General features: G+C 41.4%; 5 protein-coding genes across 5 annotated transcripts; 2 read left to right on the top strand and 3 right to left on the bottom strand.

Moving 5' to 3' along the window:
- Positions 1-3,041: 3,041 nt before the first annotated feature.
- tusc2b (tumor suppressor 2, mitochondrial calcium regulator b) lies at positions 3,042-7,336 on the bottom strand. The gene is made up of 4 exons (XM_083770957.1): positions 7,203-7,336; positions 6,319-6,545; positions 5,397-5,517; positions 3,042-4,991 (listed from the first exon to the last, which is right to left on the bottom strand). Exons 2-4 carry the CDS (start codon positions 6,465-6,467, stop codon positions 4,926-4,928), a joined length of 336 nt encoding a protein of 111 aa, XP_083627083.1. The 5' UTR covers positions 6,468-6,545; positions 7,203-7,336; the 3' UTR covers positions 3,042-4,925.
- A 4,979-nt stretch (positions 7,337-12,315) lies between these two features.
- rassf1 (Ras association domain family member 1) lies at positions 12,316-16,724 on the bottom strand (the record flags this gene model as incomplete). Its single annotated transcript, XM_083770445.1, has 6 exons — positions 12,316-12,465; positions 12,559-12,674; positions 13,613-13,901; positions 14,073-14,177; positions 14,778-14,905; positions 16,433-16,724. 6 exons carry the CDS (start codon positions 16,722-16,724, stop codon positions 12,316-12,318), a joined length of 1,080 nt encoding a protein of 359 aa, XP_083626571.1.
- A 5,595-nt stretch (positions 16,725-22,319) lies between these two features.
- On the top strand, positions 22,320-23,648 carry cyb561d2 (cytochrome b561 family, member D2). Its single transcript, XM_083771578.1, has 3 exons — positions 22,320-22,699; positions 22,784-22,821; positions 22,941-23,648. Exons 1-3 carry the CDS (start codon positions 22,579-22,581, stop codon positions 23,442-23,444), a joined length of 663 nt encoding a protein of 220 aa, XP_083627704.1. The 5' UTR covers positions 22,320-22,578; the 3' UTR covers positions 23,445-23,648.
- Positions 23,649-23,919: 271 nt separating this feature from the next.
- On the bottom strand, positions 23,920-44,840 carry rad54l2 (RAD54 like 2). The gene is made up of 22 exons (XM_083770504.1): positions 44,694-44,840; positions 43,410-43,618; positions 42,435-42,774; positions 42,192-42,328; positions 41,204-41,335; positions 40,401-40,633; positions 39,943-40,125; positions 39,660-39,793; positions 39,302-39,498; positions 38,826-39,168; positions 38,554-38,731; positions 38,218-38,439; positions 34,746-34,864; positions 34,366-34,484; positions 33,944-34,043; positions 33,600-33,805; positions 32,982-33,157; positions 30,370-30,566; positions 29,768-29,946; positions 28,971-29,060; positions 28,795-28,887; positions 23,920-28,218 (listed from the first exon to the last, which is right to left on the bottom strand). Exons 2-22 carry the CDS (start codon positions 43,558-43,560, stop codon positions 27,206-27,208), a joined length of 4,542 nt encoding a protein of 1,513 aa, XP_083626630.1. The 5' UTR covers positions 43,561-43,618; positions 44,694-44,840; the 3' UTR covers positions 23,920-27,205.
- Positions 44,841-47,368: 2,528 nt separating this feature from the next.
- Positions 47,369-58,137, top strand: LOC310862914 (interleukin-17 receptor C-like; the record flags this gene model as incomplete). Its single annotated transcript, XM_083771035.1, has 15 exons — positions 47,369-47,427; positions 50,026-50,351; positions 50,727-50,961; positions 51,533-51,624; positions 51,898-52,009; positions 52,256-52,297; positions 52,680-52,813; positions 52,907-52,963; positions 53,642-53,705; positions 54,377-54,597; positions 54,919-54,972; positions 55,087-55,138; positions 56,380-56,475; positions 56,874-56,912; positions 57,449-58,137. The coding sequence occupies exons 2-15, from the start codon at positions 50,244-50,246 to the stop codon at positions 58,135-58,137; spliced, it is 1,995 nt and encodes a 664-aa protein (XP_083627161.1). The 5' UTR covers positions 47,369-47,427; positions 50,026-50,243.
- Between the last annotated feature and the right edge of the window lie 3,458 nt (positions 58,138-61,595).

The raw sequence follows: 61,595 nt of genomic DNA, 5'->3' as shown, positions 1-61,595 counted from the left end.
GCTGTAGAGCCTAACCATTTGTGTCTCGCACACGCGCGCGCGCACACACACACACACACACACACACACACACACACACACACACACTTTTATAAAGGCAATGCCATTTTATTTCAGCAAGGCAATTCAAAATGACAAACATTAAGACAGTGAAAAAACATAAAACGTCATTTGAATAACTGCTGAAAAGGACTTAAAGCGCCCCAAAATTTGCCTCCCATAGGTCAACGGTCACAGGTAGTTTAATGTCTCTGATCTGATCTGATCTGATCTGATACTTAAAGTTCACAGATTCAGAAGGAAAACAGGCCGTCAAACGGCGCAGATACGATGTTACGGAGGATATTTATGTCCGCGTTCCAAAATTCCCATACGAAAATATAGTTATGAACAGGGACCCTACATAAAACTCATCCAAATTTCAGAAAAGCTTTATGGAGGGTTCCGAGAGGGCTAAGTTGAGGCTAACAGTTAGCTAGCTATCTTACCTGCTCCGACGAGGGCTGCTCTCACGACACTGGTTTGTTCCTCTCGTGTGGCTTTTAAATAAACAGTACGAGGGAACACTTTCCCATAGCCCAGCCATATGAAAGTGATAGCTCATACTCCGTGAAAGTAATCCATTTGTGATAATAACTCTTTCATGGAGACCATATTCGTGATTCACGTTCACGAACGGTAGTGATGATGAACCCATGTGATGATGAACAGGACGAGTTCATCACTCTTCCTCTCAGTGAGCTCGGATGAAGGGGGGGATTCTTACTCTTACATACAATAATTACACAATTTACCTAGTGTACAAATATAATAGTTTTATTGTTGTACTGTAAAACTATTTAATTAACACTTTTCACAATTTAGCCGTTATAGTCGAAATTGATTGCCTTCAATCTGATAAAACAATCCTAGTGGCATCGCCCCCCACGCCAATCCCAGGAAATGGTCTGTCCTTATTCTTGATCACTGATCAGGAGGATCATGGGAAGTATAGTCCATGGGCCCAGGACAGGTCAGAATTCTCACTAATCTGTAAAGGTGGCAAAGTTTGCTGTTTAGAAAAGGTCTATATCCCTAGATGATATTTCAACATTACATGATAGCCCTTCCAAAGCAAGTTATATCTAGGCTTACTTCAATGACCATTAATACTGCAGTGGCAGTGCAACTTCAAAAGTAACCATTGCTTGGAGCAATTTAACTTACATAATTTTTAAATGGTAGCCTACAACATTTTGAGCCAGATTCAAAATTACAATGTTGAGAACATTGCATGCCACGGCCTATTGACCCACCAAGACAGGACACTAATTAAACAAATTAAATTTGCACAAATGGGCTACTCTGCAATTTACCAATGTTTAGAAATAACTAATGCCATTGTGGAAAAACACACTTCTTGTTAATTTACTTCATTGATATGATATAAAATTAAACATGTTATTCCCAAATCTTTCTACATACAATTTCTTACCAGAAGTCACTTCCTCTTAAATTGAATGCAATGGAAGCAGTTCAACCAGGAGTTGGTCAAGTTCCTCTTGGTGTACTGTATATGCCCAGGTCAAACCACTCTCCACCTTGGATTTAGCCAGCGTAATGGTTTATACTCTGTTGAACTCCTCTACTGAGCTTCTATTTAAATATGTGAGACTCCACCTACATCCCTTCCTCAGTTTGACCTGTTTTATTAATTTGCCATAACCCCCAACACAAGTAGGCTGTACTGCACTTATACAGAAAAACAATGTTATAAGGGATTAGCTCTGGTCCATAGCCTTCTAGAAGAAGTAGAAGGCTATGGACCAGAGCTATAAGGGATGGACAAAGTTTAATTTCCCTTCAAATAGCGGCTCAGTGTTTAATCCATTATTAAAGCTTAGTGGAAAATGCACTCACAGCACAAAACATCATAGCATTATGATTATCTCTTTTGGGACAGAATCCAAAATGCCACTGACAATAAATCACATGGCCGAATGCTGGTGCTTCTCGACATGTAATAATAATGTTCAGGACAACAACTAAGTCATTATATGGTAAAAAAAAACAGTGACTTTCCACTTACTAAATTTGAACTCTCTCTCTCTCTCTCTTAAAAAAACAAATGCATAATTTTAAGTCAAGCAAGTAAAAGAATGCCCAGGTCAAACTTTGTTTTTATCTCTACCACTATCCAAGTTATTATTACAGCTCAATGAAAACGTGCACCCACATCACAAACTAATTGCGGTTTCATCTCTCTCTGGACTCGGGTCAAAAAACCCTCACTCTCACAAAAAAATCCATTATAAAAGCTACATGAAGTAATAACATTTCATGAAAGCAATAAACTTAAGTGGATTTTGACACAACCCTGTTTTATCCTCAATGAAAAACAATATCACTGAGCTTTACAGAAAACCCCTTTCCCATGGAGGTTGCAATGGTGATCATTTAGGTCGGACCTTCAATTCTCTCTTATCTCATCTCTCATTAACAGACACATGCACTAAACCTCCCAGCAGGGGTTGCCGTTTGCAATTTCCTGTGTAGTTTGGAATTTCCATCACTGTTTGTTAGTATCCATTAGATTCTTCTTTTCCTTTTGGCCGTTCCCTTCAGGGGTCACCACAGCGAATCATCTGCCTCCATCTCACCCTGTCCTCTGCCTCCTCTTCTTTCATACCAACTTAACTTCATGTCCTTTTCCACTACCTCCATTAATCGAGGGATCTCCTCTTTGGTCTTCCTCTACCTGTACTCTCTCTGTACCTCTATAGCAGAGGTGCCCACACTTTTTTGACCTGAGAGCTACTTTCAAAATGACCAGCTCAACAAGATCTAATGACCAAAATAATGATCCCTTTGCTGGAAATAGTTACATAAGACATGCACTTGGAACAGGAAATAGAGGAGAAATGGAATTGGTAGGTTTTCTTGTATATCATTTGACGTTTGAGCTGACAGGCCCTTTTTATCAATCAATCAAGTCACCTTAATTCAAGTGATATATATTTTAGGGAGATGTCATGTGTTCTACCTGCACAGCCTTTGTGATCTACTGGTAGATCACAATCTACCTTTTTGGCACCCCTGCTCTATAGTATGTCCAAAGTCCAAACCATTTCACAGAATACAGACCATTTTTAGCCTGGATTTAGTTTGACAGATTGTTAACTGTATAGCAATGTATGCATGGGAAATTTATTATAGGCAAATTATTTGCAACGATGGTAAACATATGCCTCCTAGACTGCAATTGCCAAAGCAGATGAAGGCTGGATATGCAAGGCTAGCAATGAAAATGTGAAAGCAAACCCAGACGAAATGTTCAGCTTGTTAAAGTGAATTAATAAAGAGACCATGAGACGCATTTGCCATTCTAAGGTTGTAATTTAAAAAAAAATGCAAATTTAACAGTTTATAATAAATTAAAAGTGAACTGTAGTGTGCCAAAGCAGCAATTGGAATTGAGGATCTCTTATTACTCATTGCTACTCTGTACATGTGCGGCTCTTGAAGTCTGGTCACATCAATGAAACTTAAAAAGTGCGGACTAAAAATAACACTTTTTTTCCTACTTGTATTGATCCCAAATGACTGGCCATGGAGTCTATTTGCAGAATTTCCCGTGTCATCCACTTTCCCCAGCAGCCTCCATAGCATAGATCAGAGACAATATATGTAGGAAAAAAGGGTATGTTATTTTAGTCCGTACTTGTCCTTTAAGCCAGTCTATCAGACATTACAATATATCACATTAAACCACTTCAGAGCTTGTTGGCCACTGATTGTCAACTCCATAGGGTATAACTGATAAGCAGATCCAGGTTCATGCTTGAAGCTAAAATGAGGATATTGTCCACATACAATTTGTTGGATATGGCCCTGATTGCTCAAGACGCTCAACCATCAGTCCTGAAGCACAAAAGAAGTTTAAATAAATACAGATGAAAATTCACCATCTCAGCCATAATGTATGCTTTAGGACCACTACTTGCCCACAGTGCCCAGTTACATATTTGATCTCCTTTAAAGATCCACTCAAGTCATTGGTATTAATTAGAAAATGCTATAGGTAACAGGTGGTCTAGAATTTATAATAAACATATTCCAAACAAAAACAATGCCAACATTATGCAAATTTGCCATATTTAAATTTACCTGTCATCCCAATACTACTGTATGTAGGCTACCCTTTCTAGACATTTTAAGCTTTATTCAGATCAGTGTAGAGACAGGAAACCAAGGGCAGAGAAAAAGGAGACATGCGACATGCACCAACCAGCCGAGCCATACACCCAAGGCTGACATTTATGTGTAGTTATGTCACACATAACTTCAGTCAGTGACGAACTCTGGCAAATATTCAATTGCTTTTTTGTGGGAGCCATGGATCAAGATTCAAAACAATGTTGGATGTTCCACCCCAACCCCCAAAAAGAAAACATTGTACCAATAAAGTGCCTCATGAATGAAGCTGATGAATTACGGATAACAATGAATGACTGAGCAGACCTTTAACTTCACATGTTCAGGAAATCACACCAGCAACCAGGGTGCTACATTAAGTCAAGACTTCCTCCTTTCTTGAATTTCACCTTGTTCATAAGCACGATTTCATACATACAAAAACAGACCCTGAACTGTTTGCAGACTATGTGCTGCCAAATCAGATCATTTTTATGTTTATAGTCTTTGATGTCTTTCAAACATTTTCAGTCCTCAGTGCGCTCTTTTGTGTCTAGTTGTACACAAGCTGCAGTTAACATGCAGAGGATAAACGCACATTATCTGCCTGTCCCACGCAAGGGCATCACATATCTTCAAGAGGAGGCCATGTTGGTTTGTACAAGGGTTGTTGAGGTTTCCAGCTCTAGGCATAACTGGAAATTGTGGGACGGAGTTGACACTGTGGCTAATCTGAGAATACTCAGACTTGATCAAACTTCACAGAGAACAACTGGAAAATCTACATGAATGCATGGGTGATCCAGCTTTATAATTCCCTGTAAGAGAAGGCAGAGGGAGCAATTATTTGAAGTGACAAATTATCAATAAAAGTGTGAGATTTAAGACATAATTTAAGTCGACTTCACCACTTTCCCAGCTTGTTCCAGAAAAAGCTACCTGTTGGGCCTTTTCATTCATCCCTTTATCAGGATATATTGCATTACACACATCTGTAATATAATGGGTAAAAAAACGCTCCACTGTATTTCAATCTAGTTTAAAGCAATCTACCAGTCTAAGTAAAATAACTACAACAAAATCCCTTGTGGCAAGTTACGTAACCTCTTGCAACTATTCTGTAGTAGAGTGATAGAAAAGCAAGACGAAATACTACAGCATTTTAAGTGAACTTTGGTTATTTATCCTTGAGTAAACAAGCATACAATTATTACATTTTTCACCTGAGGTATCAAGTTTTTCTGAATCCTCTTCAGCTTAGCTCTTTTACGTCCATTCTTTGTCACAATTGTCTCTTCATAGAATTCGTGGGCCAAGTCACCATCCTCATCAAAGTACAAGGAACTGTTGCAGACAAGCGACATTATTAATAATATAGCATTGAGGGCATAACAGTAACAGTAGTCCAGTAACTTAACTTTTAACAAATCCATTACTTAGGAATTCAGTCGTTTGTAACCCCCCCCCCCCCCGCAGTAAAGGCCGTCTGGATCGGGAGTCGAACCCGCAACACATTGCCAGACTGGATTACCAGCCAAGGTGCCCAGACGGCTACGCCAGCCGGGCCGACACTATCATTTCTGTATACTTGTTCTGTGTCTGAGGCATAACAGGAGCTGAATGGCCTTAAGGCTCATACATACTCCAGTTTTTGGTGATAGCTTATCACTTAAAACGGGTATAAGCTATCACCTAAAACGGTGATAACCTATCACCAAAAACTGGAGTATGTATGAGCCTTTAGTCTTAGTGACTTGGACAATGCTAGGCCAGTTGCCCAGCTTCTGACTCAACAACTGGACCTGTAACCTGTGAGTAGACAGAAAAGGCACTGTCCCAAATAGTGAGCATTATTGAGGACTGATACATACATGTAGATAAGACTGAAAACGGTGAAATGCAACTTGAAGACTAAACAAAGCTGATCACAACAAGGAAACACTATTCAATACGCAAACAAACAACAACAAGGTCAAAACGTAGGTGTACATCTAGTAGAAGTAGAAAAGCAATAATACTTCGTTTTCAAGCGGGGAGATTGTCTCAAATAGCCATATTAGTATATAGCAGACAGTGATTACTTGCACAACTGTTGTAATGCGATCCCTGGGTATCCTTTCTAGATATGATGTAGCCTATATTTACCTTCGTCTAGTAAACACGAAAGGAGTTGCACTTCGGAAGCTTCGTTTCGCCAGTGATGCCTGCTCATTTCCATCTTTGGTTGGGTCGTCAACACTACCCGAGCCGCTAAAAGGCCAATATCCTTTGGATTTGGAGCCACTACCTCCCATCTTCAACTACGGGACATTATTTTCTTGGTCACAGCACTCCCAGTAGTGTTGTAGATTTACTGTACAAGAGATTCAGCACTGCAGAACAATAAAACCAAGAAGAAAATCAATGCAGGGGGGAAATGCACAATTGCAGTACAATAAAGAAAATGCAAAATTACATTAAAATAATAAGTAACTAGTTTAAAATACAATTTTAGCCACCCTATCTGTGTGGCTGACTTAAAGAAGAAACCTTGGATTGGAACCAAATAGTCATAAACAGCAAATGATTCCTTTCCTTACAACGATGTTGTAGTTGCTAAAAGGCCAATGTAATAGACTCTTTTCCAAAACACATTTCATTAAGAGCTCATGCTATGTATCTAAAAGTCAATGTCGGAACTAGCTGTGTCAGAGCCCACCTCTATTTTGGGTGGAATGCCCTACTATGACGGAGTGCAACATTACAAAAATACTATGCTACATACTCTCATGCTAATTCATTATTACAGTGTATCGTTTATTACAAGTTGCACTGTTGACAAATTCGCCATATTAGCATTAGCTTTCGTAAATTTTTCAACAACAAATATATATTCCAATGATATTCCAAAACAGCTGCTGTGGCTGCTGATGTTAGCAAATAGCATGGATGTTAGCTGCTATGGTTGCACCTAGGCTAGAATGCTAAACAAACGTGGGCTATCAAACGGCTCAGGTTAACAACCAGTCTACTTCTAGTTGAAGACATACCAAAGGATGATTTGATGCGTTGTCTGTTGTCCAAATAAAATATGTGATTGTTTCGACTCGTATTTATGATATGATATTAAGTCGATAGCTGTTTGCTAATGTAACACGAGCAAAAGATACAGCTAACTCTTCTGTCTTCTGACGAATCGGACTATCAACGTCATAATGCAATACCGCCACCAACTGGCACGGAGTGTGAAGGATCGAAGGATCGAGACTGAAAGTGTTAGTTTCTGAACCGTTATTTTTCTTTATCTCCCCCCCCCCCCTTTTTTTCTCCATAGAAGTGTATATCTGCCGCCTATGACTATGTCTTTAATTGTTCTGATTATACCCTTATACAAGTCTTAGTGCTTTTTCACACATTACAAACATATACAAAAAAAACACAATCATAAGCTGCTGAAAACAATACAGTTCAGTGGACATTGTTACTGTACTGTATATGTATATTGTATACTGTACTGTATATTGGTCAACCTTGGTTGTTTTAAAACGTGCTCTATAAAAATAAAATAAAGTTTGATTTGATATACCTTACCTATTTCATGCCTACCATAGTACATATATTTAAAAAAAACATGTGTAATACTGTAATGAAAGGGGCCTGGGCCGTGGCTCATCGGTTGAGACCCCTTGGCCGGCAGCCTGAGCCTGGCAGTGTGCCATGGGTCCGACTGCCGATCCCAACGGCGGCGGCCCCCACTGCATGTCACTCACCCATTTCCTGTCAGCCTACTGTCTGTCCCTCTATAAAAATCACACCCGTGTGAATCGAGTGGTGTAACTCCCCTCTCTCCCTCCTCCTCCTCCTTTCTCTCTCTCTCTCTCTCTCTCTCTCTCAGTGCAGCACTGTCTCTCTCTCTCTGTTTCTGCATGGCACAACAGCGCCCCTACTGGTACTCATACTGGTGCTCATCAAGGGGCCAGCTAGGCACTCCAATGTTGAAGCGCTGGGCCCTAGTGTTAAGAGGAAGGACTGCAGGCGGACCCGTGGATTAATGACGAGGAAACCCTGTGCAGCTGAGCTTTAACATTGAGCGCTCGGTTGCACTTCCGCATTTGACCTCCAAATTTTGGAGGTCAAATGCGGAAGTGCGCCCAAAAAGGCGGAAATAGACAAATCTGAGGCCATGGTTCTCAGCAGGAAACTGATGGATTGTGCAGTCCAAGTAGGGAATGAGACATTACCCCAGGTGAAGGAGTTTAAGTATCTCGGGGTCTTGTTCACGAGTGAGGGGAGGACGGAGAAGGAGATCAGCCGGAGAATCATAGTGGCAGGGGTGGTATTGCAGTCTCTGTACTGCACTGAAAAGAGAGTTGAGCCAGAGAAAAGCTCTCTGTCTACCAAGCAATCTTCGTTCCTACTGTCACCTCACCTATAGTCATGAAGTGTGGGTCATGACCGAAAGAATAAGGTCGTGGATACAAGCAGGCGCGGCTGAAAAGAATGTTCTCCGACGGGTAGCTGGCATCTCCCTAGATAGGGTGAGAAGTTCAGTCACGCGAGAGAGACTCAGAGTAGAGTCGCTGCTTCTTCGCTTGGAAAGGAGCCAGCTTAGGTGGTTCGGGCATCTGGTTATTCAATTCAATTCAAAGGGCTTTATTGGCATGAGAAAACATACGTTTACATTGCCAAAGCAGAAAGAACAATATGCCTCTCGAGCGTCTCCCTAGGGAGGTCCTTGATGCACGTCCCACTGGGAGGAGACCCCAGGGCAGACCAAGGATCAGATGGAGGGATTATATCTCTAAACTGGCCCTGGAACACCTCGGGATTCCCCAGGAGGAAGTTACTAATGTTGGAGAGGGAAGTCTGGAGCTCTCTGGTGGAGCTGTTGCCCCCGCAACCCGACTACGGATAAGCTGGAAGCTGAAGATGGATGGATGGACAATATATGCCCTGCTAGTACATTGGGTTTAAAAGAGCATTGTTTGTCTTCTTGCATTGTTCACTATAATACAATAAATACAATACCTTGAAGTCTTTATAGTCTTCTCTTCAAATTATTATCAACAATCATACACCAAGCGTCAAGCGACACCAATGGTTGCTTACGCCAGAACTACACCCAACAGATCTGTAGCTACTCCCCAGTCAATATACCAGCACACCCACGGAAGGTTGGTACTTGTACTTGTTGAGCGGTGCCTCCGCTCCATTACGGAGCTATGTGTGTCCGTTGTGTCTGTCTGTCTGTCTGTCTGTCTGTCTGTCTGTCTGTCTGTGGGGGTCCCCGGGGATTTCTCGACCGTTTCGGATATGGGACGGCTCGCCGGAACCGGGCAGGCACCCTGGGTGCATTCCTGGGGGTCTGGATGTTCTGGGGACCCCCACACAGTACACTACACTACAGAGCACAGTAACTACAAAAATACATGTATACCGCTCAGTTCACACAGGTGTGCAGTGTTTCCTGCAGGAAAAAGCTTTGGCATGGTGCTGGGCGCGGGGGGGGCCTTTGGCCGCGCGTCGAAAATTTTGATTAATTAATGAATTAATTTGATTCATTAATTAATTAGATTAATACATTAAGATTAATTTATTGCTCTTGTATTGCTATTGGAGACACTGGGCAGGCACTGGGGAGGCACTGGGAAGACACTGGGGAGGCACTGGGGAGATACTGGGGAGGCACTCGGGGGCACACTGGGGAGGCAGTGGGGAGGCACTCAGGGGAACACTGGGGAGGCACTGAGGGGACACTGGGGAGGCACTGGGGAGACACTGGGGAGACACTCAGGGAGGCACTGGGGAGACACTGGGGAGGCGCTGGGGAGACACTGGGGAGGCACTGGGGAGACACTGGGGAGGCACTGGGGAGACACTCAGGGGGACACTGTGAGGCACTGGGGAGACACTGGGGAGGCACTCAAGGGGACACTGGGAGGCACTGGGGAGGCACTCAGGGGGACACTGGGAGGCACTGGGGAGACACTGGGGAGGCACTCAGGGGGACACTGGGAGGCACTCAGGGGGACACTGGGAGGCACTGGGGAGAAACTGCAGCCACTGGGGAGACATTGGGGAGGCACTGGGGAGGCACTGGGGAGGCACTGGGGAGACACTGGGAAGTCACTGGGGAGGCACTGGGGAGATACTGGGGAGGCACTCAGGGGGACACTGGGAGGCACTGGGGATACACTGGGGAGGCACTCAGGGGGGCACTGGGGAGACACTGGGGAGAAACTGCAGCCACTGGGGAGGCACTCAGGGGGACACTGGGGAGGCACTCAGGGGGACACTGGGGAGGCACTCAGGGGACACTGGGGAGCCACTCAGGGGGACACTGGGGAGGTACTGGGGAGCCACTGGGCAGACACTGGGGAGGCACTTTTGCAGCTTGGCATGGCGCAATTTATTTCAAGCATGGCGCAGCGCCATGCCAACAACATTGTGCAGGAAACCCTGGTGTGATTTTACATTACAAGTGCTAAAATGGTTTGTCAGAAAAGCAGTAAATGCACTGCTTTGAAGAAAGTGGGCTGCACACACCATTATGGGCATGAAGCTCTTATGTTATGGCTATGGCTATGGCCTTGTACCATTGACATCACAAAAGTTTGTAAGCCCAGTAATGAAAAAACGAAATGCCCCTATACATTTACCTTATTTGTAAATCCATCCAGCTTGCTCATATGCCAAAGCGAGAATCCGAATTCTCCAAAAATTTGATAAACTGATGTAGCCTATTTTAGTTTTTAGAATTTTCAGCAATTATAAGCTTAATTGATCTATTCCAGTATCTTGGGCCTTGGAGATTTACAATAGGCTATAGACTCTTGAAGGGAGAGAGACCTTTTTTTACTGTGACAGTAAGGTCTAAATATTGACAAAACCATTGTCCGATTATCTTCTAAGTAACTAACCAATAATCAATACGGGATTGATAGGAAGAAGCACTGTTGTCTACCATCAGTATTTTCTTTTTGATGCATGTGCAGGTGATTAATACGAAATTGCCAATTGGAGACCGAAACACACACAGAAGTTACAACCTAATTAAACAATATAAAATATTCATGAAAATGATTAGTAGGCTACATTGCATTGATTATCAGCCCCCAGTGGATAGAAACGGCCGGGCGGTTGCTTTCTAAGGGCTGTTGTTCTAAAACTTTTAAACTATAACGTCTTTTTGCAGTAGCCTACCTATGGGATAAATCTTTGCTGAAACAAAGAGTTTGTCTTACCCTGGTTTACTTCATAGCCTATCAAACCATATGCTTAAAGTTCAGTCTAGGTTGGACACAACCACAACATTTGATCCCGTTTCTGGTTTGACATCAATTTTGATCTAAAGGTCCAAATTCAAATTCTCCCCAGTGCAAGGAGCAATATAGGCTTACTGGTAAACATCCAGAGACCAGGGTTGAAATGGGTAGAGCAGAAAAGTTACATAAGGTTGTAACATTAAAACAACTACAACATTACATCATTCACAAAAAATGTCACCAAATAAGTATACAGTATTTTCATCAGTTTATTAGAAAATTAGAGTACACATTATTTCATGTTCCTACTTTCTCAACTAATTTCACAGTTCCATTTTAAATGCTGAAATTTTAATAACAAAAGATTAACTTTACAGTGTATAATTTGACATCAAGGACCGGTAGCATGTCCTCTTCATACTTATATAAACATTCCAGTGCAGCAGCACGACCTTGCTTTGACAGAACTGCATTCAAGTAAGACTAAGAAATTAATATTATTCACACATTTGAGTTTATTAATGTACAGCAGTGGCAGTGGCTTAGGGGTAGAGTGGCTGCTTGGCAACCAGAAGGTTCCCAGTTTGATCCCGGGCTGTCGAAGTGTATTGAGCAAGATGCTGAACGCCTAATTGCTCCCAATGAGCAGGTTGGTGCCTTACATGGTTTCCCCCGCCATCGGTGTGTGAATAGGTGAATGTAATGCACAATCTCTGTATAAATCTCCTTGAATAAAGGCGATATGTAAATGCAACATTTACCACTTTACAAAAGGTAAGCCTAAACCTATTATAAGTCTATCCCTGCTTCATTATGTCATTATTTCCCTATTTCTGTAAAACATTCTATTATATTGATGTGTGATGTTATTGAATGTCTATAATGTTTAATTGAGTGATCACCCAGAGCTTGGGATGCTTGCCATGGCTTGTTTCATCTTGTCCCTGGCAACTGCATAGCGCTTCACTATCTGCCGGACATACGTTTCTTCCTCGCGCTGAAGAATTCGCAGAAAGTTGTGCAACTCTGGAAGGCTAAATGCGTCCCACTGTAGGGAAGAAAATGCTTTCAAGTTATGCACATATTCATTTGTAATTAGCTCTGAGCTCTTAACATCTTGAAGATGAAGATGAAAACTCACATTTACTTCCCCCGTTTCATTCTCTTTCAGAACCAGACTAAGGACCTTTTCACTGGGACCAGCACAAAGACGCAGGTGGAGGGGACATTCATCATCAGACAGTTTACGTAGGTTCACTTGGGAAAATAAAGAAAATAAATGAGTAGTATACAATCTAAATAATATAATACTGTAAAATCAGTTAAATCACTATACTTGAAGTTCATGGAATTCACCCACACATTCTCAGTGGCTATGGGATCTTTTGTACTCTCTGAGTCTGAATCCAGCATTTGATTAGCACCTCAGAGAATAAACCGTCCTGTTGTTATCTCTGGCCAGGAGGCAATCATTTTCATCTCTGCCATGGCCAGAATGGCTGTCTGCCTGTCGGTCCGCCTGTCTGTGAGCAGACTTGCAGGAGGGGCCCATTTAGTACAAAATGCCACCCTAAACACATTGAGGGGCCTCATAACACACAATGTTACAAATCAATGTTTGTTGCAGGCGGTGAAGCCACGCTCGACACGGCAACGCGCTCGCTTTAGCTCGCTCTGTGGTGTCTCTCGTGGCTCAAGTTCCGTAGAGGCAGCGCCCCTCCATCACAGTCTATGGGGAGGATTTCAGTGTAATATGTACCGATTTTGGGGTTTTCCTTGTACGGAAATGTCAATCTGTGCTATTTCACCATGTTTGGGTGAGACCGGCTTGTGAAGACACTGTTTTTTTCCTTTGCTAGTAATGCTCTCGTGCGTCAAACAAGGTTTTCATACTTGATATTGTTTACCTGTAAACAAACAATTGTGGGCAAGGTCTATTTCTTACAAAAACAGCAAATCTTCAACTCAAAATCCAATCATCCCCAAAATGGAATTGCATGTTATGGGGCCTCTATAGAGGAATCCACAGAGGGGTGCCCTGGGTGTAGCCAATCAGTTAATGGTACACCTCACTAATGGCAGCGCCCAAGGCACCCCTATGTGGATTCATCTATAGCACGAACCTTCAAAAGCGCTTTAAAATCAATAGGGATTACTTTTTTAAAGGAGATCATGAAATTCGAAAATGGCATTACCTTGATTTAGCCGCTCAATGCGTTCAAACAGGGCAAACTTTGCAGGGTTGTCCACCACGGTAAATTTGTTGAGCAGTGCTTCTATGACTTCCCGTGCCCGTGTGCGGGAGCTTATATGCAGGTGTTTGGCAGTGTCTTTAGGGAGGTAAAATGATGTCCGGCGTTTTAGTCTACCCTCCTGTTGAACTCCTTCCTGTGTCAACGACATCTTCCAAAGAGGTGGGAGAGAGATAGGTCGAGTCAGCTGGAAATGGACCTTTACGAATCCAGTGTATGACCCATCCTTATTCTACGAGGTGAGTGGATATATAAATCACAACATTGTGAGTTAAACACAGTGATATACACAAGTAACAAATGTCAATATCAAATGTAAATGCAAAGGACATAATAATAATATTATTATTGTGCAAACCCAAATGTACAGACAAATACATAAATTACATAATTATTCACTTACAATCACCATGTAGTGGTTGCTGTTAATCTGAACATTGTATTCTTTGACCTTTTGCTGAATTTTGCCAACAGTCAACTCTCGTTTATCCCAACCGAATTGTTCGTCCTGAAATGGAGAACAAATAAATACAATGTAGAAAATAGGCTAAAAGATGTCATGGGGGAGCTTGTCGTTGATTACAGCATTGATGAAGAACACAACTTACAGTGTTTACACATCAATTTACAGTATTTTGTATAGAAACTTGGTATAAATACATTTTAATATGGCATTAGTTATACGTAATCATAACCAGTCTTGTGTAAGGAATGTATTAAATGTTTTTAACTGTGTTCTGAAGCTTTTCCAGCTGCAATGAAAACCGCCCTATTTGCCTGCGCGGGTGACGCTGATTTTGCCTGCCAGCCAATCATGCACTCAATATGTACTGCACCCCTACAGGTTTTTACTTCTCCGTGCAATGGAAAAGGCTTTGAATTGAAATCTTCTTCAGTCTTACTGTATAGTGGCAGAATTGCTTTCATGCATCCTTTATAATATGATATGCATATATTTTGAACAATGCCTCACATGAGCGTTGTGTGCTAATGTTGCTGAGCTGTGAGCGTAGCATCATCAGCTGAGCTGTGTGGCTCACTTTATGCATGTTGCAGTCGGACATTATTGCCAAGAATGATCACTACATTTGATCAAAGTGTTTCTTACCACATTTGTATCTGTTTCTAGGGTGTCTACAGAGAAATCAGTTTCTTTTCTTGTTGATGTTCTGATATCTGTGCTGCAGTGTAACTGGATGAATGGACGGCAGCGGTCATGACAAGTGTAACTGCAATCTGAGAAGGGGGAGAGGGGAGGAGAGAGAGAGAGAGAGAGAGAGAGAGAGAGAGAGCTGATAGGCCATCAAATATATTTGGCTGCAGCATACTTAAACTGAACAATATTTTCTGCCGCCTTCAGAAGGGCTTGCCAAACTGAAGAATGTTCGGCGAGGGCTAAAGTGTTTTATACTGCCTCAGAACTGGGCTGAGCTGGGTGCTGGTTACACCCTGCCCACTCAACACTCTTGTGTTTAGTTTTGTCAATCTCTGACATGCTTATAATTTCTGGGGACAGACAGTGCGTTCTGCCGAAAATCTTGAAGGTGCAAGAACTACTGAAAAAAAGTTCTGAAATGCACTGCCGACATTCTTTTGTTCTTATCAACATACCCTAGCCGAACAAAGTTTGGCATATGGTTATGCTGCAGCTTTTAATTGATTGACTTTGAAGTTGATTATAAACTACTTGTCTTTCTATTTGCTTTAGCAAGCTTTTTGGGCCATCTTGGAGGCTTTTGCTATCAGGTCCTGTCACTCTCCACTCTAATCTATGCCGACTGATAAAGCACAACGCCCTTAAAGATATCTTAGGAACAACAAAAATATTCTCATGAAGCTCTCCAGAGCTTCCTGCTGATAGGGTCAAGCTATGAGATCACGTTTTGCCTGTTTGGAAAAATAACAGATCCATTTCTATTCTTTTCTACAGTACAGTACAGTACAGTACAGTACAGTACAGTACAGTACAGTACAGTACAGTACAGTACAGTACAGTACAGTACAGTACAGTACAGTACAGTACAGTACAGTACAGTACAGTAGAGGGACCGCCACACGGTAACTCTGTCATTACTCCCCCCCCCCCCGGGAACCCCCACACGGACTTGCACCACTCACTTCACACAGGAGGGATTTTTACTTTTTTTACAATCATGGAACTTTGAAAATTATGAAAATATCATAAATAGATTAATATTTTTTTTACAGGAAGCAGCCATACACTTGACTTAATACTAATCATAATTTGGGCATGTATGAAATCTATGAGGCTAAAGTTGGAAGAAACAAATATGGTATTAAAGTTAACGATGGCTATAGTCTACTAACCTCGCATCACCAGGCTTTCCACCGCCTCGGAGGAAAGCCTGGTCTCTGTTTCAAAAGTCCGTATGATCCAGGCTGGGGCCGGATGATGTGGTTACGTCATTTTGTGGTATTGCTTTGTAGTCGCCAGACAGGATGAACAGGCGGCGGCAACTTCCTTTTCCCTCTCAATAAAAGCTCTCGGAAGCGAGAGCTTTTATTGAGAGGGAAAAGGAAGTTGTCGCCGCCTGTTGTTCCTGTTTGTTGTAGGCAAACCATTGCCTACAACATGACGTAAGCATATTATCCGGCTCCAGCCCGGATCATATACCGAAATGAAATGGTGCCCAGGCTAATAGTCTACTGTATCATTAAGCTCCTTTGCAGAATCATAATAACTCAAGGCAAGACAATACAAATCAGTTTGATCTTATCTGTAATTAACTATTTTTTACTCACTGGCACAGCGTAAGCTCTGTCTGTAAAGACCCCAGATGAAGTCTCCACACAGGTCACACCAGGTGAGATGGGTGTAACCACAAGGCTGGAAGTCATGTCCCTCGGCTGCTTCCCCTGGGAAACGCAATGGTCCCTCAAAGCTGACAGTATCTCCAACCATATGGGCAACCACAGACTGGCTGGATTGCCTCAGGGTTAATGGTGGAGGGGCTGCCCAGATTGAAGGGGTAGCTAGTTCAATATGATCGCTTTGACTGAGGTCCTTCAGCTCAATCAGTTCACCTTTAGACATCTTATCCCTGGCGCAGAGACTGACATGTCATATGAACACTCGCCATCCAGAGTTATCATAAGTTCATAGTGAACCTCTCCACCTGTCTAGAGTTATCATGGGTTTACTACGGTGGAAAATCTCCACACATACAGAATTATCATGGATTTAGAGGGGATCTCAACAACCATAATGAGGATCTGAAAAACATCAGATGATGATCCAGCTTTATTTCTTGATTCATTCCATTTTGAGGTGGATTTGTTGTGGATTAACAGGTGGCCAGGGAGTCCTTGGGCCTGCAAATGTTTCCAGAACATACAAAGTGTAAGTTAATACAAACTTACAAAGCAACAACACTTGCTGTACACTATATGACCCAAAAGTGACATTGACAACTGATTTTTTTTTTTTATGTATCCTTCTCAGTAAGTCTGTTTTATATGCATGGCACGGATTATGATTATTATGCTTTTGAAAAGCATAAACTTTGAAGGCATTTTCTTCCTGTTTTAATTAAGGTTCTGGCAATGGTTATATAGGCTACTTTAATGCTTCCATGTATAAATGTGTGTATAGATTAGAAACACTTCCAAATCAGCCGGAATCACAGCATTGTAAATGTATTTTCAATGCTTTATTTTGTAATGCTTAATTTAAAATGTATAGTGCTTTAAAAATTGAACTATGAATCAAAACATTTCTCCCATAAAATGAGGTCCTGGTATTAAATAATCATAGACCAGTGCTTTTCAAGCCACTGGTAAAAAACATTGAGAACCCCGGCTATAGCCTACTATATTTCATCTTCACAACAGTCAGATGCTATTTTCTGTACTTAAAAATTATAACAAATTATTCCCCAAAATAGGAACGCCAAGGTTTGATTTAATTTCAATCCATAGTCCATATACAAAAAAGGAGTGGAAAGAGATTAACCTTTATTATGGCATGGATTCATGCATGATATTATATTGAAATGTAGGGCAAAATGACTATTATAATCCTGTACAAACATGGGGGAACTCATATTCATATTGGTATAGTGTTTTGTGGTTGTAAAATAGCAGCATACTCTGGCAAAAATAATTCAAGCACTCTAAATAAGTAGGCTACATCTTCTTATAGCTACTACTAGTTATTTTTGGAGTCAAACATATAGGCTAATTTTTAAGCCACTACATATTGATTGGTAGTTAAAATAAGCTCATCCTTAGTTGCTATATTGCTATAGTATAGTGCTTAGGTATAGTGGCTATACATTATCAGTAGGTAATATTGTTCTGAAATTGACCATTCTGTGCAATGAGTAGGCCTAGGCTAAGTCAAAATTGAAAGTATTTCTATTTTCTACACTTGTGGTATAATTAATAAATCTACTTCCTTCACTGCCATCCATGCACTGCCAGTAATAGGCGATAATGCAAACGGTGCCGTATCACATCATGACATTTAATTTAAATTGTTATAAAAAATAAATAAATAAACGCTTTTAATTGTAGCTAATATAGACTTCACTACTATTATGCATATCGCAAACAAAGGGTGGGAGGAGGGGTGCATGCAACCTATTTGTTTATAAGCGTTTTGTGTCTAAAATTAATTTAAAGCTATCTAATTTTATATTGTTAGGCCAAATCAAGATACGTAGACACGTGTAGGATACTTTGTTGAAACTTTGTTACGTGTTCTCCTGAGTTGCATTGTGACTTGAACAAACTGCTCATTTGCCAACTGGGTCACCTCACCACGGAACAATTATTCACACAGGGCAACAACAAGGGTACATTGTAACAGGCTCACTTAAACACCCTGTCTAATATTATTCTATAACTTCATTTATGTAGTGTTAAAGTTTAGTATAAGGTTACTGTAAAAAAGAAAAAGAAAAAAAAAGACAATATATCTTTCGCTAATTATATTACAATATCAATATGCATCGCCGGCCGCCTCAACCGTTTGGCTACAGGGCTGTCAAATGTCCTAATCCTGTAGGTTTATCTAAAACGGGAACAATCCGTTTGTTTGACAGCCTGGTGAATCTTGATATTCTGACATAAAATGTTTAACATTGCCTTACCTTAGTATTCACCAGCCACACAGCCAAGCGTTTCTGAAATGTAGTGACTTGAGCAGCAGTGGTTCAGTTTGGTTAGATAACTCATCGCTTCGTTGCACAGTGCACTGTCGCACGCTCCTCAATTCGCGCATGCACATTAGGCAACGCCGAAACGGATTACTGTTTAATCCAGGGTAGCCTGTGGCGTGGGAGGCTGGAGCAAACTGGGTGAATCAGATACACACAGTTTGCTCATGAATGAATCCCATGTGTTCCAGGCAGAAATAGCCTCTATATGGCACATAATGGGCCAGGGTCTTCAACATTTCCAAGGCCAGGGACCGAATTAAGGAAGGACCTAATCTGAGACTCGAGAGAGAGCACCCCCACCCCAGCCTATATTTTGTGTAAAATTGTGTTGCATAGCCTATTCAACCTTTTCATAGATTCCAGGCCTAGTTTAATTTCATAGGCCTACTTGTTTGACAGTGAATCGCTATGAGCACTCAGCAGTGTTGTGTAAATTAATGTTTGTTTGTTTGTTTGTTTACAGATGATCTTTTCCATGTTGGATGTTAATGTGTATATTTGAACACATTTAAACCCAATACTTAAACTTGACTTTTGGCTCTGTTGGTCTGCAACTCTGCACGTTTTCCCCTCTTCTATTCACCAAACCTGATGGTTGTGAGCTTGTAGATCATCTATTTTCACCAAAATGTTCCCCCCAGAATAGGGATATGTTGCGGGGTGGTTATAAGTGGTTATGTAAAAAAAAACAAGAAAGAAAAACAAGAAAAACTTACTATCACACAAAGATTTTGCACAACTCCCTATAATGTATTGCCTTAAAGTGCAGTTCAGATTTTGCAGTTCAGATTTTGTATAACAACATACATTAACTTATGTATAAATAGGCTGTTTTCATTTACATGTTCGCTTTTTAGGGCATAATAAATTACTTGAAAAGAATACATCACTTTAAAACAAGCTGTTTTGCTCGTTGAGTGTATGTACTATAGCATCATATGATACCAGTAAAAATAAATCTTAGCCTATGCTCTAAAATTATGTCAAAAAACAAGCTTGTTTTAGTTGTTAAGTAGAGCTTAGTAGGCCTATTGTTTGATTTTTGGAACCATAGTCTTATAATAGCATAATTAATGAATAGGTTTATTTAGAAATCAGGCCTGGGGGGAAGCCTTGAGGTGCAAATATGGTGTCCAATGGGTAGCCAATGCCTACTTGTTCTATATGAGCTAATAGATTATTTTATGTTTTATCTGCGATTATAGTTATAGCAGTTATTATTAGCAGCAGATACAACTGAAAACAAGCAAGAATGCATGTGTTGTGACTCATGTCTGCCTTAACTGCATGGTCCAACCAGCGGAGTCACACGCTTAGGAAGAATTAGAGCCCAAGGATGGATGAACAATGAGCGTCCATTGAGAAGTCGGATTGGAATAAGTGGTATATTTTCTAAGTCTCTAAATCTAAGACAATGCAATGTTAAACTATTGTAGCATCTTGTGCATTGGACAGAGATGCTTCCCAGTAGGGCCTATGCCTCATGGCACACACCAGGATTTGGTTATTGTTGTGTTATTATTGAGTCATCCCTTCATTAGTGTGGTTGCAGACTATAGTAATTGCCTGACTTTTTTGATTTATTTACTCTGTATAAACTGTTTGGGGTCCCTGACTCCCTGTGACATCATGTGGGTCAGTATCTAGTTCATTTGTGTGTTTGTGGATGAGACCCTATCAATAGGGAGTAATGGCAGTAATATACCCCCTTTTCCTCTTTAATGAGCTGGTTTGGTGTTGGCATTGTGTTACTGTTCCTAGAGAAATATACATAGGTATCCTGTGAGTCAAGACAGGGACCCTCATAAACTCACAATCTGTATATCTGTCTATACCCAGTATGTGTGGTGCATGGGGATAGTACACAATACACATACAGATATAATTATTTCATAATTATTATTGTGTGACTGTGTCTATGTATTTATTTATATTGTAGGCCTACTGTCATAATTATGTGATGTCATTCATGTTTCATGTTTTTTTTCTTCTTATATTTAAACAATACACAGGCATAATTCCCAATTTCCCATCGTCATTCATATACTGGCCATATATGGAGTGTCTTGAGTGTACAGGGTTTGATGAGGTCATATGGAATGTCAGAACAGGTCAGCTCCATATATGGAGATCTAAGGGTGGCAGCGGGGGCAGTGTCTTGAGTGTACAGGGTTTGAGGAGGGCCGGGCCTTAATTTATCCTGACCTATCAGTCAAAAGGGAGACATCGAAGAGGAAGGACAAGTGTGGAGGAATCAACATATGGAATGTCAGAACAGGTCAGCTCCATATATGGAGATCTAAGGGTTTGAGGTCAGATGTAGAGTTGCTAGCCGGCTCCATATAATTAAATGCATGATATAGGTGATGATCCAGTCTTCTCCATGTATGGCTATCCAGGATTTGATGAGGTCAGTGTCGTGATCTTCATATGGAAACGGCCATACATGGGGCGTGTCACGAGGAGTGACAGACTGACAACCATATGACCATACATGGTGGCGTGGCAGAGTCACTGACAGGTTTTCATAGTAATCTGCGACCTACAGTTGCGAAGAAATATGTTTAGACCTATACAATGGATGTTTAGACCACATTCCCAATCCCTAATTTGATTAAAACTGAATCGTTCTACCCAGAGCCATCTAATAGAAGAGTTACGATATTGAGGGGGCGGAAACAGAGCGCTCGAGTGCTGTTCATGCAGCCTGAACTGAGACGAGCTGGAGTTGGAAATACATTGTTTTCAACAGAGGCGGTGCAAATAAGAGCTATTTTAATCATTAAAGCTGGGATGTTGCCCGAGTCCAATGCATTTCTGCCTACTTCCGGTCCAGGACTTGTCCCAGTTGGTTATCCCCATCCCCATAGATATATATAAAGGCTAGATGACTCAAGGCGGAGTCTCTGACGTAGATCACCCGGCGGCCATCTTGCTTCGGGACTACAGTACACTATGTTCAATGGCAGCTCAAACAAAAACAGTCATAACTCGCTCAAATCTTGACGGATTTACAAACGGGTTGGTTTATTACAAATGTTGTCAACGTGGCTATGATTCGCTTATCGGCTTAATTTTGTTTTTTATATGAACGTCGTATAAAAGCATACAAGTATGCGGACGTCTCTGACGATTATAACAAACCAAACCGTTTGAAAATCGGTTACAAATTGAGCAAGTTATGGTTTTAAAAGTACATGCCCCATAGACACATCTGTTATGCGGCCCCGAAGTAAGATGGCCGCCGCGTAGCAACGTAGCTTTCTTATATATCTATATCCCCATTCAGTCTACGTAGGAGAGCCGCCATTTGACTGGCCCTAAGGACAGGCCCCATGAAGTAAACGTAGTTTGCGTAACTCTGTCTATATCTAAGGTTCTGCCTCTGCTAATGACTACACCAGTTTACAATATGAACTTCCTTTCCCAGCAGGCGCTTGGGGTAAACAAGGAAGCGTCCACGTCAACGCACATCATCAGTCAGAAGCGCCATCTGAGCTGAACATTTTTTACTTTTATATAATATGTATTACTGTGAATGTTATCCCACAAATTAAGGTCTCTGTTTAAGATAAAACTTCTGCACTATTTGGGGAATGGTTTCTAGCATTTTCGGAGGCATGGCGCTCATCCTATCGATTGTATCGAAGTTCACCTACGGTAAACACGAGCAGTCTACTCTAGTGCGTGGTCATTGATTGCAGGCAACGTCTTTGGTCCGCAAACATGGCATTGGAACCCGAGCCTCGGATCTACAGTTATGCTAAAACAGTGTGCGTGGTGGTGACCCACTTTATATGTATTGGCTTTACGGGGTTCATTGTAGTCCTGTCACGACCAGGGTCAAGTGAGTGGTCTTTTTCATATCCATAACTCTCACAAATGTCATTTGCCCATTCATTACTTTTAAAACAAGTTTATTTTATCTTAGGTTGGTTTTCATGGCATCCTTTCCTCATGACAATGGCTGTAAGTTAATACCTATGTCATTGTTACGGTTATGCTCAACCTGGAAGATGGAACATGACTTTGAAAAAGTTTCAACACATTTTTATTATGCTATTAAACTACTTACTCTTTCTCATCAGTTCTTCCTCTTCATGACTGAAGCCATACTCATCTTCTCTCGCCACGGCTCCCCTATCAGGAAACTTCCACATAAAACCAAGGGCCGCTTTCACTGGATCCTGCAATGTCTCTGCGTTTGTTGCGCTGCCTTGGGCATGGCAACTATCAGCTACAATAAGCACCTTAATGGAAAACCTCACTTCACCTCATGGCATGGCCTACTCGGCCTAGTGACAGTCTGTGTTGTTGGGGTGCAGTCACTAGCAGCTCTGCCCCTGATCTATCACTCTCTAGCAAAGGGATGGTCCCTGGCCAAGCTGAAGCGCTACCATGCGACATCTGGTCTCATCACATACCTCCTTGGTAGTGTGAGTGTTTTCCTGGGCATCAATTCTGCCTGGTTCACTGCATCTGTAGGGGTATACACGTGGTACCTGTCAGCACTCTGCCCTGCCTTTTCTGCCCTAGCTGTAATGAGTCAAGTGACAAATGCTTACATGCTTAGAAAACGTCTGGAGTCCTGACATACTCACATATAGTCCATAACATTCAATATCACTATGCAATTGTGTTATTATTATACAACCATATTGCTAATTCTTTTGTATACGTAATTATGATTACCAAAATCTGTTTAAATTATATAATGGAACTATGCCTGACTTAATTTTCTGACTGAATTCTGAAGTTTGTTTAGACTGAATCCTAAAATAATAAATGTATTATGCAATGCTTCAATTAAAACATTTACCTACTATGCACACTGCAATAGAAGAGTGTTTTATTGTTAAAATAACATTGATAACACAGTCATTCTGCTCCACTCTAGACTGCATATACGAAATGACAGTTGTTACTGGATCAGCCGTCTGGATCAAAGTGAACGAAAAGGTTAAAAAAATGTAATTACAAAAAGGTGATAGAATATATTTTTCCATCGCAAATAAATAAATTTGGTAAACACATTGAAATAAGGAACAAATCGCCAGAGGTCACCAATCAGAAGTTATAAAAACATTTAAAAAGTTTAAAGTCTCATGAAACATAAAAAAATATGCACAGTAAAATAATTTGATATGACAGACAGGGCTTGTTTATACACGGATACCTATATTTCATAATCCGTCTTTGTCATATACTGTAGATTCAGATGGTGTTTCCAACTGAGAAGACTTGAGAACAAAGATATGGGGCCAGAATGATTTACATGTTGAGCAGATATGATCTTTAGTCAAAGTGCCAGCTCTGTATCTTAGACAAACTAATCAGGCATGCTCAAGACAGGCTTGAGCACAAAATGTTAATGAGAAAAGTATGACATGCAGACCAATAGCTAACAAGCCAGCAGCAAATGTAAAAATGTGTACAGTATTGTCTAGGGGATTGGATGCTCAAAAAGACACCACAAAATCATATGTATGACACATTTAAATTCCATAGTGAATGATGTAATGTTACATTATCCAGTGTTCTCGTAATTGATGATAAACAATAACATTGTTCTAGCCTGTATATCAATGGTTGAAATGGACCTCTCTCCACCCTAATTACCTTGAGGTGTCAGTACAAGAGAGAAATACAAGGCTACTACAGGCCAGAGACCAAAAAAATACATACATGTCCTATTGTCCTAAGCACGGTGTAACTACTCTGTTACGGTACTACTGCAATAAAGCTACTTATGTTGAACTGCTTTTAGAGACAATTTTATGAAAAACTACCTCACACAGGTAGTAAGGCCATCAAATAACTTTCTGACACAGTTCTTTGTGGTTGAATATTCTTGGTTGTGGATTTGTGATTAGTGGCTAGACTGTCTACATGTGGTACACTTCAGATGTTGTACTGAGATGATAAGCTGCACAATTCAACAGCTTCTACAGTTTGAGTAATATTTATCCTCAAGTTAGTGAAAGTGTTTTAAAATGATAAGTAAAATGTAACGGTCAATGCAAGTAGGTAGACTGAGCAGCAAACCATCTATAGATAGTAGGCAACTTCAATAACAAAAAGAAAAAAGGCAAAATACATAATGAACTATCAACACTAAATCATTGTTGTAGCCACTTTGGATTTTGATATTGGTGCCTTTAGTCACAATGCTGACTCTACAATAAACTTGCACTTTGAGAGTAACACCAACTGTCTCAATAATCTAAACTTTCTTCCAGCTTATGAAAACGTGTACCGTCATCAATACTAAGTCCCAAGACCCCTTTGTGTCATTTAAGGCTAAAAATGAAAGCGCATAGTCCAAATCCATGTATCAGCCCCTGTGTTATCAAAGGCTAACATGAAATTACATTCATTTTAGTTAAGGACTCTGATAATAAAGTAAAATAATTCATGGTTATCATGTTTGTAATAATAATTATCAATATCATCCCCAAACCACTTCTTCCCTTGAACCCGGACTTGCAATATAAACAACAATAATGACCACTATTTACAAAATATCCAAATTTTCTGGTTAAAAAAAATAAAATAAAAAACAAGAAAAAAAGATCCAGATCATACTTGGTGTCCTTTTTCAACATGGGATGCTACAATGTCTACCAAATAACTATACACTACAATAACCTCTCTGAAAGCAAACAATTTAGTTAGTCTCAAAGGGTTTCTTCTCAATGCATTGCCATGTAATTTACTCTAACCATGATTTTATAAGCTGCTTTGACATCTTCAATCACCAACATTTTCCAGTCTTCTCTACCAGAAGGGGGAAGCGATACAATTCAAATCAGATCAGTGGAGCTACCGTTTTTAACAGTGAGTTGTGAGCACATCTCAATTAAGTTCACAGATATACAGTATATTAATGGAAAATTTGACTAAGATTTGAATTAAATTGTTTGAGCTCAGAGAAAATCAAATTAAATGCATGTCAAAGTCTTTCTTAGAAATAGTGGAAGAGGCTGTGCTTGGAAAGCACCATGAAAGATTCAACTAAATGTCAGCAAAAATCTGATCATATGGTGTCTGTTGCTAGACGAGACAAATAGGACTTTCATCATCAAGATTCAAGAAGGTTAAGTCAACTTAAAGGATCATACTAGTCTGGGATCTTTAGCCCATTAACTGCAGCTCCTGGTGTACTGTACTCGATTACTGCTGACGATTTTCCCAAGCATACTTTACTTTGTATTCTATTTAAAGTAAGTCATTGGTTCCGTACATTTTAGTGTGATGTGAAAATCAACTTGCAGAGTTGAAACTGGTAACTTGATTGTGATCCAAATTTTACTTTATTTCACCTTTGTTGTCAAAGTTACGGTATTGTTGAGCTTGAATGAATTTAACCCGCAGCTTGTTTCAACAAGTCTACCCGAAAATAGCCCCCAGGAGAAAAGATTGATTTACGAATTAAACAAAAAATTGTTTTCTTGACTAGGCAATGATGTTTAGCCAACATTGATTCCGTTATACAGGTACGTTTGGTAACATTTGAATGACTTTTGATTTTTTTTTAACAAATGTGAAATCTAAAAATGTAGTCAAATGGTCTGTTTATATGGCCAAAGCTATGAATAGACAATGACATGTATGGATGGTTATGGACCTCTCAGTCATTCAAGAGATCTGTATAACATGGTGTCTGGATTTGAGACCATTAGGAATGGGAATTTCAGTGAATTTCCACCATTAAACCAGTAAACTGTTTAAATTACAAGACTATCAAAAAATATGCAATAAAGATTGTAACCGACAATTCTTTTAAGTGAATGAGTCTATTTTAATCTACCGTATCTGTAGATCCATCCCTGGGATATACAAATATGTATTTTTATTTGTTTTATTTTTCCTCAGCATTTTCTCTTCTCATTTGACAGCACTTACTGTTCTACTGCTACGTATTAAAATGTGCTTGTACACTTTCAATATATTGTAACAAAATTAGGAAAAATAACAAATAGTTCTAAGAAATTATCAGAAAAAGGGAATGCTAAAAACATAGGAGTTCAATTAAATACAAGTACAATTTGGGATTTTCATACCGGTAATCATTGAAAGCTTGGCAATTAACATTTGCCCAAATGAAAAACAAAAAATATATTTAAAAAAAGGTATGACTTTTCTGATGTGTATTACGGTAACAAACTCAACTATTTTCATATTTAGGTACCGGTCCAGAACTCTAATTTAGGTGTCCTCCAATTTTCACATATTCATGTTACCGGTATGTAGTAAACGCGCAGCAATTCCCATTCCTAATTGAGGGGTTTCCATTTCTAATGGAGGGTTCACCATGTTTAATGGAAACTCTATAGAACTCTGTCGTCTCTGGCTACTTGCCTGTCACTTCAATGACGTCATCATCAGAGCTACTACCGCCATTGTCTATAGTCAGATGTGTATCAGGTTGGCTCAGAGCAGCCCCCAAAAGACTAGAGGTTGGATTGTTAAAATGGGAGAGAAAGCTGGACGCAGTAGAGCTGGGGCTGGGTGCAGGGAAAGCCCCTGCCCCAGACAGAAGAGAATTGGGGTACATTCTGGGCTCAGGCAGCAGGGACTGACTGTAGTTGAGAGGGAAGCCTGAGGACAGCAGACCAGCCATGTTGGGGTTCATCAAATAGGGCGGCAATGAGCCGGATGCCAAGGAGGAGGAGGTGGATGCTGAGGGGACAGTTGAGGAGGAGGCGGTAGAGGAGAAAACAGAAGACATAGACGATGAGGAGGAGGAACAGGCTGGGATGTATCCATTCCCTGTGGCTGAATGGCTCAGAGCGTCTGTCCCTGCAGAAGGGAACATGTTCTGCAGATCATCCAGTGTCTGTCCTGGAGTCTGAAGGAAGGAAGATCCACCACTCCCACCCATCAGAAGTGGGTGACTCATGTTTCCCAGTATGGATGATGAGTTCAGACCCGCGGATGGAAAATTGAGCCCACTGCCCAGGGACAGACCTGGGAAACGGGATGCAGCAGAGGTACGCTTAGTTCCTATCTGCTTTTTGCCGTGGCTTTCAGTACTCATCTTACGTTTTCTGCTGCAGACTTCTAAAGCGGAACCGAGGAGGTCATCATCAGTCTCATCATCATCGAGTTGCCTGTCAAGGTCTCCAGTCCGATTGTGCAGCGAGCTGTTCCGGTCCCCTGCTAGTGCAGCAGACATCTCTGATGGAGACGACAGTTCATTTCCAACAGCAGCATTGGAAGTTTCTGTGTAGCGGCTGAGCTCTCTGAGAATCTCAGGGCTTTCAGGGCTGGAGGGACGGGGCTCACCATCTGGGCTGTGCTGTCGCTGCTCCACAGGTGATGAGCAGCCATTCCTGACTGGGCGGATTTGGGAACCCTGTGAGTCTAAAGAAGTGAAAGTAAAACATTCTATCACATTAATTCCACAGGAAACTTTCAGAATTGCCAGTCACTCTTGTGTTAAAAGGCATGGTAAGTTGTTTTGAGGAAGCAATCTGATTGGTTGAAACAGCTTCTTAGCCGTGCTTTAACCACGATTTTGGAACACCTAAACAAAACAAAGAATTCAGCCATGCTTTCTCCCAGAGCGCAGCAGACTCGGTGGCTAGGCTAGCTAGTTTATTGGGACATTTGTGGTCTTAGTGGCTACATCTGTCATTAAAATAATATTATTTTTCAGCGATTATCTTTTAAGAGTAACTGTATAATTGCAATATTACACTCGAGGGTGTTCTTTATAGTCATTAATGCACTTTAGCGATGCCTTTCGGAACCGCAGGCATGCATTAATGACGATAAAGAACACCCTCTCGTGTAATATTGCTTAATTAAACTACAGTTACAAATTGTGTAATCAATTGGTTATTTGAAAAAGGTTGTGACTTTAAACTATTATAATCCCCAATTATCAGTCACAAATGTCACGTCACAGATTAGTGGAATTATACAAGCCTTGTATACCTCGTGACATAGCAGAATCTCCCATTGGTGATCTAGTGATCTTTCCAGAACGGATAGCGAAAATCCTGCCATCATTAGTCCTAATGTAGGTACCTGTGTCGGAAAGAACAGAAACTCAGAAACGCAAATTGATGACGGGTAACGTAGTCTAGTCTGTACTAGGTTGTTGATGTTACCTTTAGACCCTTTGATGACATGGATGCTCTCTCCAGCACCAATTCGAGCTTGTACATCTGTTGTGCTGTTAGCGCCTGGAATTACAATGTCTGTGGGTTGAAACAAAACAATAAGTAATTTAACTCATCCTGATCCAATTCCTGCTTATAATTCTTTTCACGGAAATGGCTGTATCTCGGTCGTTTTTTTAACCGCTGTTTTTCTTATTAGACATGCCGTTTTCAAACGGCGAAAACCCTTGAACGCATACTCCAAATTGAATATTTATTTCCCTGTCAAACACAGCTCACCTGTCCATGTCGACGATCGGACGGGGTGCGATAAAAAGAAATAAAGAAATGTCTTGAAAAGGTAAGAAAAAGGGCAGAACAGAGGGGCTGGCAGTCAATGAGATTGCTACCTAGTACCTACCGCTTTACTTGACAAGATAATAAAACCACCTTCTGGGTAGTTGTTAAGCTGCTTGTGCTGGTGCTTGTGAGGTGTTTTGATAGAGCTGGGGGAGGTGCAGCAGTGGAGGAGGGGTAATACTAATTCCCCTTGTTTAATGGTAAGGGCCATGTATAGCACAACACAGCATTAAAGATCTCGACCTCAAAATGATCATGGTGTTTTGTTGAATGCTTGGATAGCATTGGTAGCTTAAACATCTTAACCCCAGAAACCGTATTTTGTGGAAAATGTTGGAAGAACACAAGCTCATCATGTCATGAGCTTGTAGATTGTCTATTTTCAATATTGACCTGAGCTGGGAAGAAAATGGTTTGATCGGTAAGACAGGCACAGTAATGCTTACCAGTTGTGGTGACAATCCTCTGCACATAAACCCCAGCCTTCTGTAGATAGTTAACAGGAAAGCCTCCACCAGAGCTGGAGCCAGCCATCCCCACCTGACGAGGCATCATGGGGATCGGGGTGGACTGAATTGGCCGGACACTTGCCACAGGCTTATCATCTGGCCGTGCTATGGGACGCCTGTAACATGAAGTTATACTCAAAATAGGATCACACAAATAACTTGATCGGTAAAGATTTTGAAGTTCCTTATTGAGGCTTTGAATAGAGGCCAATCATTTAATGTATAGTGAAGGATGTATAATGTTTTAATAAATAGGGCTATTGGGGCACAGATAGCCCAGTGGTAAAGGTCCATACCTTTACCACTGGGTAAAGGACCAAAGGTACCGGTATGTCTGATCCCTTGCTCTATTCCCGGACTGGGCGTACCTTTGCTGCATGTCACGCCTCGACTCTCTCCCCGTTTATACTACACATTATAACTATCAATAAAGGCAAGAAAAGCGTGGAAAAAAACTACTTTCACATAAATAAATGAATCGGGCTATACACTGAGTGGTTTAGAGTTGTTAAAATTATTTCTGAAACTTTTAAACCCACCAGTTGCGCTGGCTAAATGCTGGTATATTGTTAAGCGTCTGGTCACTGGTTGGGTAATAGTGGGCGTAGGATGGACGAGAGTAGGGCACGGAGGCACGCTTCTCGTCTTCGTAGCTCTTCTTGGCAGCTCTCTTCTCTGCTTTGGTGAGCTTTGACTCCTTCCGGTCCACCAGCAGAGACTCGTGATGGAAAGGTTGCTGTTAATACAGAAATGACAAAATGGCCAATATTCAATATTGAATGGCTAATAACAGACCACACTAGCAGCACGTAAACAAAGACATGGCAGAAGCTCAAGAAGGCAACGGAGACGTGGGGTGGAGTTTTAGCCAAGGAGCGAAGGGTGTTCAACCGTAGCACTACTAGCACAGTATTATAATGAAAACGTGATGCAATGCCAATATGTATTATACAGTATATTTCCCCTCAAATATCTTAGTTTTACCAACATGTGGAATAGTTTATGATTTATTGAAATTATGAGAATCGCTATGTAGCGCCTGGTCTGGGTGTGGAATCCAGGCAGCAGCCCTTGCACACAAGCTGGCTCGCTGGCCGCTGCTCAGTGCTCCCTGGCCGCGTACCACGGTGTCTGTCTCCCGACTCCCCGGGGTGCATGTGTTTCAGTTGCAATCCAGCATCAGCAGCCCTCGGCCCCTCGCTGGATTCCACCCGGGGAGGACTCTGAGGAGGGGAGGGATCAATATTGTTCATGTGATGGTTTGTTTGTGCTTATTTGTTGAAATGGTGGAAGTCGATATGGTGAGTCACCGATGCCGGGTAGAAGCCTGCATTCTACCCGTGCAGAAGGGAGGACATGTCGGTCACACAACCCTCCTAGGAAAACAAATCTGGCCAGCGGTGGTGCTCGGCATTGCTCATTGAATTACAACGAATAAGCGTGGGAAAAGTAGTTCACATGAAAGATGCTGTGGTGGCTGGGGTATTTCAGCTGGAATCTAAGTGAATCTATGCTTATCATAAGTTTAAAGCCAGACCAAGAGCTAGGCATGTGACTAGGACAGGGTGACTACCTGGTTCGGCCACTTCCAGGGGCTCCTGGGTACAGCAGAGGAGTTGAGGAGGATGTGCCGGCAATCCTCCAGGGCCTGGACATCGAAGATGGTCCCTTTACGACCAGTGAGCTTTCCAAGGCGAAATCCACAGTGAGGGAGGGCAAGAGTGCTGGGCCAGATGGCATACGCCCAGAGGTCCTAAAGAACTGTGACCTTGATGACCTCACCCTGGAGTTTTGCAACCTGTCACTAATGAACAACAAACAGCCTGAAATATGGTCTCTGTCCAACATCATTCCAATGCCTAAAGCTGGGGACCTCTCAAAGCCGGACAACTACAGAGGCATCAGCCTGACTTGTATCACTGCAAAGGTTTACAACAGAATGATACTAAACAGGATACGGCATGCCATCCACCCTCTCCTGAGAGAGAACCAAAATGGCTTCAGAGAGGGGAGAACTACCGTAGCACAGATCTTGGCACTGAGGAGAATGATTGAGGAGGTGAAGAAGGATAACTTGACTGCTGTACTCTGCTTCATCGACTTCAAAAAGGCGTTTGACTCGATTCACAGAGGCACAATGGTGAAGATCCTTAAGGCCTACGGTGTCCCTCCCAACTTGCTCCGGGCAATAGAGTCCATGTATGCAAGAACAAGGGCCAAGGTGGTGACACCAGATGGTAACAGCGAGGAGTTTGATATCCGGGCCGGGGTAATGCAGGGGGATACCCTAGCCCCTTTCCTCTTCATCATAGTCCTGGACTATGCACTCAGGAAAGCCATCAGTGGACGAGAGCAGGATCTTGGCTTCACCCTAACACCAAGGAGGTCAAGACGACATCCCAAGGTAGTCCTGACAGATCTGGACTATGCGGATGACATCGGCCTGCTCTCCGACAACGTGGAACAAGGTCAGGAACTCCTGAACAGAGTGGAGCTGGAGTGTGCCAAAGTTGGCCTTAGGCTAAATGCCAAGAAAACTGAGGTTATCACCTACAACATCTCACCGGAACATCCACCTCTCACAACAACAGGAGGCACGGTGCTGAAGTACCTGGGCTCATGGGTCAACTCAACCGAGCAAGATCTGAAAGTGAGGAAGGCACTTGCATGGAGGGCCCTGAATGGCATGACCAGTGTATGTAATTCCAATCTCCCCCGACAAATCAAACTCAGCTTCTTCTACGCAACAGTGGAGTCTGTCCTATACGGCAGTGAATGCTGGACCCTGAAGCCAACCCTGCAGAAGTCCCTTGACGGGTGCTACACCAGAATGCTGCGTGCAGTACTTAACATCAGCATGACTGTACATGTCACCAACAAGACTGTATGAGGGATTACCACAGGTGAGCCAGAAAATAGCAGCCAGGAGAATGAGACTAGCCAGCCAGCCAGCAAACTGGTGCTCTGGGAACCAACACACGGGCATCGATCACGAGGACGCCCCACGCTAACAAACGTGGATGTACTCAAGAGTGATGCAGGAGTGCAAAGTACCAACGAACTGGCCGGATGTATGGAGAATCGGGATGACTGGAAACGACGATGGAGGGCTCGTCTGAGGACGACCTAGAGAGAGAGATGTGTGCTGTACCTTGGTGATGAGGTTTGGATAGAGCAGACAAGCTTGACTGAGGACGTTCTCCAGGTCTTCTTTTGGTTCCAAAGGCTTTTTGGTCGAGTTAGGCTCCTCCTCCACAAAGTGCAGCAGTGACTCCACTTCTTTCCGGGTGAAGTTCAGCACCGGGTTCAGGTCATCCACCACACGGTCTGAATAGAACACAACTCATTTTAAGTCAATGAACTGCATATTCTCAATTGCAGAGTTGAACCCTGTTAGTTTGTTTGCACACACTAGCAGGAGCACAGGGCTTTAAGGATGATGGGTCTGTGGGTGAAGCATGGCCTCTAGGGCCCTCTAGTGGGCCTTTAAGATTGAACTCTTGTTGATAGATGCTGTACTTTTAATGCTGTAATATTTTCAGGTACCCACTAAACAACCATTACATGCGAAATATAAAAAAAAAATATATAAAAGCTAAGGTAAGTCCAATGTTACATTTCTTAAATAAGTGTATTAAAAGAATAGAACACAATGAATCGGCTCAAGATACCGTCTACTCTACAAAGTTGGCGTGGCACATTTCAGGCTAAAAGCACTCAAGACACTTTTTGATGCAGATATGTAGTATTTTGCGATTTTCTATCTTACCGGACATGCCCTGTTTGGAGACCTGTCTGTCATAGATCTTCCTCTCTAGGGTGTAATCACAGACGAGGCGGTAAATGTGGCAGGCCTTCCTCTGGCCATAACGGTACACTCGACACACTGCCTGGGCATCGTGACACGGGTTCCAGGATGCATCAAACACCACCACACGGTTGGCCCCAATCAGATTAACCCCTAAGCAGCCCGCTCTGTGTGGACAATCAACAATTCATTAAATATCAGTGTACATTTCAGCGGGGAAGTGTGTGTGAAAGACTGAAGCCCGATTTATGCTTTTGCCGTACAACGGTGTTGCTGACAGATCTAAAAGTTCATAATGTGGTAACCTGGTAGACAGAAGGAAGAGCATTGTTGAGATGTTCTCTGTGTCATTGAACTGGTTGATCAGTCGCTCTCTCTCTGAGGCAGAGGTACTCCCATCCAATCCTGTATAGAGCAGAAATTAGGCATATTATGCACGACATCCTTCCTAAATCCCAGCATCTAGCATCGAGTTTCTGGGATGAGTGAATAGGTGGTGGATTTTAAATCCATGCCAACACAAGCACATGTAATTCTTTAGAGGTTAGTACATTTGTACTTTTTGTATTCATAATAGATAATAATTCATCTCTGCTCTATACACAGAACAAATTAGAGACAAATGTGCCAATGAAATATGCACACTCCCATTCAATAGTTTTCCATGGTAAATAGCACACATTGTGAGTAGTTGCTATGGGAACAGAGCCGAGGCTGGATGACTCACTGTAGTAGTTGAGATTGCGGATCCAGTTCTGGTTGTGGGCGTCTGGGAGGGCTATGCCTGGCGGCATGGGTCTTTTACATAAGAACTCTTCAATGACTGACAATGTGGACAAGCTTTGGCTAATGGGAAAACAGGAAAGATGACAGATTACAGGATACTTTAACAAGCTCAAATAAGAAATGCACAATAATTGATATAAGGTCATATACGTTGGATCTGTGTATAAAATGATACTGTGGTTTTAAATGTAAAGATGAATTAGCCCCAGTCCAAACCAGGTAATAATGACATTTTCCATTTTTAAATGAATAAATTACTATCAATGCTAATCTATTTCTAATACACTTAATGTTGGATTGTATAGCGGACAAGGGACTAACCTGAAAACCAAAACCTTATCTCGCTTCGCAACACTCTCCTCAATCAAATGGAAGAGCAGAACCATCTTGGAAGAGTTCTGCAAAAGTCCTGGCTGGTAGCCTGACATAATGCCTTTTGCCTGTGATAGATCAATGGAAGAAATAGATGCTGAATTAGTCATTTTCTCATAGACTATTTTTTAGGCCTATGGGGAAGATACCAAGAAGGAACACAATGGCACAGTCAATATTTGCTGAATACTCAAAGATCACAATGAGGGCCTGGGCCGTGGCTCAACGGTCCAGGCACCTTGGCTGGTAATCCAGTCTGGCAGTGTGCCGCGGGTTCGACTCCCGATCTCGACGGCCTTTACTGCATGCCACCCCCCCCATCTCTCTCCCCATTTCCTTTCAGCCTACTGTCTGTCCCTCCATATAAAATAAAAGGCGAAAGCCAAAAAAAAAAAAGATCACAATGAGAGGATCATTCACGAACTCGTTCATATTTAGGGTGAACGTGAACTGAACGTACTGCATTTCTGTTTGATGAACGTCATTGTGAACGCGTTCATTTCTGGCGTGTGTGAACGTCACTTTTTCACGTTCAACTTCGTTCAAGAGTGAGTGTTTCAATAGAGCCTTCCAAGCGAAATCCCGGTGCTAAAACACATCCTAAACATGCCTTAATATCTAGCGGAAAACCCACCAATAAGTCCCTATACGACACAAATTAACTAATCTTTCTCAGCCGTCACTGGAGCGCGCATCTAGCTACTGCATGGTGATTATGCACGCAGACAGACAGCAGACACTGTGCCAACTCCTAACACAAACACTGAGGAAACTTGTTGTTTGATTAAACATAATGTGCCACGAAAAATAGATTCCAATAGCTTAGTTGGTTATTATCGCGTCGAGGAGGTCCGTGTCCATAATATCGCCACGAACGGCCAACAAAAGACATCGCTCTTCCACAGTGAATGAAGCGCAGTGGTGCCCGATTTATTCTTCGTCGTACAATGTGTTTCATGCTGAAAATAACGAAAAAGAACTATAATAGTTCATTTTTTGAAACGATGAACTTTAGTTCACAATTTTGAATGATGAACTATGAACGGAACTAGTTCATTTTTAATATTTTGAACTGTGAACTGAACTAGTTCCTAAAAAAAATAACTTTCCCAACACTGTCTGCGGAGACGGGAAGAATGTTGGTGTCTATTCATTTCCAATAGGAGAATGAACGCGAATACAGCTTAGGAACCATTCCTTAACTCCATGGTCACTGAACTAAATACTGGACCCAATCATCACAAGGTATACAATATTTCCAAGATATTCATACTAAAAATGGCTTTTTTTAGCGAGACGAATCAGGAGAAAATCTACTTTGTTATTATATACTTTGTAATTCTTTATCCCAGCAACAAACTCTCCCAAGTCACTAACAATCGTTCTGTCCGTCTGCAATTTGACGGATGACATATTTAAGAATAAAAGATGACAATATGTGAATATTATAACGTGAAATGAATGGAAATAAAATGTGTGTTCCAATGCTTATATATATATATATAAATATAATTTTCCATAATTGTCTTAAGACTCTGGGGTGATGGTGGCTAAACCACGCCTACTATATTTAGGAGACCATTTGTAGGCTTTGTGTACCATTTCGCCTCTAGTGGCTCCAATGAAGTTCACCCATAAAACAATGTACCAGGGGGGATAGTTTTATTAGAACACACTAAACTGTCCTGAAATGTAGCATTGGCCTGTCATATCTACAGGATGCTACATGATGTGGGCGTGCATACACAAACACAGTGAGGTCAGGACACAAACTTTCTCTCAGGTGCTATTTACACAAGGATGGTGTTCATAGAAAACGGCAAAGTTTTTACCCTTTACACGAGAACGCATACATTATGCTATAATGTGCTATTTTGCTATAATGTCGCTAGGTGGCGATAACGGGCTGCCAAATAGACAGGTCACCCACGTACAAGAAGAAGAACCCCGCAACACGGCTCTGTCTTTTTGGCAAATCTAGAACTTCAAATTTAAGACATCCGGTTGCTTTCAGAATAAAAGTGTCGTTAATTAAATAATGATTACATTACATTATTAGTATTATTATTACATTACAGTTATTGTAAAGACACACATTATGTTTCTGTGTAAAAATAAGTAATTCAATAACACAAACATAATGTGTGTCTTATAGCATCATTTAAATGCTTAATTTGAAGTTTTAATGTGCAAATTAAACTTTTTTTCAATACTCTAGAGGATACTCTTATTTTGAAGAGATGGTCTTTAATTTGCTAGCTTAGATTTGCCAAAAAACAGTGCCGCGCAAGCGGCGCAACACTGCTCTGGGCTGACAGGCAGCCCAGAGCATGCAGGCAAAGCGCCGCCACGGGATGGTATATATTTTATAATACATTAGGCTACATAAACGCTGCTGCCGCCTATCACAAGGCTTTTTATTTACATCATGGTTTTACATTCACCATCGCTGATGAGCAGCATTTTGTAGGCGAGGCGGGAGGCTTGTTCAGGAACTCCATTATATCATAATTATCCCATTCTGACCTGAGATCAGATTCATACGAGGTTTTCCACTGGACACACACTGGTCTGATTAACCCATTCTGACCTGAGATCAGATTTAAAAAAATGTCAGTCGTTCTTCGATTTTTCCAAAAATAGCAGACCTACAAGCTCGTATCGCGCCACTCGGTGGCGCGATATGAGCTTGTAGATCTGCTATTTTTCAATAGGTAAAGCACGACACGATGCCAACACCAAAATGGGTGCCCGTTCAGAATGGGTTATATGGCTCTGCATCAATGTAATAAACATATGCGCTGTGAGCCAACGTGAGCCATGATGTCATAAGTTTTGCAGATTCACCGTTTTGCCTGTTTACACGGAGAAGGGATAAAACGGCGTTCTCAAAGATTTCCACTCTGGAAGGTGGTTTCACTTTGTTGCGTTTTCACCTCATGAGAACACGGTTCTCGTCTAAACAACCACAGCAAACGATACTTTATTTTGACGTTTTCTATGAACACCATCCTCGTGTAAATAGCACCTCAGACAGAGTGAACGAGTATTTAAGGGCTGAAAGACATCACTGCTCAGTTTGCGGTTGTTCGCAGCAAGATGGCTAGATTGAAGCAAATGCCTCAATCTTAATCACTTTCATTCTAGTTTGCTCATATTGCTGTATTTCAGCTGGTGCATGCTTACATCTCAGAGAGATTTAGAGAGAGAGAGCGCATTAATATGAACAGAGCATGAGGATCTTCAATTGTGTTACCGGCAGATATGTGAATAGTGAAAGAAGGTTGCTTCCATTCTTTGGGCAAACTTCGCAAAGTTCTCCAACATTTTCCAAATGTTTTTTGTTCCAGGCAATCATTAGCGTCTCAACCATTGACATTTTTTAAATACTAAATTGCATTACATAAAAGATGAGGCATACCCAATCATAGGTGATGACTTGATTGGCTCTTTCCTGAGTGGTGTTGAGTGGAGGCAAGGTGCTGGCCTTGCTATTGGTGGAATCGGCAGCTTTGGCCTTGAGGCCTGTACCAGGGGCAGAACAGCGGGCGTTGGAAGCTATGTCATCAAGGTCCAGGTCCGGCTCATTCGCCTGGTTCTCCTTCTGCAGGCTTTCATACAGCACATCAGGGTGGTTCCAAATCTGGAGGGTTCCAAAAACAAGATGCCTCGCTTATTCAAACAATGCCAAATTGTTATATGATGGCCGTATGTACTGGCTCTGGACACACAACATGAATGAAGAAATCAGCATCACCTTGCAGCAGACACAGAAGGCCTTGAGGGGGTTGAGGCCAAGCCAGCCACTGTTTCCAGCCTCCCGGAAGCGGGTCATGAACTCAGAGTAGAGTGCCCTTTGGATCGGGGACAACCGCACCAACATCACATGCTCATCCTTAGAAGGAAGCTGGTCACGCAGCACATCGTGACCACGTCTGAACAACGGAAAAGGATTCACAGAGAATAGAAATGTGTTACTCGTAAATCATGTTTGACTCTGCAGCCTCTTCCAAATTACAACGTACTCACCTCTGAACAAAGCCCTCAAGTAGGCTGTGCAGCACATGGCTACGGTAGCGCATGAGGCGGACATCTTGAGGTGTACTGTCCACACACTGCCCGTTTAGGATGGGCCGCTCAAACATGTTGCTGAACTCCTGGCGCGTTCCTAGAAAGTCTGGTCTGACAAAGTCCACCATGCACCAGTACTCAATGAGGTTATTCTGTAGAGGGTAGCCTGTCAGAACGACCCTGCGCCGCGAACGGATGTTCTTCAGCGCCTGTGATGTGTTGGCGTGGCAATTCTTTATGCGGTGACCCTCATCACAAATCACCACATCTGGACCCGGCCGTGCAATGGCTTTCTCAATACCTTTAAAGAGAATGAAGAAAAGACTTTAAAGGAAATGGTTACATTTTTAACTATGGTTAACCGAATCACAGACTGTATGCATTTCTTCAAACAAACCTTTGCTTTGTTTGCTAAACCTAACAATCAAAGTCACCTTTCATGAGCTCCTCCCGTCTGTCTTCTTCATCTAGGTCAATGATAACTGGACCGACAGGCTTTTTAGACTTCCTCTTTCTGCACACAACAAAGGTCTTCTTCATGGACAACAGGCGGTACATTTCATAGCCCATCAACAGCACCCCTCCACCTCTGGACCAGTCCTCCACTACCTTAGCCCTGGCCACTGTTGATCTGCAAGTCAGACACCCAGTATGACAATCGATCATGTAATGTAAACATTAACTGATATGTCAAAAGGGAATGTTGTGGATTACTCATATTCCCTCCTTCACACAACCATGCGCATTCACAAATGTATGTGAAAAATCATACACAAATTTTAAGCTGCGTACTTGTGCTCATCATTGAGAATGTAAACTTTGAATGCACGGCCTGTGAAACTTGCAGGGTCAGTGTCAGGAGAAATGGCATCTTGGGGAGGAAGCCAGAGGTTAAACTCTGACATCCAGTTCTGAAGAGTGTTCACCTGGGATATGGGAGTGAGAAAAATATATTTATATTTTCACATGTATAAATAAATTAAAACATTGAGAGTTATCATCTATAGAAGCATGTTGCATACAATTCACTCCACACAGCAAGATATACTACACTACAGGCACATAGACAACTCACCGGGACAATAGCCAGCACAGTGTGTGCCCCAGTATGCTTCAGCAGGATGTCGATAAAGGAGATGACCTGGAGGGTTTTGCCCAATCCCATACTGTGAGCCAGGATGCAGCCAAATCCACTACTGGTTTTATACCGTTCCAAAGACTCAATCAGGTTATCATACAGAAACCGGATTCCTCCAACCTTAAGAAATGAGGAGATTAATACATTAATTCACAAATACTCTGGACTCTGTATGTGAGAAGGCAATGAAAGAATATTACATAATATGAATAGGTGTATGCATAGGAGAGAGAAACAAGAGCCAGAGAGAGGGTTTTGTTGGGTGATCATGTCTCAGCTATCAGGTCCTGCATTCAGTTTGGTTTGAAAAAGTCTGACCCAAATACATAATTGAAAGCAGCGGTGCAGAGAGTGATTGAGTGTGTGTGTTTAAGTAAAGTGTATAAGCTGTATACCTGGTGAGGTTTGACAGCCTTGGCTAGTTGTGGAGCCAGGAAGATATCCTCCTCCTCTGCAGGGTGATTCATATTGACCAGCACTCTACCCTGAGCATCGGGGTGGTTCTGAATGTCGTTGATGTGCGCCCCACTGCTCTCCTCTGTGCCAGCGTTGCTCTCGGCATCCTCATCAGTCGACTCGCTGCTAATGTGCAAAGCGTCCTCGTCCCCGGAGCTGAGCTCAATCACATCTGTATCAAGGTGGATGAAACTAATTATGTAAGAGTGTGCACATAACTCAGGTGGTTCATAAAGTAAATCCTGACGTCACGCCATTATCCCCTGGGTCATGGAAGTATTTTCTCTATTGAGAATACCATAGGTTCTTCTTAGCATCTTGTCATAAAAACTGGGTTCCAAGAGTCAGGCTATGCCGTTAGCTATGCAACTCTGTGTTGTCTAATGTCTATGAGTGGCTCTGGATACTACAGTAGAAAATCACACCACTCAACGTCCCCACTGAAGCATTTCACGCTTCATCAAAAACATTTGCAAGATTCCTTAGATTTTGTGTTATTATTATTTACCACCAGTTACCAGATGCTGGGTAATGGGTGGTATGGCATAACATTCTGTGTGTACTACATTCGAAAGGCAATTTTAGCGTTCAAATGTAATATATTTTTTTCACATTCAAATAATTTTCAAATCATGAAATTTGTTCAGACAGTCCTAGTTTAAGGTTATATGCGTTGAATCAGGGCTGTTTTGAGCTTCTATGTTGCATTAACGTAAACAGACGTTTTTCTCTGCAATCATACCTTCCCGGATGGTTCTAGCAGGCAGCTTGGGTTCCTCCGGTTCAGTCTCCTCGCCACTGCTATCCAAACAGATGACATCCTGCTTGCTCAGGAGAGAAGGCACTGCTTGAGACGCCTCCCTCAGAGCTTCCACTGGCAGAGGTGCAAAAGGATAGGAGATGATGTGTGTGTTTATAACTGTATACCGGTATATATATATGTGTGTACAGCATAGAGCAACATACTTTTTTATATATAAATATTTGAAGGTTTTCAGAAAACTTCAGATAAGGATTTAGAAGGTGTTTTTAGAAGTGGCCATAGTCTTAAATTGGTTAAAAAGTTCACCCAAGAAATGACTCACCCCATGATCTGAGCTAAGACTGCAGACTGAACTGAATGTGTGTTTTAATAGAAACTCAATTTTATTTTTATACACCTACATTCATCACCTATATATATATTATGCACTCACAATTGTATCATGCAGGTTAGTCATATTATGCACTTTATGCTCTTCTCTCTCTATCTTTTATAACTGCAATGAGCCTGCACAAATAAGAATTTCACCCAACTTACGTGTAATGTGATGTGACAATAAAGATTGATTCTGATTCTGGTGATGAATACAAAGACATTTGTTTGTATAACATTCCTTTAGTGAATGAAGAAGTCTCAAAAAGAAGAAAATACTTAGGTAGACCGGGTTTAACAACAGCAAAACTATATCTAAAAGCTGTTGATAAACTCCAAACAACACTCATAGTGTGATCAAGTGCCCAAGCAAAAAACGTGCCTGGGCGTGCCCGTGTGGTTGAACCGGAGCTGCCCAGGTGCACGCATGAACGAGTGTTGTTTTGGAGTTTATAAACAGATTTCTCCATTCACTGTAAATGAATGTTATATTAAAATGAAGTAATTTTTTGAGTCCCCATTCAAATATTTGTTCTCGCCTCTGTAAAAGTAACACATCGTTTAGCGTGCAAACTAAGACCTTTGGGATTTTTACCTATTTGAGACTCTGTGACAGGTAGGACTTGTGTAGATGATTCCTTCCTCTGCTGTTCCAGACGTTTCCGCCTTTCAAACTCTTCGAGTTGGGCTGCCTTGGTCCCAGCCTCCAGCTGATGCTCTTTGAGTAGCTTTCTATAAAGATAAAAGGCGAGAAGGTCAGGCAAAAACATATATAATCACCAAATGTGTTTTAGCCAGAAGGATCTCAGTGTGTGCGTGCGTGTGTGTGTGCGTGTACCTGATATTCTTCCTCATATGTGTAGGCTTTGATGGGTCGGAGGGTTTGGAACCTTTGGAGGACTTGGATGATTTAGAGGACTTGGTTGATTTAGAGGACTTGGATGATTTAGATGATTTAGAGGACTTCTGCTTCTTTATTTTTTTTATTTTGGAAGGGGGATTGCTGCTGCTTGTGTTCTCTGGGCTGGTTGGAGGCTGAGAACGGGAAGCAGGTCTGGAAGAAGGGCGGGATGTGGGCTGAGACGGAGGCTCGGGGGAGGGCTCTCTAGAGGTAGCTGAAGCAGAATCCCCTCCATCCTGACCGGATTCTGCATTATCCTGTGCACCCTCAACTCGTTCTGAGAGAGTGAGACAGAGATTACAGATATTGCACATTGATCACATATTTGCACAGGTTCCAGGTTTGATTGCAGCTGGAGACCTGTGTTGCATGCCCTTCCACCTCAATGCTCCCAGTTTTCTGTAGTGGCCGACCGATATGTTTTTTAGGGACATATTTCACTAAAGCCGTTTTTGGAAATCTGATTTTGTACGGATTTTTAATTATCATCAATGTAAAATAAAAATATACTTTTAAAGGAAACAAAATTGCATTGAAATGTTTTACATTGTTTTTCTTACAGCTGAACTCTATTAGTATTATCCTTTCGTAAAGCAAAACAAAGACAAGTCAGAGGTGGGATAAACTTAGCAAATTGCTTCAAAAACTCTTTTAGATTCATATTTCATGACTTGTTTTTTCTTGACAGCTATGTATGCAGGAGTTAGGCTATAGAATTTGACTATTCTTTTTGAAAAGCTAGACTAGAAATGAACACTTCAAAGTTGTAATGTTTTAAGGGCTACCATATCTTACAAATAGCACTACAACACGTACACCAATTTGGCACACGGCTAAGATTTTCAATGATCATAACTTCATGAATCACCACCCTCATTATTAGAGTTAAAACAAGGGATATTTTAGTCTCACCAGCTGTGTCATCTTCATCGTCTCCATCATCTCCATCCTCATCTTCCTCCTCCATGTCCTCCTCCTCCTCTTCCTCTTCATTTTCCAAATCTTCCTCCTCACTGTTAAGACTGTGCTCCCGATCACTTTCTGAAATTGCCTCTTCAGACATGGTGTCCTACAGGGCTCTAATAGTATTACCTACACATCCTTAACAGAAGCCCTAAATCCTAAAAGAGAAATTAATTGCATGTTACAATATTGGACGGAACACGTTATACTCTTACAGTCGTTCAAAAATATGAAAGGCTGTCCAATTTCAGCATAATTATAATTATTTGACTACAGAGTGCAGGTTACAAAGAGGATAACACTGAGGTCAAAGAGCGATTGTAGACTTCCTTTGTACTACAATTTAAGATATAGGTTTTTTTTTAACATGGAAACCAAAACCACGACTACTGTATTATTGCATGAATCTTAACACTTAAGCAACACCCTCTATTTAGTTATCTACTGAATAATGCTTGCGTTTTGGAGACACGTTAGCTTTGAGGTAATTAACAATGAAGATTGTACAGAGTAGATTGAGGTCCCAGTCAGATACAAAATCATATGAAATGGGGGTCGGGGGGGCATATCAATAATAAGGGACATTGAAATAAAAAAGGGTGAGAACCACTGCTACACTGGTCATTTGAAGCGACTGGCAATTTTCCAGTTTCGGGAGTAAAACTTTGTTCCGATTTGATTTGAACAAACGGTCTCTGTCTGAACACAATGTGCAGCGTGGTATGATACACAGGTCTTTCTCTGTTGTAAGAAACCTAAGGATAAGGATGTACTGTTACCACTACCAGCCAAGCTAACTGCGCAAGTAGGTAGCCTGTAATAGTACTGTTGTTATTGTTAACATCATCCCCTCGGTCGTTTTGAGACCCTGGTGCTGCAACAGACAACAGTTAACTGTAATGTAAATGTTATATAACTCCTGGACTTACCCTGTGGTAAGGTGTGCTATTGCTAACTAGTGAGCGGGTTCGACGACAACGACTGATCGTTTTAAACCTTAACATACACCACGCAACGTCCATTGTCCAAGATCCTTGTGTGCAGAGGAAGGATGTTGGTTGATTAGCTGTGTGTGGCTAGCTGGCTATAGGGATGCTAATGTTCGCTAAACAGCTCACTTGGCTAACGTTAGCCAAGTTACACACAAATGCTAATCTTTTACAGTGCTAGCTACGATGCGCTAGCCAAGACACCAAGTTCAAACATCAAGCTTTGATTGGCCGCTATTCTTACCTCGTGTATGTTGACGGTATATCCTCTAAGATAATTAAGCCTGTGTTCTTGTGATCGTGATTTATTCTCAGATTAAACGGATATTAACAGAATAAATGCAATGGCAAAGGTTGCTATTTTTCCCAGGTTTTTTTGTCAGTGTGACTACAAAGATCATCCCCACAAAATGGGGAACACTGCTGCACACTCGAACGTTCCGGGTATAGGTCTACTAAAAATCAAGATGAATACTAAGAGAAAAAAATAATAATAATATATATATATATATATATATATATATATATATATATATATATATATATATATATATATATATATATATATATATATATATACATATACATTTCCCCTCACTGTATATGTATCTTTTCCCTTTTTGCTTCCTATATGATGAATTCCTGTTCTGTTCTTTAGCTACATAGAAGTGTCTATTTGTATGTCTCTAAATGTTTTGATGAATTGAACAATGTGGACCCTGTTGTAAACAAGTGTAATGCTTAATTGGGTCGTCCACTCACAGTTAACAGTCTTTGTATTGAGTTTGTGCTTAAAATGTACTGTAAATTCTACAAACTGTTAATAAATATTTCAATCAATCAATCAATCAACACACACACACACACACACACACACACACACACACACACACACACACACACACACACACACACACACACACACACACACACACACACACACATCTGACTTTATTATTATGATCGGTACACATGATATTATTATTATTAAGGGACCAAGAAGTGACTTTGGTCACTTATTGATTTTGTGTTTTTTTTTGTTTGTTTGATGGCTGTGTTGTGCCCCCCTCCCTGCATCAAACAAAAATGTTTTGTCAAACCATGTGACTTTCATTGGAAATGCATCGGGCGGCCATTAAACACGGACAAGACACAAGACAAATGTTGTATGCATGTTGCAACAGTGTGAGACTGTGAGTGAGGCCTTATTTGTGCATATTGTTCTTATTGTGTATTGTCTTCGTTCTTGGCCTTATCGCTGCTTGCAGCTATATTTATTATTATTATTATTTATTTCATGGTTTTCCAAAACGAATATTTCAATGCTTGATTTAACCACTTTCTAAAGGTCAGAAAAAATAGAGACCTACACCATTCGATCCAGCGATTCAGATCAGATCAGTCGTGTGACTCGTGTCTTTACCTATAACTGCACCGATCTGCATGAAACTGTGTATGCAAGGAAAAACATCTGGTCTGCATTTTCCAAATGTGCCTTATATAGCACCACCAGGAGGCCAACCAGGGGCGGCCTTATGGATCTGGAGGCCCGTTTCAAGACCAAATATGAGACCCCCCCCCCCCCCCCGGCCCCCATATATGGAGACATAATGGAGTATATGTCTGCATATACGCCATATACTCTGCATATGGGCATATGATATACACCCCATATGGAAAGAACTCCATATGGGCATAAAAGGGACACAGACATAATATTTGGATGGGGCATCCATTTCCAACTTGAATCGTTCCATGTAGGCCAGTGCCCAACGGGCACCGCTGTAGAGGCCCCAGGGGCACCGCTCTATAGTACATATAATAATCCAAGCAATTTTGACTTACTAAATTACAATGAATGTGATTTGTTTTTTAAACCTACATCCATATAGTACGGTTGTCACATGTGGGGGGAAAAACGACATCAACAACATCAACCTGTTAAATTAAATGTGATACATATAGCTTGTATATCTGTTTTCTATAAGCATGCACCCTTGCAAATGTATGATGTAATTGCGAATGCGATGGGGTAGCAAAAGCAATAGTAATAACTTTGTACCAGTAACTAGAACTCTTGATACCAAGTAATACATAACTAATAAGTAATGTAACATTGTTCGTTTTTAAACTAGTAATATGCTGAATATGATAGTACTGGGCAGGAAAGAAAGTCCCATAAAATGTTGTGTAAGTTATAAGAAAGCAACACTTCATGGAAACTCCTCACAGCTAGCTAGTGGAGTCCACTGTAGATCTGTTAGTAAGTAAAACTCAACTTGATTGAAGTTGAGTTCTATTAGTTACAGCTAGTAACTGGGATACATAGCAGAACAAAAAGAAAATACAGAAAACTAGAAAAAATTCTCCAAGGTCAAAGGCATATGAGGATTATTTATGAGGTGTGAGCTGTAGACTTGTTTTGATGTGTGAGCTGTAGACTTGTTTAACAGGAAAGACCAGGAGATGCACTGATCTGTGCCAGGTATGGGGAATGAGACTTCATTGAAATCAATGTGTTGAAATCAATGACTGTCTGCAACCTATTTTCCACAGAAATCTGTGTTTATATACACTTAAAAAAGGTGGAGGCTTATTTTGACAATGCAATGGCAATATGCATGGACTTTAACCAGCCTTGTGTTCTGTTAATCACAGAGAGAGCAGTAGCTCGTCATCACATGTTTGCTTAAGGGAGTGTTTGAGAGAGAGAGAGAGAGAGAGACACACACACACACACACACACACACAGAGATAGAGACAGAGAGACAGACATGATATGACGATGGCAGAAATGACTTTGTCCTGTCTCAGAGAGAGAGAGAGCAACAGGGAAGGAGGTAACTAATGGCAATGTAATGGCACGCCTTGTACTATAATGTCTTGACTCCTGAAGCAGTCATATGTGTAATCTGGACAGGGTGGCTGACTAGAGAAACAGTCCTGAACTGAAACCTGATTTCAACCGGATTTTTGAGGTATAGTAGCCTAAATGTATTTAATCTTTTTGCAATGTGATTGTAATGCTGCTAAATGAATGTTTCCCACACAGGGATAACGTTTTCAAGAAGGGCCTTTCCCATGAACAGTAATTTATTACAATTCAGTGTATTCTTATCGAGTTAATAGGCTGGGGCTGTTTGTGTGCTGGTGTGGTGATGAGAACCCAAATGCAAGACAGCAAGGCAAATGGTGGTCCAAAATTTAAGATTGCAAGGTGTCACAGGTAATGAATCACAAGAACTCAACTAACACACATGGAACATGAAAGGCACTGTTAGGCCTATCATTTACAATTTAGGCATTTAGCAGACGCTCTTAATCCAGAGCGATTTACATTAAGCAAGAACAAAAAGCATGGAAAATTGGCAATACATTACATACATAAAAAATGTAAAGTAGTTATGAAACATGCGTAAGCTAAGAACGTAACATTCAACACGCAGGGATTGACTAGAGAACAAGACAAACTGATATACAAATGATCGGGGGAACGAAAACTATAGACCAAGGAACATAATAGCATAATATATATAAAACACAATAATGAATGAAGCACAAAGTGCAGCAAAAGATCCCCCCTATCGATGGCTCCTTATGTACCAAAATATGCACAATAGGAAGTAGGAACTTCAGATGAGCATAAAAAAGAGCCGGCTGGGGCTCTTGACTGGGATAAAATAAAACACCAGTCTTGCTGACTGTCTTGCACTTTTTGTCTATTTTCAGTGGAAACTGCATATACGGTAAGTCGGACTAATGATCCTTATCAGTAGCCTGGTTAATAAACCAGACTAATATCGCACGGACCGCGGGATATTAGTCTGGGGAGGCTCAGCTTGGATTTCATTTCCAGGGGGGGGCGGGTTGAAACATTTTCTCTTTGACGCAATTGGTCAGAGCTACTGTCAGTCAAAGGTCTCAAGCATTGAAAGTCACTGTACCAAAGCCCGCCCATATTGCATACCGTGTCCCAATTGGCCGCCCCATTTCTCTGGTGTAGGAAATGGGAGTACAATTGAGCCTCTCCAGACCGTAATCCGCCGGCAGGCAATTTATTTTTGCCAACGGCTGATTCGGTCTGGTTTATTAACCAGGCTACCTTATCAGGACACTACACTACATGTGCACGCACAAACAGTCGCACACACACACACACACACACACACACACACACACACACACACACACACGCACACACAGAATCAATTTATGTCTGATAGATTAATAACTCTCAACATTAAGTTGACTCTTCATATTTGCTGTTATGTATTTTTTAATACATCATTATTAATTATGAATATTAATAACCCAACACAATATATAATGTCAGAGGATGCGGCATCATCGCCGCTTTTAGAATGCAAGTAATTAAAGTGTTATACTCTAAGACCATTTCAGCATGTAGAGCCATAAACCATTGAATTAGGAGCACAACATTTAGTCGGGACTCGGGAGGATCCCGTTGAAAGTCAAAATGTAAAACCTTTCCAAATAAATATTAAACTTTATCTTTAATGGTATAATGTTAACCTTATCAAAATGTAATACTATATTATTAAAGGAAAACTGTAGAAGTATCACCTTACGGCAGGAAAAAGAAGAAACTCTGACACCACACAATGAAAGGAGTCGACCAGCGGCAGCGTAAGATTTCAAAGGATTATATTGACCATAATATTTTCTGGGGAGTAGAATGGACGTCCAAACACAAGCATCGAAAAGATCTCCCCCTGACAAATCGTCAGTGCAAACCATATATATAGTCAGGGGATATTAATTAAATCTGGGAATACATTTCTTACCAAGAATGTCTTCACCAATGTGTTTGTAAAGGTGTCTACTAACATATCCCACATTGGTTTCTATTCAACCAGCCTAGGGGAATTTTTGACAGCTGCTGAAAGTTGGATTACCATACAACCATTAGGCTATAGGCTAAGGCAAAATGTTCTAAATTGCATTATGCTTTAAGTAGGATGTGACGTGTCAAACTAGGGGTTTTTCATCATTCTGAATCCATTCCACGCATTAGTTTTGCATGAAAAACACTCCTTAAAAGGGCATGACGTCAGCACATTTGGGCAATTAAGTGTCGATGGCCGTTTTTAGCCCAAGGAGTGTTTTACGTGCAAAACTAATGCTTGGAATGGATTCAGAATGATGAAAACCCCCTAGTTTGACACGTCACATGCTGTTTAAAGCATAATGAAATTTAGAACATTTTGCCATATAGGCTATTGGCTGTTGATTGTACCCCAACTTTCAGCAGCTATCAAAAATTCCCCTAGGGTGGTTGAATATAAACTAATGTGGGATATGTTAGTTAGTAGACACCTTTACAAACACATTGGTGAAGAAAATTCTTGGTAAGAAATGTATTCCCAGATTATACTGATAATATTCCCTGACTAATAGTGCATTTTTCTAAACAAAGATTTACAATTATGTAGGGCACAGGGCACGACATCCGCAAACAACAAATGTCTGAATAATATCCATCATTGGCGTTGGGGTGTAACAGCCTAATGCTGTTATAGATCTGCCAAATTCATGTTATGTTTTTGGCTTTTCAGGTCATGTGAACAACCAAACGTCACAAAGAAGTGAGCTGATGAAAGCAGACCATTCATGAGCCAGCCAGCATGGTCCAGTCTCAGCACACTGTGGAGGTTTACAACCTTAACCTATGACATGAAGGGGGACATAGTAGGACTTAATTGTTAGTACTGCTGCTGAATGTTGAAGAAATATGGTCTAAAAAGCGTCTCAGCGTATCCCAGGGGAGGAAAAAATGTTTTCTTCTGCATTGACGTTGGGATATATCCTGCTGAAACTCGCAACACCAGCCTTGACTTTGTATACCATTGGATATGACTATCAAGAAGTTGTTTGCTCGGAGGTACGTACAGTACATACACAATGTTCTGCACTGCACAGTGCACACAGGAGCACAAATATCCTGTTCTATACACAGTTTATATTGATAAGCACACATGTAATTTCCTTGGATACACTGGCATATGTTTTCTTAATTTCCTTTTATTCCTTTCAAATATTGAATCATGGATGGGTGACTGAGCTTGAACATTGTGCCCTGATAGCGTGCATACAATAATATTATTTTACTATGAGGCATTACCTAGCAACATGTCTCATTAAGTAATTGAGAAGGCGCTGTGAAGATAATGCCTGAATGAGTTGTGCCATGTGACAAAGTATAAATCACGTTTAAGCTGCATTTATTTTTTAACCACTTTACTGTGTCTCTCAACAGAATCTGTCAAAATGCAGCGTGAGGGATGAGATGCCCATCCTCTCTTCAGAAAACAAAGCGGTGAATGTTACTGGTATGAAGGTGCAGGCCAAGATCTATTGCCAGGAAGGAATACAAATACAATGTGCATTATGCCTGAGCATAGAAATACAACTCAACATAAGTCTGAATGAAGGAACAGCAGCTGAAGGAAGCCTGGGGCTTCATGGGGAGGACGACCACAAAGGGGTTCGAAGTATGAGAAAAAAAAAAAAAGGTGATTCTCAACCTTTTTAATGTCAAGGACCCCCAGTTTGATATGCATGATTAGGCCAAGGTCCCACTTTGATAAAATGTGTATCTCTGGGACCCCAATCCACGTCGTAAAATCTGTGTTCATTTAACTTGTCAGAGTTACATAAAGACCCATAAGGATCTATTTGGTTCCTTAAACTATCAATCGTTGAGAACCATTGATGTTCATGTATACACAGAAGAATACTCCGTTTTAGTTCTCTGATTGAGAGAGTAAAAATGGTGAGTTTAACGTGTAATTCCTTCAGTAACCTTCTGGTCAAAATATGATTTATGTGGTGAGGCTTTAATTGTCACAAACGTTACATATCACAAATGTTACACATTACATTTCTCTGGACAATCACGTAATGGAAGGAAGGCTGTAGTTTGCAAGATCATTAGAGTTGTTTTTTTTGTCTTCCAACAATTGCAAGTTACTTTGGAAATGTCTTTCTAGTGCTTTTAAGTAAGATATCTTATTACTCTTTAGTGCTCCAGTAATATTAGTTGTTCCTCTGTTGTTTCTGCAGCATTTGTTACAGTGTGCTACACTGCGCCTAGCTTGCCTGTGTGTAAGAAAGTACAGTTCACAGTAACTCCTACGCCTACAAAGGAGGCCCAGGTACAGTTCCATCAGGACACTACGACATTTCAACTATACCGTATACTGCGAAAATGTTAGGTGCATTTTCACTTTTAATCTGGCGTCCCCTTTTTGGGCATGTCCTTATAAAGGGGAATGTTTCAAACCTTTTCAATAATTTTCTAAATGTTTCAAGATTTTCCTAAATTGTCAACACGTCACAATGCTTTGTGACTGAGATATTAGCTATTTTCACTAGTTAATCTCAACAAGACAGTATGTAATCTATATGTGTGTGTGTCACATCTACAGTTGACTTTAGTAATTATTAAGCCGTCTGGAGTGTCGTTCAGCAGCAGTGTGTCTGTGATGGTTCGCTCCACTAAACTACGGCAAGAGCTTGTAATGCCTTCTGTCGATGAAGGTACAGTATGTCAACTCAGTATTCAGCATATCCAACACAATATTAGAAAGAATGATATTAGTCTTAGCATGAATAATAATGACAATAGACCTACTGTAGTTTTTGTAGCACTTTTCTAAAATAGTTTCACACAACACAACACTCATACACAGATTGATATTTCTTGCCAAAAGTTGGTCTTTTAGCACCCAAACCTCTGTGTTTTTAAAATAGTCTTTTGAAATACATATTCCTGTCTGTCCTCAGTCTGTACTCAAGCATCTCAGGAACACATAGAGGAGTGTGATGGTGAGTGACACTGATCATCTATTCTACATTGAATGCTAGTTTTTTGTGGTTTTACTAGCTTTATTTGTATTTTTTTAATTCAAATATGCATTAGTCAGGGGCAAGATTCAACAAGGTCAGAAAGATTGCTAAAATACTAGCAGATCTAAAAACTCACATGTCAGTTTCCATTATTTTGTTAGTTTTAGTTAACTAAGCCTTATTGTTATTGCTACTTGGAAAACATTGGTGCCCCAAAGCGGCCATGGCTGGTTATTTTCTGTACGTATTTAAAACTTTTGTTTTATCCTCAGTTGTAAAAGTCTACTCTATACTAGGGATCTGTAGTCAGAAACCAGTTTACACAAATTGACCGTCTTATTTTGTCTCGTCTTTCTGTCAGTCCCCACACTCAAAAGTATAATTAATCAGGAGAGGAATCAGGTTGAGCTCTATGTTGATGGCAAGAATAAGAGCCTTCCTACTGTTGTCTGCCTCCAGTATGAGAGGAATGGAAAATGCCAGAGGGAGGGCCAGGTTATTATTTAATTAATTATCTTTCAAAATATGCAGTGTTTTTTTTCCCTCACTTCCTGCAATACATAAAACTGTTTTGTATTTTATGTGTAGTCATGGAACAGGACGAGCATTCCATTATACCTCATCACATCCTGCATATGTCTCCAGGTACTGTAGCGATAGTGTGTAACCCAGATCTGTGGTTCTCAACCTGTGGGTCGTGGTTTTTTGGGGGGCTCGAACCCACAATACTCTGTCAGGCTGGATTAGCAGCCTACTGTAGGTGCCCGGACGCCTACGCCAGTCGTCCAGGCCTCAAGGACTTTGAAGGCCTTTTTAATACCTCAAAAAGAAAAGCAAAGACCATTACTGCATTAAATGTACCGTAATCAACATACTATACTATAAATGTAAATTGTCACATTACTCACATAAAAGAAAGAGGCAAATATTGTGAAAATAGCCGATCGCAACGTTAAGCGCTACGTCGCTGTGAGCTTGTAGATTAGCTATTTTATTTTTATTTTTTCCTGTGGAACAAAGTCAAACTAAATGCAATGCCTCAACTCCTACAATCTGAAAAGTTTGAGAACCATTGATCTAGGTTGTTAATAATTGTGATGGCATATCTCTAGTATGAGAGAAAAAATAGAGTCTGCATGCTCTATATCTCTGGTATGACCTATAGGCAAGTGTGAGCAGTGAGCACCTGTCTATTTGTTAATTGTGTGTGTGTGTGTGTGTGTGTGTGTGTGTGTGTGTGTGTGTGTGTGTGTGTGTGTGTGTGTGTGTGTGTGTGTGTGTGTGTGTGTGTGTGTGTGTGTGTGTGTGTGTGTGTGTGTTCAGGTATGGTGGGATGAGCGTGACCAGAGGACACGCCGGTCCGTAAGCTGCCCCTTCACAAACTACGGTGAGTGTTTTTTCGTTTTTTCTACCAAATCCTTTCCTCTCTCAGTTTGAAGGATAGTGTAGAATAGATGTTATGTGCATAGGGGTCATCAATGTGACAAATGTGTCGGTGTTCGCAAGACTTGGCCTTGCAAGCACAATTTGCCCTCTGTGAGCATGCTGTGAGCATGCTGCTTCTTATCACCTGACAGGGGGAGTTTCCCCAGCAGGTCATAGTGCATCACGAAGGAACACGATATTCCAACCAGTCCCTTTCCCCTCCATCAGGCTGACCAGGGGGAGGCCGTATAGAGACCAGGATTACGGTACTGCATGTTTTTTGTGAGGGTACCTCCCTAGGGGACACAGGGAGAACATGCAATCTCCACACAGAAAGTCCCTTTCGCCAACCCTACCTAGAGTATGGGCGCTGATGATGATGCGGAAGAGAGAACATGCCTCCAGCACTGACAGCGTCTAGAGCAGAAACCGAACATGGGAGGCTGGAGTGGGACCTTCTAGCTGTGAGGGTATCAGGTGCATTTTGAATGTCTGCGGCAAAAATAGAAGTTTGACAAATGTCCACCACAAGCCAGCATGGCGATGACCCCTGAATGCGCATTAAAGTCTTCTTTGCCAACCCTGCTCTTTCTTGATAATATTGAATTGAATTTCCTTCTGTCAAAATTTCAGAGGCCTCCCAGAAGAATGTATGGAACAATGTATCAATGTCTGTAGTCCAGGGCCAGATGTACAATGACGCTGCAATGCTGTCATGGAACTTGTCTGCCCCCTGCAAGTTAGAAGGTGAAGTGTGGCTGTGTCAGCAAACAGCAGACAAGTGCAAAGAGATGCAGGGCTTTAGGTTGCAACTGGCAAATGGTACCTGGAGACAAAATAGCAAGGGACAATGGGTAAGAGCAAGTATTAAAACATGTGTGTGTTATTTGTTGCTGTTGGTTTTCATTTCGTTACCGGTGTGTAAGTGATATTTATTTGTCAAAATCAGTGTTAATAGCTCTACTGTATATACTTCCCCAGCTCTTTAGTAAACAGGAAATACATTTTAAGTGTATTTGTCAAGTTCTCTCTCCTTGACGGTATCCCAAGTTGATAATATATTTTATATTTACTAAAGAGAGATATGAAGTTCCCTTTTACTGAACAAAAGAAAACGTTTTTCTTTAACATCCTCTGTAATACAACTTGACTTGGTTGACTTGTTTAATCCGCAGGAGATCCCGGGGGTGTTTGAAGATATAAACATTCAGCTTTCACCATGTGTAATGGTAATTTATTTCAAGCTGTCCTCCAATGTAATATGTGCATCATAGAATTGATCAGCAAATCATGCTTATTATACAGTATGCTAAACGATCTGGATATGTTTACCATTTGTACAGGCAAAATTGAAAGGACTGGAAAATGACCTGGGTCCCTTCTGCATCAATGATAGTGAGTATGACTGAAGAATGCCACTGTCATGGCCCGGGGCAGCCCATGCCCTGGCCTATATAGACACTAATGCGGACAATGCACGCACACACACACACACACACACACACACACACACACACACACACACACACACACACACACACACACACACACACACACACACACACACACACACACACACACACACACACACACACACACACTGTCTCCTTCGTGGAAGGCATAGCCTGTTTTCCGTTTCTTAAGTTCTTGGTTTGTTGTGTTAGTTTAGCTTCCAAGCGGCCCACCCACATAGAAAGCTCATAGAGTTTGATTGATTGATTGAAATATTTATTAACAGTTTGTAGAATTTACAGTACATTTTAAGCACAAACTCAATACAAAGACTGTCAACTGTGAGTGGACGACCCAATTAAGCATTACACTTGTTTACAACAGGGTCCACATTGTTCAATTCATCAAAACATTTAAAGACATACAAACATTTAGAGACATACAAATAGACATTTCTATGTAGCTAAATTCATCATATGGGAAGCAAAAAAGGGAAAAGATACAATATACAGTGAGGGAAAATGGGGTGGGGGGGGGTGGGGGGGATTCCGATTTTACAGAGGCCAGTTTCGAATTGCAGCCATCCGTAGGTGCCCTTTGAGAGCGGTTTTGAAGGAGTCAAGGGATTCACATGTCTTAATGACTGTTGGTAGGGCGTTCCACATTTTGGTGGCATAGGAGCGAAAATAATTTAGTCCCTTGTTTGTGCCGAATCTGGGTTGTACATGGTTTGTTGCACTCCCTCTGGTGTTGTGGGTTGAGAGTTGAGAGTTGAGAGTTATACAGTATATAATCTAGAGAGTGGATAGCCCCGCCCCCCGCTATTCATTTCAATGGAAGTTGCTCAGTGGCGTTTGAAAGACCTGGAAAAACACTCTACTTCCAGAATTTTTCGATTTGGACCATAGAGTTATAATTAATAGAGATATTAAACGGATTCCCCTTCCCATCCACTTGCATTGAATTGCTCACCCAGTGCATGAGGTGTTTTCACCCCTTTTTCCGGGTTGGAAAAGTGGTGGGCTCTGCCCATTTTGGGCCTTACATGAACGCACCAGGCCGAAAGCATGAAGGAGCACTGTGCGTGCGTGTGCGTGTACGTGCAAGTCATGAACGAGCGCACCGGAACTAATCATGATTAGCACATGGAACTAACTAATCATGTTTACATTTACCACTGACAGACACCAGGTGGCGGTGGAGTCTTTCCATCGCTTCAGTACTACTGCTGCTTTGTTTGGCAGCTCTAATGCTCTATCTTCTGCATCACAAGCTCAAGAGTATGTTTTTACTCCTTTCCATTTTCATTAATTTATTATTGTCTTCCTGTGTTACAGAGCGGAGAATATGTTGATAAATTATTCACTTGAATTATTGTGTTCCTTCTAATTAGTAATTTGTCCCCTCAAAGTAGGCCTATTTCTTATTTTCAATAGATGATGATCAAATCAAATCAAATCAAATCAAACTTTATTTATAAAGCACATTTACAAAGACCAAGGGTCAACCAAAGTGCTGTACAGGATCAGGTAAAAGAAAAATAAGACAAAAATAGCATGGTATAACAACACATACCATGATGATGATGATGATGATGATGATGATGATGATGATGAGAATGAGAATGAGAATGATAAATAATATAATTTTTCATTGTTTTTATTTTCTGTTACTACAGGATGGGCTCAGAGCTGGCGCAATGGTAACGGTTTACAGAGTGAGTTTACTGTTTTCGTACCAAAAGATCCTTGAATTCACTATTAGTCCTTGGATGTCTATAGTTAACCATTTACACCTGATTTGTACTATATACTATTATTCTCTCTTTCTTATGTTATTTAACTTCTTTGACCTTTTTGTATTAAAGGGGTATTTATTTCTTTTTCGCAAATCTTTATAACAGTCATGACATACAATACATTACAATACAAAACAAGACACAAACACACACAAACAACAAAGTTATTAATACAACAATACAACATTAGAGCGGATTACAAACAGAAAAGAGTGAACACAAAGCAACAGTTCTCTCAGCTTTCTTATTTTTTTAGTTATAAATTGTTTTAATGTACTGCCTGGCCTCAAAAACAATGAATGAAGGTTTGGAATGACTACATTTGTCTACAAGTCTTTAAATTGTCACTTTACTGTCATCTGGGGACCCGCCCCAGGGTCCCGCCCCACAGGTTGAGAGCCACTGACCTGCAATATAACCTGTAACCCCTCATTTGTTCTTTCCTCTCTCTAAAGCCACTGTGAGAGGCCATGTGGTGCTGCTGAGTCCTCCAGAGGCGTGCAGCGCTGTGTCAGAGTCAGTGTGTGGGTTAGGCTCCCTGCTCCGTGAGGAGGGCTTCAGTGTGTCTGTGGACCAGTGGAGCAGAGTTGAACAGTGTGCTCTGGGACCACTTCCATGGCTGCACTCCCAACTGCTGCATCTGGACAGTGTGGGACGGGGGCGAGTCGTGCTGGTCCTAACCCAAGAGGCCCGGGACAGGACAGAGGAATGGGGCCATAAACACCAGGACGCAACCACTCAAGGGAACATGGAAGACAAGGGACGACCCTCTCAGATGTCGTCCCCTTACTCCGATCTGTTCACCGCCTCCCTCTGCTGCATCAGAGCAGACAAGCAGGTTGGCAGGGCTGGCGAACGGTTTATGCTGGTGAATTTTGAGACTTTCACATCGCAGCAAACGCCGCCCTGCAGTGACAGAGGATTACCGGAGCTTCTTCAGGGACTGACTCTGGTCCACCTGCCCTCCCAGATGCAGGCGCTCCTGTCTGAGCTATCTGTGGGACAGAGAATGAAGCAATATGACAAAATGAGAAAGACAAGGGGCGTGTGTGAAACTGAATGGAAGAAAGCGGATCAGTTGAGGATACCACACCATAAATGTCTTAGAACTGAAAAGAACTGGGAAATAAAGCCTTTAAAATAATTGCCATCCTAGTCTACTAGCCTGGTCCAGCCTGTGTGATTTCTAGAGTGGCGGGTGCCGCTGGGATCACGGCGGTGGATCCTATTGGTTAATCGATCTGAGCGCCCGAGACTGCCCACCTCCTCCCCTCCCCAGTAGGAATCAACGGAAAACACTGACATCACCCAATTTGGAGCGACACCCCTCTGCACTAGTTCACTCCCACTCTTAAAGCAGGAGTGGGAGTGGTATGTTTGCCCAGGTTTTTCTTTTTCTTTTTGAAAATGAAACGCATGCGGTCTCCGTGGCTAGCGTCCTACACTATAAGAAATGTAATTCTATTACATTTATGATCAATTGGCTATCAAACTCTTTCTAAATTACTTCAAACACAAGTAAACTATTATCATTATTGAATGAGATTGTAAAGAGATTGATTTTAAAGCACACCGATTTACTTATTCAATTATATTTTTATCTAATCACCATATTAATTAATAAACAGTTGTTTCACAGCACTTAACCAAAGTAATGTAAACCAACATAAGAATCAGAAACGGTGCTTCAACCGTCAAAAGCCTGATGATATCCCACAAGGCCTCTTGGAGAGATTAGAGAAAGTGGAAGTGGTCTTAACACAGGGTGACCGGCAAGGCTGATAGCAGTATGGTCCATCTGCACTGAACACCCGTGTGACAGTCATAGGGCATAAGCACACTGTCGCGCGTGGACACGTCAGAAGAACCTGAAGCCCTTCTTCTTCGTGGGGTTTTTAGACAGCTGGTGGATGGAAAAGAAGCTCCACCTCCGCGCCCGACTGACGCGACGGACAGCTTCCCGGACGCGCTCTCCTCCGCGTCAGTCGGGCGCGGAGGTGGAGCTTCTTTTCCATCCACCAGCTGTGTAAAAACTGTGCGCAGCCGAAGACGTGCGCAACCACGCCCGAAGGTCTGCCTCCGCTGATAGGGATGTCAGACCCTGTGACATGATACTGACATCATCAGTATTATGTCAGTATCATGTCGGTAAAGATAAGTCTTAAAAGGACAAAGGAGTGGCCGCACACACTGATAGCCAAAGTGCCGATTATTTATTAGGATGCAGAGTAGAAACCAAAATTTCGGCAGATGCAACTGCCTTCTTCAGGGTAGGCCTACCGGTATATGGAAAACACATTTCAAATCACACCCAGGGCTAAACATTCAACCAATCACATACTGATGGTGTTGCCAATCAGGTCTCTCACATTCTCAGCTGTCTCACATTCAGCGGTGGCAGACTGTCGCGCACGTCCCCTGCTGCGCGCAGCTTAAAAACCGGGTTTTTAGACAGCTGGTGGATGGAAAAGAAGCTCCACCTCCGCGCCCGACTGACGCGGAGGAGAGCGCGTCCGTGAAGCTGTCCGAAGCTGTCCCGGTTTTTAAGCTGTGCGCAGCAGGGAACGTGCGCGACCACGCGCGAAGGTCTGCCGGGGATTCCTGGGTTATTAGGGAGGAGTTGAGACTCTGGAAGTTTAATTCCTTGTCACTATTAGAAATATATTCAAGATATTAATTCTATCCATTTAAATTTTGCAATATCAAAAATAGAGATAGAACCACACAGTCCAGAACAACTATACAATACAAAACAGTTCACTACAGTTCAATCGATCACAAATAATAAAAATGTATTTCCATGTCCTGTATTTAAGTCCCCTAAAGTAATCTGAATATAAGCCTCTGGTAGTCTGTGGATCAGAAAGGGGAGAGAACAATAATAGGGTTAAAATGTATTTGTACAAAATCTTCTCTTTTAATTATTTAATTATTTATAAAAAAGTATCATGTCGGTATCATGGTTAATCATGGTCAATGTCATGTCAGTATCATGTAAGCTTCATAGTCAGTAGTACTGACTGAAGCTTTCATGATACTGACATATGACATTGACCATGACTAACCATGATCATACTGACTCACTGTCAGTGATCATGATCAGTATTGCTGTCAGTATCCCATCATGGTTAGGGGCCGGGCTAGTGGTGGTGTCGTGCTAAAATTAGCCCTGGAACATGACTGCCATGATAATTATCATGACAGTCATGCAGTAACTTTGCCCTGTTTTTTGCAGCCGCTGCATTTACAAGATTTCCGTATATTTAAACATTCAGATTTCAAATATAAAGTACTCACAAAGTTTCCCACGGGTGTTAGTTAGTAGCAGCGCGAGCGATTAGAATTGCTGCGTCCCGCGTTCTTTAATAAAATGCATTTTTGTCCGAGCTCTCCGGCTACTTTTTTCAAACGGGGTTCGTTTGGGAAATCCACAGTTGCACACCGAGAGCGCACTCGCCTATTAGTCTGTATTGGCAGGGCGGTCAGCGTACCTATATCGAACACACCGAGTGCCACCATCCTCCCGACCGATAGGGGCGCGTAGTTGAAAGCCAATGGCAAAATAACACCTCGGATAAAAATGCTTTTTATTAAACAACGCGGGATGCAGAAATTCTAATCGCTCGCGCTGCTACTAACTAACACCCGTGGGAAACTTTGTGAGTACTTTATATTTGAAATGCGAATGTTTATATATTTTAATTATTTGTAAATGTAGCGTCTGCAAAGACCAGGGTGAAGTTACGTCATGACCCTCGTATGAATACGAGGGTCATGTTTACAGGGCTATGCTAAAATATGCCTTTTGTTGTTGTCCATTATCATTTATTTATTGTTGTTATTTGTTGTTGTTGTTGTTGCTGCTGCTGCCACAGACTGTGGTCTGGAAGTCCAATTTGCTATATTGTATTAAATCTTTTGTCAAATAAAGCAAGTTTATTGACACAAAGCCGATTAATTTTTGACCATAGTATATGTGACATGTACGTCTTGGGTCTTGATGATCGACTAATATTCCACGACTACGTTGTGTCTATAAATACATGTTCTTATCCGTGTGCATGCATGGTGTATGTCGAGCGGTGATTGGCCGTCCATCATTGCGTTAGAACATGATGGTGCCACAGAAAACGACCTGTTGAATATACTTGATATAATACCGGAGGAGCGGTGCTCAACAGTGTTGCCATGTCTGCTTATTATAAGTGACTGAGCTTGTTTTTCTTGAAAATATTCGCGGTTGCGGCGGTTGGGCTTGTTTCTGAACTTGAAGTGTAGCCTACACTTCAACGTCCTGTTAAATATAGAGCGTCGCAGTCCCCCCCTTTCAGAACAACGAGTGGCCCAGGAAATGGTTCTCCATTCATTTTCACCATAGGCGATTCCTAAATTATTTATTTAAAGACGGTTACGCCGCGGACAAAGCCAACTCAGATCGTGACAAATCATGACAATGAACACAATGTTTTGGGCCAAACAAAGAATTAGAAAGTAGAAAAAAACGGCATGTTACAACACTTTTTGTTGTTTTTCTTCTTTGTAATTATTAGTTTGTCGCGAAAAATTGTGTGTGTTGTCATGATTTGTCACGACAAGAGTTGC

This window comes from Protomyctophum parallelum, assembly GCF_964188405.1.
Source record: "Protomyctophum parallelum genome assembly, chromosome: 8".
NCBI lineage: Eukaryota > Metazoa > Chordata > Actinopteri > Myctophiformes > Myctophidae > Protomyctophum > Protomyctophum parallelum.
Note: the sequence above shows the minus strand (reverse complement) of the source record. Positions and strands in the feature narration are given on the sequence as shown.

Coding starts and splice junctions, on each gene's coding strand:
- tusc2b (XM_083770957.1), bottom strand. CDS start 6,467: ATGGGAGGTAGTGGCTCCAAATCCAAAGGATATTGGCCTTTTAGCGGC. Junction 5,518..6,318: donor TTCGTGTTTACTAGACGAAG/GTAAATATAGGC, acceptor TGTCTGCAACAG/TTCCTTGTACTTTGATGAGG. Junction 4,992..5,396: donor AGAAAAACTTGATACCTCAG/GTGAAAAATGTA, acceptor CTTCTCTTACAG/GGAATTATAAAGCTGGATCA.
- cyb561d2 (XM_083771578.1), top strand. CDS start 22,579: ATGGCATTGGAACCCGAGCCTCGGATCTACAGTTATGCTAAAACAGTG. Junction 22,700..22,783: donor CCTGTCACGACCAGGGTCAA/GTGAGTGGTCTT, acceptor ATTTTATCTTAG/GTTGGTTTTCATGGCATCCT. Junction 22,822..22,940: donor CTTTCCTCATGACAATGGCT/GTAAGTTAATAC, acceptor CTTTCTCATCAG/TTCTTCCTCTTCATGACTGA.
- rad54l2 (XM_083770504.1), bottom strand. CDS start 43,560: ATGTCTGAAGAGGCAATTTCAGAAAGTGATCGGGAGCACAGTCTTAAC. Junction 29,061..29,767: donor GAGGATTGTCACCACAACTG/GTAAGCATTACT, acceptor TTCAACCCACAG/ACATTGTAATTCCAGGCGCT. Junction 28,888..28,970: donor TGTCATCAAAGGGTCTAAAG/GTAACATCAACA, acceptor TTTCCGACACAG/GTACCTACATTAGGACTAAT.